Here is a 72,089-nt window from a genome sequence, read left to right on the forward strand (position 1 = left end):
CGGGCTTGAGGCTCACTGGCAGCAACCACTCATTGGTCTGTTGTTCAATGCCCCTCCACAACTCCTGCGCGGTCTGGGGTTTTTCCCCCAAACAGGAAAGTTTTAAAACTGCCTGCTGTCATTTACCCCTGGCTGTGCTGAAGTTGGTGGTGAAGGTGTTACGCTGACTGGATGAGGAGGCGGTAGAGGATGAGGAAGCGGAGTAGGAGGAGATAGCAACAGGAGGCAAACTGAAGCGCCCTGCAATCCTCAGTGGTGGAAGGACATGCGCCAAACTGCTATCCGCATAAGGCCCAGCCGCCACTGTATTTACCCAGTGTGCTGTTAGGGAGATATAATGTCCTTGACCGTGCTTACTGGTCCACGTATCCGTAGTTAGGTGGACCTTGCCACAGATGGCGTTGTGCAGTGCACACCTGACTTTGTCCCCCACTTGGTAGTGCAGGGAACGATGGCTCACCTGGAGAAGTAGTGGCGGCTGGGCACAAGGTACTGTGGGACAGCCACCGCCATAAGGCTTTTAAAACTCTGCTTCTCCACCAGACGGAATGACAGCATTTCAAAGGCCAGGAATTTTGAAATGCTGGCATTCAGGGCCAGGAATTGTGGGTGGGTAGGGGGGTACTTCCTCTTCCGCTCCAGTGTTTGGGAGATAGAAAGCTGAACACTTCCATGGGACATTGTGGAGATGGTTGGTGACCCAGGTGGTGGTGTTGCTGGCTGACCCTCTGTTTGCGGGGTGGCAGGTGCCACTGTCACTACAGAGGTGGATGAAGAGGCCGAGACTGCAGCAGAAGAGGAAGCAGGAGGAGCCAGAGACTTTTCTTGGTTTTTGAGGTGTCTACTCCACTGCAGCTCGTGCTTTGCACTTAGATGCCTGGTCATGCAGATTGTGCTCAGGTTGAGAACGTTTATGCCTGCCTCACTTCAGGCTCTGATTGCACAGTTTGCAAACCACTCGTGTCTTGTCATCATCACATTGTCTGAAGAACTGCCGCGCTGGGGAACTCCTTGGAGCTGGCTTTGGTGTGCTCGGTCCCTTGCTGCATTGGGCAGTAGCAGGCGTACTGTCTAGGGGACGCCCACTTCTGCTGTGCTGGTGGCTCTGTGCGACCACTGCCTCTTCCTCCAAACTACACAGGTCACCTGCATGACGTTGATTCCATGTGGGGTCGAGGACCTCATTGTCCTCCATATCATCTTCCACCCAGTCTTCACCCCTGCCCTCCCTGTCGGTCTGCACAATTCCGAAAGCCGCAGCAGTTGGCACCTGTGTTTCGTCATCATCCGAGACGTGCTGCGATGGTCCTCCCATGTACTCATCTTCAAACATAAGTGGTTGGGCATCGGAGCACTCAATCTCTTCCACTTCTGGGGCAGGGCTAGGTGGATGGCCCTGGGAAACCATGCTAACAGAGTCATCAAAAAGCAGAAGAGACTGCTGCATGACTTGGGGCTCAGACTGCTTGGCTGATTTGCAAGGGGGTGAGGTGAAAGACTAATGGACATCGGCTGCAGGTGCCAACTCTGATCTTTCAGCAGGAGACTGGGTGGGAGACAATGTGACGGCACTGGAGGCACTGTCAGCAACCCAATCTACTATCGCCTGTACTTGTTCCGGCCTCAACATTCGTAGAGCCGCATTAGGCCCAACCAAATACTGCTGCAGGTTCTGTCCCCTACTCGCACCTGAGGAAGGTGTTTCACTTGTGTGTGTAGCTGGCAAAGAACGACCACGTCCTCTCCTTGCAACAGAAGGTCCACCAGCACTACGACCGGGGCCACGTCCCTTATTTGACGTTCTCCTCATATTTCTCAAATTTAGGATCTTGCCCTAAATGGGTGTTTTTTGAATAGCAGAATAGAACAACGGTATCTAAAGGGTGTATCTCACACGTACAGATACAGACTAGGCCGCAATTTAAGATTTTTCCCCTAAATGGGTGTATCTCACAGTAACATATGCAGAAAACGCTGCTAAATTATTTTTTTTGCCCTAAATGGGTGTTTTTTGAATAGCAAAATAGAACAACAGTATGTTGTGTATTTTGCCCAAAAAAGGGTGTTTTTTTTACTAACACAATATGACAGCAGCTTGAATTCTACACATACAGATGCAGCAAGCAAGGGCTATAAAATTGTGGATTTTAGCCCAAAAAGGGTGTTTTTGAAAACCCAGAAAATTATAGCTATATATAGCTTAAAATGCGCACTGAATAATGTGGCAGAGCCCCAAGATGGAGGGTTTTGCCAGAAATTGGTGTTTTTTCAAACCCTGAAAATTTATTACACATGCAGCAAGCAAGGGCTGTAAAATTGTGTATTTTGCCCAAAAAGGGTGTTTTTTTTACTAACACAATATGACAGCAGCTTGAATTCTACACGTACAGATGCAGCAAACAAGGGCTATAAAATTCTGGATTTTAGCCCAAAAAGCGTGTTTTTAAAAACCCAGAAAATTATAGCTATATATAGCTTAAAATGCACACTGAATATGCTGGTGCACTGAGCTTGCATAAAATGCCCCCCTGCCGCCCACCTAACTAACAGACGGATAAAAGTATTTTTTCCTCTGTCACTGGGATCAGGGCAGGGTAAAAAGATTGTGCATTGCACCCACACAACAAACTCTATGTAGATCGCTGTGAGTTCTGATTAAAGAATCTGTCCTTCCTATTGTCTCCCTCAAAGCAGCAGCCGCAGCCTTGCCCTAGTACACAAAAAATCTATGTAGATCACTGAGTTGAAGTTCTGATTAAAGAATAATGAATATGATTCTGTCCTCCTCCTATTCTCTCCCTCAAAGCAGCACTCTTGCCCTAAACTAGATAGAGAAGAGTGACGTGCGGCGCTATGTGACTCCAGCTTCTATAGAGGCTGGGTCACATGCTGCACTGGCCAATCGCAGCCATGCCATTAGTAGACAAGGCTGTGATGGCTTCTAAGGGTACACCAGTTAAACGCTTGTGGATTGGCTGCCCTGCATCTTTTTTTAACGCGCCATTAAATTGCCGAACACCGAACTCGATAACGAACATACAGTAAGATGTTCGTGTCCGGGTACCAAAAACCCTAAAGTCCGGTACGAACCCAAACTTTACAGTTCGGGTTTGCTCAACCCTAGTCATAACGTTTTCCTGACCATGGCCATATTATTCACCTTTCCTTCTTACTATTTCCTACTTTTTGGGAATCTCTACACTCCCCGCATTGGTTTTTGTTGTCTTTGACAAACTCTTGCTCAATGTACTTGTGCAGAATAACATCAGCGGCTAAGTGGTTATCACTTCCGCTTAATAGCCCTAGGGTTGCCGATTCAAATCCCAACCACAGCATTCCCTGCCTGGAGTTTGCATGTTCACCCCGTGCCTGCATGAGTGTACTCTGGTTTCCTCCTGCACTCTAAAGACATGCTGGTAGGTTAATTGGATCCTGTCTAAATTAACCATATTGTTTCAATGTGGGTTAGGGACCTTAGATTGTAAGCTCCTTGAAGAAAGGAACTGATATGAATGTACAATATATATGTAAAGTGCTGTGTAAATTGATGGTGCTATATAAGTACCTGCAACAAATAAATAAAAATAAATATTATTTTATGCTCTGCTACTGTACAATCTTTGTATACAACTTTCACTTATACAAAATAAAATAACTTTAAGGTTAAAAAAAAAAAAAACATAGTTACATAGTCTGGTTGAAAAAAGACACAAGTCCATCTAGTTCAACCAATAGAAAGGGAAAAAAATTATACAAACCTATAAATACAGTGCAAACCTATACCCACAGTTGATCTAGAGAAAGGCAAAAAAAAATAACCAATAAAGCATGATCCAATTTGCTCCAGCAGGGGAAACAATTCATTCCTGATCCCCCAAGAGGCAATTGAATATTCTTTGGATCAAATTTACCTATAAATGTTAGTATTTAGTTATATTATGCGTGTCTAGGAAATAATCCAGGCTTTTCTTGAAACAATCTAAACAGGCTGCAATACAGCACACAGATATGATATCTTTGCCTTTCATGACACATGTATTATGGAACCTTCCCATGATAACACAGGAATCGGTGAACAGGGTCTTAAGCCGGCCATACATGGATCAAAAATTGGCCGGTTCAGCAGGGACCAGCCAAAATTCGATTCATGTATGGGCAGGCTGATTATACCCAAGTTAATCCCATAGGTGTGCGCAGCCTTTTGCATTAGGGTGTGCACCCCAAAGCTGAAACACACATGCGGGCCTGTATGTGAATATACTATATATATATATATATATATATATATATATATATATATATGTATATGTATATATAGACACACACACCCTTATAAATAAATGTGAACAAACATTTCAAAATGTATTAAAACATTTTTTAACACTATTCAATATTAAAAAAATATTAAATAAAACACTTTATTTTTTTTAATTAAACATTTAATTGTTTACACTAGTGGTTGAGGGGTAGTAAAACTCTGCGGTTAAACTGTTCTTTTACTGGTGGCGGTGTTGAGGTGATACAATGCCTCCTCACCACCTCTTAAATGCTCTCTGAAGAGCGATCTGTTTGTGAATCGCTTTTCAGAAAATAAAGCATTTGTGAATGAGCCCCTACAAAATTTCAGTCCTCCTTTACATCAGAGTCTACAGCATTTCCACTTACACCAGAGTCAATACACTGTAAGGGGGGACTCTGACACAAAAGGGATCTCTGTAGACTGTGATGTAAGGGAGGCCTCTGATGTGAGGGGGTCTTTTACTTTATATGACCAGCACTCCCCCCCCCCAGTATGTGTGAGCTTTGTCCTCCCCTCCTTGGGACTACAAATCCCAGCATAGCAGGCTGGGCTCCCATTTCTCAGCTGATCCCCAGAGCCCCACATACAGTGTGACTAAGAATAAGGACACCCTCTATCCCTGCCTGCTGCAGTGCTACACCGATCCTGCCACTGCCAGAGTCTGTGCCCCCACTCTCTCCTTACTAGTGACACATCCTGAGTCCCGGGCGGTCCCCCTCACCTCAGTTGCTTGTATTGTCTGCAGGGCGGAAGCCGGGAGGCGGAGCACTCGAAGGCGGAGCAGGGAGGAGAAAGGTACATCCTCCTCCACTGCCTGGAGCGTTCCTAGCAACCAATAATTTTCTCAGCGGTGGACCCAGGGCAGTGGTGGGCTTTGGCAACCAGTGGCGGCCCCGTTGTGGCAGTGGGCAGGAACCTTAGAAGATAAGGACAAAGGAGTCTGCCTCTATAGCCCGGCTGCCGCATCCCTGACAGCAGGCAGTGGAGTGATATTCTTCTGTCAGGAATGCTGTAGAGGTAGCATCGGAAAATGCGGCTGCCTGCCTGCTTACTCCGCGGCCAGTGGTTGCACTCAGAAGAGTTACACAGCCAACTGAATAACAGTCCCACTCGCAGCGCTGCACTTATCCATTAGTAGAGGTGCTGAAATGACATTCTGACATTCTGCCAGCGAAAAAGCCCTGGAGTGGCCGGATGTGCCTGGGTATTAGGGTGTCCCAGGCACACCCAACACACCCCGTGCGCACGCCTATGGCTAATCCATCGATCGACCTGGGTACAACCAGCCTGTTGGATTTTTTTTTAATACAATTACTGCAGGTGGCTAAAGCCGCTACCAGTAATCATTGTACTTTGACAGCCGGGAAGGCTACCCACGTGCCCCCCTCCGGTAGAACACAATAGCGCTGCAGGAGGGATTCCACTATCAACACTGACTGTGTTGATAGGGGAATCAAGCAATTTTCTTTCGTTCCATTTGTGGTGGACGAAAATAAAAATCATCTATTGGCTGCCTCTTAGAGACGTTTTATTTTTTTTTGTTTGAACTTTCTTCTGGCAAATTGCTACATTGGTAATTTTCTGATGTATAATTTTTCCAGTATTCATGTGAAGAAGTCATGTGTGACGTGACGCAACGCATAGGGTCCGGAACCGAAAGTGACCCGGCGGGACACACAAGGAGTGTCCGCATCACCTGTACTATAATTTTAAATGCTGGATGTCGGTTTTTAAAACTGTGAGTGGCTATTGTTTTTATTAATAAATATTACAAAAACTACTACACTATGATGCCCCCTCTTTTATATAACATGGAGCGAGAGGATTCTGGGAAAGAGTGCTGCTGAGGAGAGTAAGGAGTATCTATCCCCCCCACCTGAGACAAGGAGACCGCCGGAGATCTTCGTGTACCCACAGAGGAGGAAAAAAACAGGAGAAGGACCGGAGGAGACCCTGATATACAAACCTGATTCCAAAAAAGTTGGGACACTGTACAAATTGTGAATAAAAACAGAATGCAATGATGTGGAAGTTTCAAATTTCAATATTTTATTCAGAATACAACATAGATGACATTACTTACATTACTTACTTACTATTACACAGGAACTCTAAGGCAAATTAATATATTATATAATCCTACACCCCTGAAGAAGCGGAGTGTTGAAACCCGCGAAACATGTTGGGTTAATGCCCGGTACCCTGGTTTGGGGTCACCGGAGCTTGCATAACATCTATACTGCCTGCAATGTTCAGAACTGTATGTAATTGATATGACTACGATGGTAATCTGTTCTGTACAATTTTTATTTTATAATTTCTCTTCTTTATTTTGTATGTAATTTTTAATGGAATAATAAAATTTATATTTTTATACATGGTGGTTTTCCATCGTTGATCCAAGTACCGTTAAAATCCCACTAGCCCTCAACCATTCTTCTTGCTTATCTCTTCTTTTCTTATATATATTTTTTTCATCCAACTTTTTCTTTCCTTTTCTCCCACCCCCCCCCCTTTCCTCCCCCCTTCCTTTTCTTTCCTTTCTCCCCCTCTCCTTTTTCCTCTTCTTCCCTTCTTCCCTCCCTATCGCCCTCCCTTGTTTTTTCCTGCTTTTTCCTTTCATCTTTTTTCCCCCCTTCTTGCCAACTCTATATTTTCTTTTTCTCCCTTTGCATTCCTTTTCTTTCTCTCTCCTCCGGCGTGTGATTCTCTCACTCCCAGGTTTCTCTGTCTTCTCCCTCTCTGTTCATTTCTCTATTTCACCCCTTCTGGACCCTTTCTACTCTAAACACGGTGTTTGTGTTAGACCCTCACACCAGGGTTTTCAGTTAACTCCTTGTTTTTTTGCAACATAGATGACATATCAAATGTTTAAACTGAGAAAATGTATAATTTTAAGGGAAAAATAAATTGATTTAAAATTTTATGGCATCAACACATCTCAAAAAAGTTGGGACAAGGCCATGTTTACCAATTGCAGAGCAACCTTGGAGAAATAATCTGTTGCACAGCACTTCACTATAAGGGCTCTTTCACACAGGCGGACCGTTCAGATCCGCCTGTCCGTTTTTTTGGCGGATCTGAGCGGTCCCCCTATGCATCCCTATGGGGCATTGGATGTCAGCGGAGACATGTCTGCTGACTTCCGATCCGTCAAATCTGGACGGATGGAAACCCTATTTTCCATTCGTCCAGCGGATCGGATCAGATGAGAACTGACCGACGGTCCGTTCCCATCCTATTTCCCCCATAGACATGCATGGGGAACAGACAGCTGTGACACAGCTGTCATCCTCCTGCTCAGCGGGGGATCGGCGGATCGATCCCCCGCTGAGAAAAACAGAGTCCGTCCGATGGATGAAAGGGGCCTTAAAGACTTTATTTTTGCACAGAGAATATTTATATTATATATGGTCATATTTCTATTTATTTACGCATTTCTAAGCACTTTATATATAAGAAATTGCACACAATTGCTTAATTGCACAATATAAAAAAATACTAATTTTAGCGCTTTAATTATTTTTGCACTGAGGATTATATTGCACATTTGCACTTTTTGTATTAGCACAGAATCACCTATACCGAACAGATGTGGTTGTATATAAACATATGCGATTAAGGTTTAACAGAATTTCGGATGCGATTCTTAAGAGTTTGAATAAGGTAATAAGGAAAATATCTATTTAGTTATTCTGGTCTAGTACACTAAATGTTTGATTTCATGGATGCGCTGTTTGATCTGATTATTTAATATACAGCAGATGCGATTGAGGCATATTTAATGTTTTACCTGTACCCAATACCTTATACCTGATGTATAATATATACATAGATACTTAAGAGGTAACATCTAGGAGCGCAGTACTATAGTTTTATACATGTGTATAGTGGCTTAAACTTTTTTTTTTGACTAGATGTTTTTCTACTAAGTTCTAGCTAGGGCAAACTTTTGACTATACTCATTATTTACAGTAGATGTTAATAAACTACACAACATGCATCTTGGTGGCCTTAAGCAAGAATTAAGCCTTCATTTAAATACAATGTACGTGGACCTTTTGTGCATAAGGTAGTTTATTTATTTACATACATTTCATGTCATCTACTCAAAGTGGATAAAGTGTACTACGCCCCATAGTATGACTTGAATCTACTACAACTGACTGCAATAACAATGTTTTGTAAACACCTTCAGACATTCAGGACAAGAACGCTCGTTCCTTCTAGACAATAGTGAAAGTTGTCCACTACATTTGGTTACAATTAAAAGCAATAGTAGGTGACAAAGGACAGATGTTAAAAAAAAAAAATGTTCCTAGCTGTCTGCTGCTGAAGTTCAAGAAACAAAAACAAGGAGAGGACAGATGAACTTCTAGAGCCTTAACCACTTAAGCCGCGGAGGATTTGGCTGCTAAACGACCAGGGGGTATTTTGCGATTCGGCACTGCGTGATTTTAACGGACAATTGCGCGGTCGTGCGACGCTGTACCTAAACGAATTTGGCGTCCTTTTTTCCCACAAACAGAGCTTTCTTTTGGCGGTATTTGATCACCTGTGTGATTTTTGATCACGCGCTATAAACAAAAAAAGAGCGTAAATTTTGCAAAAATAGCAATATTTTTCCCTTTTTTTATATGAAATTCCCCCCAAAAAAAATGTAAAAATCAAAATTTTTTAACATTTTCGGCCAATTTGTTTTATGCTACCTATGTTTGGTAAAAAAAATCGCAAAAAGCGTATTTTGATTGGTTTGCGCAAAAGTTATTGCGTTTACTAACTAAGGGAAAGATTTTTGTCATTTTTGTTGTTTTTTTTTTTAACGCGTAATGACGGCGATCTGCGATTTTTTTTGCGGTACTGCGACATTGCGGCGGACAGATCGGGCCCTTGACTGACATTTTTGACACTTTTGGGGTTACCAGTGACATTTCTACAGTAATCAGTGCTATACATATGCACTGTTACTGTAAAAATACACTGGTAGTGAAGGGGTTAACTTTATTTGAGAGGGAGGGGCTGTGTGTGTCCCTAGGGGCGTGATTCTAACTGTGATTGGCTGTGGCTTCAGCTGTATGCAGAGTGATCAACGGATCTACATAGTAGATCCATATGATCATCTCTCATACAGAGGGGAGAATGACAGGCAGCTTGTTTACACAAGCTGCCTGACTTTCTCCCTCTCCCCCGCCGATCGCAGAGTGGCCGGCAGACATCGGGTCCGCCGGTCACACGCGCGGGGGGGTCCGTGACCACGCGGGAGTGGGAGCGCGCCTCCGGCGGCGCGCGCTCGCTCCCTAGACCCTCACAAGCTAGTGACGTAGCCCTACGTCACTTTGCCTGTGAGGGGCTGACCGCCGACGTAGATAGTCGTGCGGCGGTCAGCAAGTGGTTAAAACAAGTTAACATTTACAGCTCCATTGAGGCTCATGCACATGTCTACCAAAAACACCATGATTTTAATTTTTAGACCTATTTTTTACTTATCTAAATGCAGCCCATTGTACAATAGATCTGTACACAAAGGCATGTAAATATTAGTAAACTAGTGCTGCAAAAAAAAAAAAAAATTGCATTACTGGACAGTATTTTATGTGTTTGCGCACGTAAATCACACCTCTTCCTTGAATAGTAGATTATATTATTTGAATATTTTGTCATTCTGGGAGCTAGAACTTTTACAAACACTATACTATCAAAAGTATTGGGATGCCTGCCTTTACACACACACGTGTACTTTAAAGCGGAGTTCCGGCCACAAAATCGACATAATCGATTTTGGGCCATCCACTTGCTTTTTGCCACCTGAAAAAGAAATGGATAGTTACGATTTTTTTTTTTCTTTACTTACCTTGTTATTGAAGAAAAATATACTCACCTTTCTTCCACTTCCTCCCTCTGCGGCCGCGGCCCGCGCCGTCACTTCCTCTTTGCATTGATTCCTGGGAGCTGAACGTCATCGCTCCAGGAATCAATGCGCCTGCACCGGCCCCGCTCGCCACTTCCGGTGAGGCGCCTCATTCCCTGCTAAACAGCTTCTGGGCAAAAAAAAATTTGTGGCCGGAACTCCACTTTAATGGCATCCCAGTGTTAGTCCATAGGGTTCAATATTGAGTTGGCCCACCCTTTGCAGCTATAACAGCTTCAACCCTTCTGAGAAGGCTTTCCACAAGGTTTAGGGGGATGTCTATGGGAATGTTTGACTATTCTTCCAGAAGCACATTTGTGAGGTCAGGCACTGATGTTGCAGAGAAGGCCTGGCTCGTAGTCTCTGCTCTAATTCATCCCAAAGGTGTTCTATTGGGTTGAGGTCAGGCTAGTCAATTTCCTCCACCCAAACCTCGCTCATCCATGTCTTTATGGACCTTGTTTGTGCACTGGTGCGCAGTCATGTTGGAACAGGAAGGGGTCATCCCCAAACTGTTCCCACAAAGGTGGGAGCATGAAATTGTCCAAAATGTCTTGGTATGCGTATGCCTTAAGAGTTCCCTTCACTGGAACTAAGGGGGCAAACACACACCATAGCCCCCTCCACCAAATGATTTGGAGTTGGACCAGTGCACACTTTGTACTTTGCATCCATGACACTTTCAAATATCTGCATTTCCAAAGGTAAACAAAGGAACATCATCTTTGAGGCCTTCATTTCCCCCCACGCTTTGTATCCTGAGTACATTTCGTCCCCGTATGAAGGCACCAATACAATTTGTACTATATGACAATAGCTTTCCCTGTCCTATTTAGAACTAAAAAAAAAAAACTTCTCAGGCCTGAGTTGTTAATGGGAAGCATGTGAAGAAATAAATAGACCAGAAGTGAGGTAACATGTACTTGTATTTACTGCATACATCCAATAACATGACAAAGAAGTACTCATTTTACTCATTTTATTTGCATATGATTGGATTTTTGAAGTGAACACGGGTAATTTTATTCTACTTCACACTTCAGTACCCCAGGCCCAGTTTCACCTCGCCCCACTTCACACTTTAGTCAGTCAGGCCCTTTGTGTTTACAAAGCAGATTAGGTGTTCACATTTATAATCTTACTCAACAGCTGAATACACAAGCTTTCAAAACCAATTTCTTCTAATGACAGTAAATTAGAAACTGAAACTGAGAAAGAAAAATACAGTAAAACCTTGGATTGCAAGCATAATTCGTTCTGGAAACATGCTTGTAATCCAAAGCACTCTTATATCAAAGAAAATTTCCCCATAAGAAATGATGGAAACTCAGATGATTCGTTCCACAAGTCCTTCAGTTTATAGTCTATATACAAAGATTATAGCAATGTGATAAGTTGTGTAACCATAAAATGTCCATCCACAATATGCAGCCTTCCCAAGTGGATTAGAAGCAAAATCTAGCAGAGCTACAGAATATAAGAGAGATGAGAGTCGCATCTAAGTGTAGCAATATGGTTACATTTAATGAAGGTTCAACATTTAGCAACTCACATGTTTGATGATTAAAATAGGCACACCTAAGTATGCAGGCATCCGGGGTAAAGCTGTCCACATAGACCATCCTCTGAACCACCGGCTCTCACCACTGTCAGTCTGCAATTGTGACCGGGAAGAATAGCCTGCAGTAGAGTGATCTGAAAGTGAGGCTTTGAATCACTCGTGGAGTGCAGCGGGGAAGGGATGATGAAGATGGCTGTGCAGAGGATGGTCTATGTGGACAGCTTTACCCCAGATGCCTGCATACTTGGATGTGCCTATTTTAATAATCATCCATGTGAGTTGCTAAATATTGAACCTTCATTAAGCCTCGGTTCACATTTATGCGATGCGGGAAGGCTGCGTATCCGCAGCCTGTTCCCGCATCGCACACGCACCCCCGGCAGTTCACACTGCCATATGCGATACGCTGGGGGTGTCAATGTAATCTTAACGACACCCCCAGTTTGATCGCATATCGCAGTGCGATCGTGCAGTTTGCACAGGATCGGATCGCACAAGTGTGAACCGCTGTGCGATCCGATCCTGATGCGGCAGCCAAAAAGGGTCCCTGTGCGTGTTTGCTGCGGCTGCACTGATCAGTGTTGCTGGCTATAGCCGGTGGCGCTAATCATTTCGGGACAAGCTAGTTGTACGCAAATCAATAAATCGTCTTGTGTACAACCAGCTAGCCTATACATATGACTGGCTTTAGGTTTTAAACCATACCTACAATTTGCCGCCCCATTCTTCTCCCTTGGGTGCAGATTTGCTGCGATTCTGCTCATGATATCAAAGCACTGAGGTGCAATTGGTAAATCGCAGAATGCCCATTCGAGATGCCATTCATTTGAATTGCACCTAAAATCATGGAGAAATATCAGATACGAAAGAATGCGCATGATCAGAAACAACAAATAATGAAAAAAAGGAAGGCCTTTGTCTTACGAGAATTTTCATGAATAATTTCTATCCTCGGTTCCGACTTGCTGTAAAAACATTGAGGAAAACTGGGCTGATTTTCTCATAGTGTATAGGGGGGCTAAATTTTGCAGTTTGTACCTGTGGAAATTTTCATTCGGAAAGGTCGGAGTTGACCGTTGAAAGTTGTGTACACACTATCAGAAAATTGCACGATCGTTCCTCGGATGAAAATGTTTGCCTGATTTTCCTAAAGGCTTGTACATAAAAGAAAATCGGGTGAATATTTTCATCTGAGGAATGATTATACAATTTTCTGATAGTGTGTACACAACTTTTGACAGCCAATTCCGACCCTCCAAACAAAAATTTCCGAAGGGACAAACTCCAACATTTTTCTCATACAGGAACCAAAGAAATTATTTTTGTTTAGACTGTTCTGGACTGCCCTATGCAGATATACTGTGGCAGGTTGGAAGGGCGGCCCTCCTGTACCTACCTGTATGTCATTTCATGCATTACGTCTGGGTCATGGGGTGACAACCCACTCCTGTGGTGATTGGACACAGCAGGAGCCAATCAGCAGGTCCAGGGGACCCGAGGTTTGCCGCCACCCAGCGATCGTTTGTGAGAGAGGCAGATCGTCAGTCTCCCTTCGTAAACAAGGCAGACCGCCTTTCTGTGAGAAGGGAAGATGGAGATCTTGTATTTATGCTAAGCAGGAACACAGATCTCTGTCTTTCCCCCAATCAAAGCACCTCCCACACAGTCAGCTAGCACTCCCAGGGAACACATTTAATCCTTTGATCGCCCCTGATGTTAATCTCTTACCTGCCAGTGTCATTAGTACAGTGACAGTACATTTTTTTAACACTGATCACTGTGTTGATGTCACTGGTCCCCAAAAAGAGTCACTTAGTGTCTGATTTGTCCACTGCAATGTTGCAGTCCCGCTAAAAATCGCTGATCGCCGCCATTACTGGTAAAAAAAAATTTAAAAATAAAAATTCCATAAATCTATGCCATAGTTTGAGGACACTACAACTTTTGAGCAAACCAATCAATATATGCCAATTGGGATTTTTTTTTTTTTTTTTACCAAAAAACATGTAGCAGAATACATTTTGGCTTTTTCCATTTTTCTATTGGACGTGATTTAGGGCAGAAAGTAAAATATACAGTATTGTAACTTTTTTTTTTTCAAAATTGTCAGCCTTTTTTTGTTTATAGTACAAAAAAAAAAAAAAATCACATAGGTGATCAAATACCACCAAAAGAAAGCTCTATTTGTGGGAAAAAAAGATATTGATTTTATTTGGGTACAGTGTCGCACGCCTGCACAATTGTCAGTTAAAGTAACGCAGTGCTTTATTGCAAAAAATGGCCTGGTCATTAAAGCGGAGTTCCACCCAAAAGTGGAACTTCCGCTTTAGGTAGTCCTAACCCCCTGACATGCCACATTTGGCATGTCATTTTTTTTGGGGGGTACCTAGTTTTGACAGATACCCGCTCCCACTTCCGCTCGGAGCGCCATGGTGCCCTGAGCGGAAGTTCTCCTCTCCTCCTCCCTCCCTGCCATCTTCTGGGACATGTCAGAGGTCCCAGAAGATTGCTGGCCAATCAAGACGCGCAGCGCAGCGCAGTGCAACTCGTACATGCGCAGTGCATACCCGGCTGTGAAGCCGCAAACTGTCACAGCCGGGTGCCCACACCAGTGATGCCGGCGCCGCCTAGACCAGAGGGAGAGGATCGAGGCTTCAGGCGGCCGCATCGCTGGACCGTGGGACAGGTGAGTGTGTGTTTATTAAAAGTCAGCAGCTACACTTTTTGTAGCTGCTGACTTTTAATAAACACAGAAAAGGCTGGAACTCCGCTTTAAGGGGGGGGGGGGTAAACCTTTCGGGGCCGAAGTGGTTAATGTGTACCATTTTCATATGATTTTCATCAAAAATTAGAAAAGAAAGACTGCACATGATCAGAAACAACAAACAACAAAAAAAAAGTCTTTGTCGTACGAAAATCTTCGCACATTATTTCCTTCCTCGGTTCTGACTTGCTGTGAAACAACGAGGAAAATCAGTTGATCGTTCAGCCGATATTCTTATAGAGTCAGTGCACCCTACTTTGGGCCCGTACACATGATAAGAAAATGGAAAGTAAAGTTCGGTACGACGAATAATCAGCCGATCATCTGATCGTTAGAATGGTGCTTTCGACAGCCGATTCTGACTTTTCGGATGACAAAAACTGAAGGTGCAGGCTAGAAAAGTTTTATGGTAAGTGAACACAACTTCAAATTTTTGTGCAATTAGTACAAATTTGTCTGAAAAAATTCGTAAGGGTCCATTCAGACTAGCACGACTTGTCAGGCGACTTGTCAGCCTGACAAGTCGCGCTCGGTCGCTCGCCATTGATTAGAACAGGACCCGTTCTAATAGGAGCGACACAAGTCGCTCCGACTTAGAAAAAGGGTCCTGTACTACTTTGGGGCGACCTGGAGGGGACTTGCATTGACTTCAATAATATGAAGTCCATGCAAGTCGCGCCGAAGTCCGGTGCACGCTGTGCACCGCGACTTCACAGGTCGCCCCACAAAGTCGGATCGCGCCAGTCTGAATGGGCTGTAAGAGCAAGCACGCTCAGAAACAAAAGAATACATAAATCAATTCAACACATGACATCACTTCCGAAGTTGTATTCTGTAGTACGAGAATTTTCTTATGAAAGTAACCTCTTCACTTTCCATATGAGACTAGGATGCAACAAAAAACGGACGACTATTTGTCTGATAATCTCATCGTGTGTACCGGGCTTAACCACTTGCCGACCGCCCCACGCAGAATTACTGCGGCAGGGCGGCTCGGCTGCACATATTCACATAGTACTATGTGATTATGTGCACGCAGTCTTGGCGGCACGCGTGCGCCGCCGAGACCGCATTCCCACTGTGATTAGACACAGCGGGAGTCAGGCAGCGGGAGGAGCGGCCTCCCACGATCATCAGAGAAACTGACAGAAGACCCGCCTGCTTATGTAAACAAAGCAGGCAAGTCTTCTGTCAGACAGACAGAGAGAGATCAGGAGTTTCAGCTAAGCTAAGCTGAAAACCCCCATCTCTCTGTGCCTGTCACAGAACCTCCCCCCCCTACAGTCAGTAAGTATTATTAGGCATACATTAACCCCCTTTGATCATCCCCAGTGTTAACCCCTTCCCTGCCAGTGTGATTTATACAGTAACAGTGCATATTATTTAGCACTGATTACTGTATTAATGTCACTGGTCCCCATAAAGTGTCAAAAATGTCAGTTAGGGGTTCGATCTGTCTCCCGCAATGTCACAGTCCTGCTAAAAATCGCTGATCGCTGCCATTAATAATAAAAATATAAAATAAAAAGACAAAAAATCTATCCCGTAGTTTGTAAACGCTATAACTTTTGCGCAAACCAATTAAAATACCCTTTTTGGGATTTTTTTTACCAAAAATATGTAGCAGAATACAAATTGGCCTAAACTGATAAAAAAATGTGATTTTTTTTAATTTTTTTATTGGGAATATTTTATAGCAGAAGGTAAAAAATATTGTGTTTTATTCAAAATTGTCACAATTTTTTTGTTTATAGCACAAAATCTAAAATCCACAGAGGTGATCAAATACCACCAAAAGCAAGCTCTATTTGTGGGAAAAAAAGGACATCAATTGTATTTTGGTACAGCATCGCATGACTGCGCAATTTTTCGTTAAAGTAGCGTAGTTTTAAATCGCAAAAAATGGCCTGGTCATTAAGGGGGAAAAACCTCCCGGAGCTTAAGTGGTTAAAGTGGAGTTCCACCCACAAGTGGAAGTTCTGCCTTAAAGCAGAGTTCCGGCCTGAAAAAAAAAAAAATTGATAAAAATACCCCCGGGACAGTCAGGGCTAGTGCATTTCATAATGGATAGCCTCTGAACTGTCCCTGGTTTCACTTACCTTTTAGAAGAAATACTTACCTTGAAAATGTCTTGTCCAGCGCAGCCATCTCAGGTGTGGGCAGCTGAAGCTGGAGCATCCTCTTCGGTGTCCTCTTCGGTGACGTCGGAGTCCCAGAATGCCCTGCTTGTCACTTCCGGTGCAGGCGCGTCATCCCTGCACAGCTTCTGGGAAGCTGTTTAGCAGGGAATGACGCGCCTGCACCGGAAGTGACGAGCAGGGCCAGTGCATTGACTCCTGGGAGCGATGACGTTCATCTCCCAGAAGTCAGGAAGTGATGTTGGTAACCGTGTCCGAAGAGGGAGGAAGAGGAAGGAAAGTAAGTATATTTTCTTTAAAAACAAGGTAAGTGAATCAAAAAAAAAATGTTTAATTATCCAATTCTTTTTCAGGTAATGTAGAGCAAACGGATGGCAAAATGTTGTTTTTAGGCTGGAACTCCACTCCTTATATGCCACATTTGGTATGTCATTTTTTTGGGGGGTGGGGGGAGTGGGTACCTATTTTTGACCCAGCTCCCACTTCCCCTCACAGCGCCGTGAAGATTGCCCGGTGTTCTGCCAAAAACTCCAACTTTTGGAGATCTCCAAAAACATTATTTCCGGTGACTGTACACTAGGAATAATTAGAGATTTGGAGCACTTGGTGTTTACACAGTCCCGCTAAAAATTGCTGATCGCCGCCATTACTAGTAAAAAATAAATAAAAAAATTAAAATGACATAAATCTTTCCCCTAGTTTGTGCAAACCAATCAATATACACTTATTGGGATTTTTTTGACAAAAAAAGGGGATCAAATACCACGAAAATAAAGCTCTATTTGTGGGGGACAAAAGGGAACATCAATTTTATATGGGTACAACGCCGCACGACTGCGCAATTGTCAGTTAAAGTAATGCAAAGCCGAATTGCAAAAAATGGCCTGGTCATAAAGGGGGAAAAATCTACCAGTCCAGAAGTAGTTATTAGTGTGTACGGGCCCCGTAGGGTTGCTACCTCATCCCTTTAGTCCCAATTCACACGTGATTCAGAGCACACTGCAAAATCACATTCTGTACGATGCAAATTCAACCATACAGTTTGTAGGTCTGAATTTGCATCGGATTCAGACACAACACGCACCGGACCCTTTTTTGGGTCAGCAGAATTGGATTGCACCTATGCGATCCGGTTCATGTCCGAACTGCACGTAGCAGTCGTGTGAAACGCGTCTACTGTCCTACCCTGCTGTACCTTGTACCACTTATGTGAATAAAGGAACTTCTTTTCATTGGATTCCGTGGTGGTGTGCGACCATTTTCTTCTTTTATATATGTCTGAACTGACAGTACGAACTGCGATATGCGAACTGATCTGGGGTGTTGTTAGCTTCGTATTGACACCCCCAGCGATTCGTATATGAAAGTGTGAACTGCCTGTGATTTGAATGCGAGGCAGGAACCCGTAGTGGATTCGCAGGGTTCCCGCATCGCAAATATGTGGACTGAAAACCGAATACATATTCATTACACAGGTTCTGTGGCTGATTAAATGAACTTAGTGCCTTACCTGCATTCAATTAGCCCCAGAACCTGTGTAATTAACATGTGTTCGGTTTTAAAGTGATAAGGTGGCTACACAAGTATGAGGTGTATAGGAAGTGAGGAAAGCATTGGTCAGGTGTGAAGTACACACACATCCATATACAGGGAGGGAGCATTTCCCACACAGCTCAGCTCTGCCCTGACTCAGGCTGTGAGGTAGAGGGTCACGTGAGCACACACAAAGCAGCTGGCAGAGCAGTCCTCACTAAGGTGTGTCCTGTTGCCTTGAGCCACGTGACGTCACGAATACCTGAGCCAGGCAGACAGGAAAGAGGAGAGAGCCGGGGAGTGTGAGGAAGGTTCGCTACAGAGAGGGGCTCAGAGTAAGAGGAGGTGGAGGGAGCGCATAGACCTCACCTTCCCAGCACTGACTGTGTGGAGGTAATAGGCTGAGAGCTGAGCTCAGGTAAAGGTAAGTGTACCTGTGTGCGGACATTGCTCCTCATTTCCTGCTCCTGCTTTTCCTGCTGCCATATTGCTGCTTTCGGTGTATGTTGGGATCTGCTGTCTAACCACCGACCCGCAACTCTCATCGGAGCTTTCCGTGTTTATTATGTATCTCTATCTCATTGGGTCCTGTGTGTTCCATTCCTCCGACTCTACTGTTACTGATCGGGGTGCATGGTGGGGGCACTGTATGTTTTCTATTAGTTATATACACATTATTACATTGTTTGTAGAAGGAAAGTGCCAGAAGTTTTCTCTCTATCCACTTCATCAAGATCTAGTTTGTAGGTGAGCCCCCCCCCCCCCCAGACTCCAGGGAAGGGCCCATGGGGGTGCAGGGGGTACGATTCATAGTAACCCCCCCCCCCCTGCAGAGATCATACAAGACATAGATGTACTGGGAGGATTGGTTTCATACTATGGGGAATGTACATGAGATCAATTCAAACTTGGTCTTCCCAAACCTTTTTTTATGGGATCATTCATTACAGTAGAACATCACTTATCACTTTTTGTTTTCTACTCTTTCACCCCCCCCCCCCATAAAATTTAAAAAAAAAAGTGTATGTGCATATATATATATATATATATATATATATATATATATATATATATATATTATTTTTTTTTCCCTTCTACTGGGTTATGCTCCTTAACCACTGAAGATTTTACCCCCTTGATGATCATGCCTTCTTTTTTTTTTTTTTTTTTTTTTTTTTTTGCTCTTCGGCACTGCTTGTGCTAACTGGTAATTGCGTAATTGTCATGCAACGCTGTACCCAAACAAATAGTCTAACCTTCTCCCCCCCCACACACAAATAGTGCTTTCTTTTGGTGGTATTTGATCGCCACTGGATTTTTTATTTATTTTTATTTTTTTGCAATATAAGCGAAAAAAAGGCTGACAATTTTGATTTAAAAAAAAAAAAAATGTTATGCTTTCTGCTATAAAACATAGCCACTAAAATAAATATTTAAATTCCTTCATTCATTTTGGTCAAAACACATTTTGCTACATGTTTTTGGTAAAAACAATTATTGGGATTTCTATATTGTTTGGATCTGTGTGAAAGTTATAGCATCTACAATCTATGGTGTATGTTGTTGTTGTTTTTATTATTATATTTGAAATTCATATTTTTTTTATATATATATATATATATATATATATATATATATTTTTTTTTTCCCAACTTATAATGGGACCTTGATAGTGCAGCAGGCAAACAGACGCTGGGGGGACTAACTGCCACTGAATATCACCCGTGATATTCATTTAGTGATATTATTCACTGTACTAATGATGCTGGCTGGGAAGGGGTTAACATCTAGGGCAATCAACAGGTTAAATGTGTACCTAACTATGTATAATTTTGTGTAAAGTGTGCTGCTTTTACCAAGAGATCCCTCCAGTTTTTGAGAAACAGAGATCTCCCCCCCCCCCCCCTCTGTACAGAGCCCTGTGTTGTTTACCAACATAGCGCGCTGGGCTGTGATTGTACACAGCTGATCAGCAAGTCCCTTCCATTAATCATTGCCCGGGATTTGCTTACAGGCTCCAATTGTGTACACTAAACCCGATAGTAGGCCTGGGCGTACAGGTACATTGCCAATACCAACCGCTCACCTGCAGTTTTTTTTTTTTTCTTTTTAACCATCTGTGTCCCGATGGGGAGATTTCCCTTCACTTCCTGTCCCACAGCTAGCCAGGAAGTGAGAGGAAATCTCTGCAAATTAACTGAATTCTTTGGGGTCCAGAACTAGCAGATCCTGTAAGTTGCAACACGGGGCCTCCATGAATCAGACCAGGCCACTTTCTTCCATTGCTGTGTGGTCCAGCATGGGCACCCTGATTGGTTTGCTGCTACAGAGCCCCATACGCAACAAACTGCGATGCACTGTGTGTTCTGACACCTTTCTGTTGGAATCGGCATCAACTTTTTTAGCATTTTGAGCTACAGCAGCTCTTCTATTGGATCGGGCTACATGGGTCAGGCTTTGCTCGCCAGATACATCAGTGAGCCCTGACCCAGTTTTTTTTTTTCCCTTGGACCACTTATGATGGATTCTGACCACTGCAGACTAGGAACATCCCACAAGAGTTGCAGATTTGGAGTTGGTCTGACCTAGTCTTCTAACCATTACAATTTGGCTCCTGTCAAAGTTGTTGAAATCCTTACACTTGCGAATTTTTAATGCTTTTCTGTTTTCAACACATTAACTTAAGCGACATGTTACTTGCTGCCCATTATATCCGACCCAATTTCAGATGCCATTGCAACAAGGTAATCAATGTTCACTTTAAGGCCCCTTTCACACTTGCGGACCGTTTAGATTCGCCTGTCAGTTTTTCAGGCGGATCTGAACAGTCCCCCCCCCCCCCCCCCCCATGCATCCCTATGGGGCAGCGAATGCCAGCGAAGACATGTCCGCTGACATCCAATCCGGTCAGTCAAATCCGGACAGATGGAAACCCTATTTTCCATCCGTCTGGCGGATCGGATGAGAACGGACAGGCGGTCCGTTCTCATCCGATTCCCCCATAGAGGACAGCGGGGATCTGACACCTCTGTCTCCGCACACAGAGCAAAGACGGAGCTGTCATCCGCCTGCTCAATGGGGTCATAATATGTGTGTTTGTGTATATATAAAGTATGTGTGTATTTTATACCTTGGGATAGGAGGGGAGAGTGTACACTATGCGTGTTTTTGGAGCATGCAGTTAACATCTTCTGCGGTCTGGAAATAAGGAGGTAGAAATGTAAACATTGGGAGTATTTCGGCCAGGCTTCATGGATGACAAAAAAGGCCAACAGGTATGGCATTTAGACCCCATTCACACTACCGCGACTTGTCAGGCGACTGGTCAGCCTGACAAGTCGCGGTCCATGCAGTGCTACAGGAACCGTTCTAATAGGAGCGACTCAAGTCGCTCCGACTTAGAAAAAGGTTCCTGTACTACTTCGGGGCAACATCGGAGCGACTTGCATAGACATTCATTATATGAAGTCCGTGCAAGTTGCGCCGACTTCGCGGTGCACGCGTCTTCACAGGTCGCCCCCAAAGTCGTGCTGCGTTAGTGTGAACCGGCACTTATATTAAACAATATTTTACAAAGGACACAGTGTATTTTAAAGTACTGGGGCCCATTGTTTGCTGCATAGGCCAGTGTATGTAAAGGTGAATTTAGCCTTTATACTGGCTGGGCCCCATGAATTGAAAATAGTATGGAAGCAAAGATACATTGAATCCAGTGCTGGATGTAGGGCAACGAGAGAACTTAAGCAGGCCATATATACAATTTTTTTTTTTTTTTTTTTTTATTTCCTTTTAGATTTACCTTTAACTATGTAGTGCAAGGGTCTGCCTGATTGCATACAAATTGATAGTGTTTAGGTTTGACCTCATAATATATGGTTTTGGTAAATTTAAAATGGAAAATGGTACAAGAAAATTGTATAATGTATGGCCATCCTTAGACAAACAAATCAGTAGTTTATTCTTACCAAAGCTCTATAAAGAGAGATTCACCTTGTAAAGATGATCCCATACCACACCCTGTGTTCACTGTACAGTTATATGCTGCCTTGTGTCTGACTGAACTGGATTCAGTATTATTCCACGTTTATATATACTGTCCTGCCTTGTGTTTCCTTAATCCAATAGTTACCACTTGATCCCTATCCTCTGCTGGTATGTACCATCTAAAATATTTTCTCTATACAATACTCCTGAATGTGTATTGGAGGCCAAGACATATTCATTTTGGATAAAGTGAGGATTGGCGAGAGGAAACCTCCCCAAAGAGAGGGAAATCCTCCATTGAAGGATTTTGCCTCTACCCTATTCCATTAATGGTGACAGCACTTTTTACTGAGTGGTTTTTTTTTTTTTTTTTTAGGCTATTTGCCCCTTTAAGTGTTTTTGGAGGATTCCACCAGCCAGAGGAGGGGGTTTGGAGGGTAGATTAGGTGATAGCGTCCTCCTTTGGGGACATTGGAGTGGGGGGAGGGTTCTCTTGGTGGGGGGAATTGCTTGGATATGGGGGGGGGGGGGGCGTTGGGAGCTGAGGTTCCCCCTCCATGAGATAGCTGACTGATTCAGATTACGTTCTTGTGCAGTTTTTGTATTTTTGATGTCCAATAAATTTTATGTTATACTGCATTGGTAGCCTTTGAGGTGATCTATCCTGGTGGGGTTCTTTTTAAATGCATGTTTAAGTGGATGTGGCACTAAGCTGGTGTTTTCCCTTCCTAGGACTCGGTTTTGTTTGGGTCTTTTAGCACTCTTTACTGGCCTTCTAAAAAGAGATCCATGGAGGGTTGCTTTTCAGTGAGTAGTAGAGCAGTGGCTGCTGGGCATTTTGAAGGCAATACTGGCACTTTCTGAAAGTTGAACAGAGACTTTCTATGTAAATACCATACATACAAACTTTCTGAAACGTTTGTGAGGCGGCTCAATTAACTTGAAAGGATTGCATTTGGCAGCAGTAATGCCCTCCAATTGTTCTATGGGTTATAATTTGTGTAAGACCCAGAGTGGCTGCATGTTATCTTTTAGGTGGGTGGTAAAATCATGGCACAGCCTGTTTTCTTTACTTTGTGAATGTGAAATTTGTGATTTCCCCATACCTTCTGTAATTGCGACAGTTTAAAAAATATGGATATTCCATCTTTTTGTCCTGGTGACAAGTCAATGGGGCCAATAATGAGACGAAATCTCAATAAGCTCTACCAAGCTCAATGAGCAGGGACCTCTGATTCCTCCTGTATTGCAACTGTATTGTTTGCCCTAACATTGTAAAGCGCTGCACAAACTGTTGGCGCTATATAAATCCTGTATAATAAAATGAACACGGAGGGGAATTTAAAAGCTGACAGCTGTTCACATTTAAAAAAAAAAAAATGTAATTTTAACTCTATAGCTTAGTGAATTTAAACTATTGCTACTCTCATTTTGGACAGTCCCAGTACTAGAATTTCCCTGCATTTTCCTGTGCAGATTTTAACTGTGAAAGTCAAAGCACGCATAGAGCTCAACAAGATTCTTCTTGACCCCATGCGAGGTTGTTTAGACCTCAACACTATATATCACCTCCAAATTTACCTTGTGAATAGTAAATAATGAAGGTGAACCTATGCGCTTAGGAGTATAAATAAAAGCCTACCTTAATGCTGCTACTTATACATAATCTCAAAACATGAAATCTTACATGGAACCTCAAATGAGTGTCACAATACAAGGAATCAGTAGCGCAAAACAATGATATACTCTCCTACCATATATACGGTATGTGGTTGGTCACTGCAAAGCGACCAAATTATAATTTATTTGGTTTATTGATTTATTGGTCGCTTTTCAGTGACCAACCACATACCGTATATATGGTAGGAGAGTATATCATTGTTTTGCGCTACTGATTCCTTGTATTGTGACACTTATTTGAGGTTCCATATGAGATTTCATGTTTTGAGTGTTTAGACCTGGCAATAGTTTTCTTAAGGGTTAGACAAAATGCATGTTGTGCACATAAATTGCATGAATGGAGACTGAAGCTTGCCATATGTTCATGATCCATGTATGGCCTTTGCCATTTGAGAAGAGTGAAACCAGTGATGGACTCCTGAAAGGGACGTTCTTTATATTTTCAATTGATCAGTGCTGCAGCGCTAAGCAATGTATTCTGGCAGGGGAGGAGTCCTGCTGCTGTAATACAAGAGAACAGCAAAGGGATTTCCCATATTCCCCTCAAATGCTTAAATGGGTGAAATCTGTTCCTTTTTTCTAAATTTTCTTTTATCAGGTGGCTGATGGGGAGAAAGATCATTTACAGTTATGTGTGTGCACTGCAGAGATTACCCCAATGCTCAAACCGGCATAGGAATTTTATTTTCATGCAGTAAAAGTCATACAGGAAAAAGGACCAATATAAGTAGACCATAGGGGTTAGCTAAAGTGTTAGGGTAGGAAGGAAGTTTTATCTTTTAATGGTGGATTCTAGAGCTGCCCATAAATGGATCTTAAATCCGGTGACTGCTAAGTGTCCTTGGCTGCCAAAGGCTTATTTTTTTACCCCCAGAAAAATATCCTGTGGCAACACTCATTTCCTGCACTATATCAATGGAGAATTGGCAGTCACCCTAAGCAGCTATTACTTATTACAGGCAACAGTGCCAACATTTGTTTGCAGCACTTTACAAACTGTACTTTCACCTTTGTCACCACTATCAATCATTCATTCATTTTTATAGCATCACAAAAAAATCTTGCTTTTGCTGCAAAGGACTGAAGTGTTGTACACTATATTGGCTTCAAGAAAAAATGAAGAAATGTTGGTTATTGTAGTTGTAATGTAACCTTGTCTCAGCCCAGGTTCACACTGAGGCCGTTTTGAACTTGAGCGAGTTCAGCTGATTGATTTTCAAGCCGGCATTTCAGGCCAACTTTGGGGGCGATTTCAGACATCTGTGTGAGTTCCTGCAAAGATGTCTATGGAAATCACCCCCCCCCCCAAATTGCCAAAAGTAGTATAGAAACTACTTTTGGGAATTGGTACGGCGCAGCAAAGTCAGCGTCCCACCGATTCGAACGGTGCCATTGTTGGGAATTGGCTCAGATTTGACGTGTCAGTGTGAACGTGGGCTTAAGCCCCGTACACACGTACCGAATGTCGGCCGTACGATCGGCCGTCTTTTGTCCAGGGCTGTCCTGTCGGTTGAAAAGTGCTAAAGACTGCACACGAATTTTGTCGGCCAACAACAGCCGACTGCAGAAGTGATGCCATGTGATGGTTAACTTTCCGTGTGTTTTTTCTTCTCTGAGCATGCCCAGTCTTGCTCATCTGCTGTTTGTTGGCCGAAATCTGTACTGACTGGCGAACAATCGGCCGTTCTGGTGTTGGCCAACAAAAATTTTAATGCCTGCACACCAGATTCTGTTCGGCCGAAAAGTCGCAGTCGGTTGTCAGAAGCATCATACTAACAAGCCTACAATCGGCCGATCGGTCGGTGGCCGAATATTTACGGCCGACAATCGCTACATGTGTACGGGGCTTAAGTCTTAAAATGGTTGTTTGATTACTTCTGACTGATGAGTTAATTGAGCCATCTTCAGATGAGCCACACTTACTTTACTGCTGCATTGACCCACCCTTTTTTAATTTGCCATGAACCAGAAGGAGACAGTGCCAGGGCCAGCATACCATTTCTATGCCTTGTGCTGGCCCAGCTACTGTTCTTTGATAGGCAAGTATGTTCCTACTTACCCTCAGGCATTAATAAATATAAAGAGAGAGGTGCATTTTAAACATTCAGAAATGGCTTATGAAGGAGAAAAAGATGGGACAAGGCTTTCCCTTACCCCAATGGGCTTTTAGTTTAGAGGAGGGGCTCGTTTTAGCATCTTAGTGGCTATTGTGGTTACCCCCTACCTTTTTAGGGCCTTTGTCGACAGACTTTGGGTGTGTATCGATAGAATCAGTTTTCATTGGTGACGTGGTATTGACCTCCTTTTGACCTGCTTCAAGCAGGTTTTGCTTTCCCATAGACACATATAGGGGTTTTTCAAAACCCCTTCTGAAGCAAACAAAAGCTCTCCATACTTGAGAAAATCCCTCTGGGTCTGTGATTTATGTTTATTGAAATTTTGTTACAAAAGGATAAGAAATTAGAGCAGTTCTTGCTGAACAATATGATATATATCGAGGAGTTGTTGATTTGGATACATTTTTTAAAACCGGAAGACCTGTTTAATCCTAAACAGAACATGAGGCAGTGGTTCAGCTTGTGTTGTGGGGATGGTATTCCCCCCCCCCCCCTCTATACACCCCTAATGGGAGCAGTCTGTGTCAGGAGCTGGGGGTTAGCACCGTCAACCACATAGAAGCGCATTCATATTTAATATATATTTTTCAACTATATAAAGGAAAAAAAGTAACTGGATGCAGTAAATGTAACTGGAGTAGAAAATGGGTGAACATTAGGGGGGGAAAGAAAATGTCAGAGGTTGCTATATGAAGTACAAGTTGTTAAGCTGTGGTGGGTCTGTGATTTAAAAAAAAATGTAAAAACCATAAACCGAGTGAATAGACATAATGGCTTGGCAACTTGCCTTTTCAGTAGTGGCCTCCATATTTCTGTCATAACAAAAAACTGAAGATTACTGTAATGATGTTAATTGTCTCTTGCCTTCAGTCCTGTTACCAATTAAAACTTCAAATGAAAATTGAATCCAAATTCCCCACGTTCCCTCTACTTTGGGGCACTTTTTTCAGTATGGCAATAGGCTGAGTGCAGGTAATTCACTGGTATCCTTTTTGAAGTTTTTACAAATCAGTCAAAAGGGTATCGCATTAAAAGCTTGAGAAAGTAGGAAAAAGAAATGGGAACAAATGCTATTGGTAGGCATATGCACTGTATTCTGAAGGTGGAGGGAGAGATGTGGATGTTGTATTTTGGGTCTACTCACAAAGATAAAGAGTTTGTGTGCTTTACAAATTTCCAAGCTAGTGGAGTTGATTTTTCTGGGAGGATTTATTTCTGTCTGTGACCCCATTGGAGCGATTTTTACTTCCTGTCCCAGTGATGCCCATCCATGAAATGGAAGGTGTATTTTTACTGGAGTGAGAATGGCAGACGTTCTAACCCTTCCTCATTGTACTGCACATGTTTTATGTGCTCTTCTTCTTCTTCTTCTTCTTCTTCTTTTTGAGAGAATTTTTTCCAATAGGGACAAAATCATATCTAACTGTTATGTATACCCTATGCTTTTGCACTACTGTGTGGCACCATGTTACATGACTATTAATTGAACTAAATCTCTGCTTCTTTCACTTGCACATCTTCCTGCTGATATTAGGTGTTCAAAAGGTGTGATGTCCTGGTGTATTAGATGGAGAAGCCTCCTTCTAATGGGAAGCATACTATCTTACTTAGAAACCGAGAGGTAATGACTACCCTATGTTGGCATGGTGAGGAAAGCAGGCAAAGACTCTTGTTTTAGTAAAAAAAGGCAATGCATAGAAAAATGACATGATCTCAGGCATTTTATGATGGTTTACACAACAAATCTTACTGTTATAACCTCTTTTTTTTGGTGTCCTTATGTAAAATTAGTTTTATTTGGTAATAAGTATGTGAAACCAGTCATTAAGGTGTATGCATAGCCAAAACAGTGTTTTAGATAGTAAGGTAAAGCCTGGTACACTCTCCTAAGGAGCTCACAGTACTAACTATGCAATGTTAGTACAGCCATCTCCCCGTTGAGCTATTGTGTTCTGACAGCCCCACCAACCCCCATAAAGGCCTTGGAAAATGGTTCTATTTTTTTCTTTTTTTCCTATTCTATAAATCTCCAAAAAAAAAATACATATATTTTATTTTGTGTATGCATACACTTGAAATTCCTATATAAAGGAAAGTATACATTTTTCTTTACTGATGGCAGAATCCCTTAGAGGTAATAATTTTCCTGTTTATTCATACATATGCCATACAAAAATGTGTCTTAGTGTGTTGCTACTAATACATCTCAACTCCCTGCTCCCTTACATAGTTACATAGTTGCATAGTTAGTGAGGTTGAAAAAAGACATAAGTCCATCCAGTTCAACCTATGATGTGTGTGTGTGTGTGTGTGTGTGTGTGTTTGCTTTTAACCGTACATTGTATACCCCTGTATGTTGTGGTCTTTAAGGTGTCCATCCAATAGTTTTTTGAAACTATCAATGCTCCCCACTGATACGACTGCTTCTGGAAGAGAATTCCACATCCTTACCGCTCTTACAGTGAAGAACCCCTTACGCACTTTAAGGTTTAAACCGCCTTTCCTCAAGTTTTAGTGAGTGGACATGTGTCTTATTGTATCTCCTTTCTCTGAATAGTTTGTTCCTTATGCTAGGGTCGCCAGTTCAGTATTTGTACATTGATATCATATCCCCCCTCAATCGTCTCTTCTCCAGAGAGAATAGGTTCAGTGCTTGTAGTCTTTCCTCATAGCCGATGTCCTCCATTCCCCTAATTATTTTTGTTGCCCTTCTCTGGACTTTCTCCAGTTCCACCACATCCTTCCTGAGGACCGGTGCCCAGAACTGGACAGCATACTCCAGATGTGGCCGGACCAGAGTCTTGTAGAGTGGGAGAATAATCTCTTTATTTCTGGAGTGAATCCCCTTTTTTATACAACCCAGTATTCTGTTGGCTTTGCTTGCGGCGGCTTGGCATTGCATGCCACTGCTAAGCCTGTTGTCTACCAGTACCCCAGGTCCCTTTCCATCCTAGACTCACCCAGAGGTTCCCCCCCTAGTGAGTAGCTTGCTTTCTGGTTTCTGGCCCCCAAGTGCATTACTTTACATTTTTCTACATTAAATCTCATCTGCGATGTAGTTGCCCACCCCGTTATTTTGTTCAGGTCTGCTTGCAAGGTTTCCACATCCTGCATAGAAGATATTGGCATGCCTAATTTAGTATCATCTGCAAATACTGAGATTGTACTAGATATCCCCTCCTCTAGATCATTTATGAATAAATTAAACAGGATTGGTCCCAGGACAGAACCCTGGGGGACCCCACTTTCCACACCCGCCCAATCAGAGTACTCCCCATTAATCACCACCCTCTGTACTCTCCCCTGGAGCCAGTTCTCTATCCAGGTACTCACCTTATGGTCCATACCTACCTTCCTTAGTTTGTACAGTAAGCGTTTGTGGGGAACGGTGTCAAAGGCCTTTGCAAAGTCCAGATACACAACATCCACAGGCTTACCTTTATCTAAGTGGCAGCTCACTTCATCGTAGAAGGTTAATAGATTGGTTTGGCACGAACGATTTTTCATGAATCCATGCTGATTACTACTTATAATACCGTTTTCATTACTAAAGTCTTGTATGTGGTCCCTTATCATCCCCTCCAAAATTTTGCAGACTACTGATGTTAGGCTGACCGGCCTATAGTTACCCGGGATATATCTCGGCCCCTTTTTAAATATTGGTACTACGTTGGCTTTTTTCCAATCAGCTGGCACCATACCTGTCTGTAAACTATCCTTAAAGATCAAGAATAATGGTCTGGCAATCACCTGGCTGAGCTCATTAAGAACCCTTGGGTGCAAGCCATCCGGTCCCGGGGATTTATTTATGTTAAGTTTCTCTAGTTTAGCTCTAAGTCTATCCTCTGTTAGCCATGGCGGCACTTCCTGAGGTGTATTATTTAGTTCGGCCTTACAAGCAAGGTTCGTGTAGCCCCCCGATTCCTTTGTGAAGACTGAAGAAAAGAAATTATTTAACACTTCCGCCTTTTCTCTGTCCTCTGTGGCCATTTTTCCTTTATCATCTTTTATGGGGCCAATGTGCTCTGGCCTCGCTTTCCTACTGTTTTTATATACTTAACTACCTCAATACTGGGCACTTAAACCCCCTTCCTTCCCAGACCAATTTTCATCTTTTAGCGCTGTTGCATTTTGAATGACAATTGCGCGGTCATGCAACATTGTACCTAAACCAAATTTGTGTCATTTTTTCCCCACAAATAGAGCTTTCTTTTGGTGGTATTTGATCACTGTCAGGTTTTTTCTTTTTTGGTGCACAAATAAAAAAAGACAGAAAAGTTTGAAAAAAAAAAAAAGTTTTTTTGTTTAGGTTATAAAATTTTGTGAATAGATACGTTTTTTCCTGCACTGATGATGCCGCACTGACAGGCACTGATGAGGAGACACTGATTGGGTGGCACTGATGGGGTGGCACTGATATGCAGCACTGATGGGCACTGATAGGTAGCAATGATATGCAGCACTGATGGACACTGATATGTGGCACTGATAGATAGCACTGATATGTAGCACTGATGGGCACTGATCGGCGGCACTGATGGGCACTGGTGGGCACTGATAGGTGGCACTGGTGGGCACTAATGGGCGGCACTGATTGGCACTAATGGGCGGCACTGATTGGCACTAATGGGCGGCACTGATTGGCACTGATGGGGGGCACTGATTGGCACTGATGGGCGGCACTGATTGGCACTAATGGGCGGCACTGATTGGCACTAATGGGCGGCACTGATTGGCACTAATGGGCGGCACTGATTGGCACTAATGGGCGGCACTGATTGGCACTAATGGGCGGCACTGATTGGCACTAATGGGCGGCACTGATTGGCACTAATGGGCGGCACTGATTGGCACTGATGGGCACTGATAGGCAGCACTGGTGGGCAATAATGGGCACTGGTGGGCAGCACTGGTGGATGGCAATAACGGGCACTGGTGGGCAGCACTGATATATGGCATTGGTGGGCAGCACTGATAGGAGGGCACTACTGGCAGGCTGTTTGCCATCCCTGGTGGCCATGGTGGGCATCCCTGGTGGCCATGGTGGGCATCCCTGGTGGCCATGGTGGGCATCCCTGGTGGCCATGGTGGGCATCCCTGGTGGCCATGGGTGGGCATCCCTGGTGGCTCTAGTGGCATCCCCTCCCCCCAGGGCTGCACTGGCAATCAATCATCTGATTACCAGCACAGACCCCCCCTGTGATCAGTGAGTACTTAGAAATACTCACTGATCACCCCAGCTCCAGTATCGATCCTCTTCTTCTCCTCCCTGACAGGATCTGTCAGGGAGGAGAAGAGATCGAAGCCGTTACAACGGCTGTATTTACATTGCATGACGGCTGTGATTGGACACAGCCGTCATGTGATCAGGAGGGCCAATCACAGGGCCCTCCTGACGCATCTTGTTGCGCTGTGTCCGAGGGACACAGGCACATCGGGATCGCGCCGCTGCGCGTGCCCGCGGCAGCGCGATCTCGCTCCTTCTGAAGGACGTTCCGGAACGTCCATTCAGAAGGACGAGACTCCCACCCGGCCGTATATGTACTATGGCCCGGGTGGGAGGTGGTTAAAGAACTTCTTGGGGTTCTTTTTACTCTCCTCCGCTATATGTCTCTCGTGTTCTATTTTAGCCGCCCTGATTTCGTCTTTACATTTCTTATTACACTCTTTGTAGTGCTTAAATGCTGCCAATGACCCCTCAGTCTTGTCTTTTTTGAAGGCCTTTTCTTTAGCTCTAATATACATTTTTATGTTGGAGTTTAGCCACCCAGGGTTTAGTTTTGCTCTTTTAAATGTATTTCCCTGTGGAATGCACTGGCCCACCCCCTTGTTAAGTATGCTCTTGAAGCACTCCCATTTTTCCTCCGTATTCTTTGTTTCCAGGGTTCTATCCCATTTGATATTTTCTAGCAGCGAGCGCAGTTTTGGGAAATTGGCTCTTTTGAAATTCAGTGTCCTTATATTACCCTTGTGTTTCCTATTACTGTAATTAATACTGAAACCAATTGACCTATGGTCACTGTTCCCTAAGTTGTCCCGTATTTCTATATCCGTGAGCAGGTCTGTATTGTTGGTAATCAGTAGGTCAAGTACCGCATTGTTTCTTGTCGGTGCATTCACCATCTGACCCATGAAATTGTCCTGCAAAACATTTAGGAACTGCCGAGCCTTGGCTGAATGCGCCGTTCCTTCTGCCCAGTCTATATCAGGATAATTAAAGTCCCCCATTATAATGACATTTCCCATCCTTGCTGCCAATCCTATCTGTAACATGAGGTCCGCCTCACCCTCCTCCCTCTGGTTGGGGGGCCTATAGCATACGCCCAATATTACCTTCCCCACCGTGCCTTTCCTTTGAAGCTCTACCCATAGGGATTCTGCCTCGTCCATAGCTCCATTATTATCATCCCTCATATTTACCTGTATAATGTTCTTAATATACAAACATACCCCTCCCCCTTTTTTACCCTCTCTATCTCTGCGATAAAGGGAATACCCCTGAATGGTCGCCATCCAGTCATGAGAGCTGTCAAACCAAGTCTCAGTTATCCCCACAAAATCTAAGTCCTCCTCAAACATCAGCAGCTCCAGCTCTCCCATCTTGTTGGCCAGGCTTCTGGCATTGGTATACAAGCCTCGTAATTTTAATGGGTTACATTTATCCTCATTTGATGTTTTTAGGCTGCTCTCTTGATTTTTCCCCGTACCCACCCTGGAACACCCTACCGCTAATGCCCCCATTTCTGCCCTCTGAAACTTGCTTTCCACTGGCTAATTCTACATCTGTACCCTCCCTCACCCCCCTCTGTTCCAGCACCTCCAGTAACTTCCTAAACTCAACAGTTCTCAAACCATTTTCAGTTGCTACAGTTGTCCGGCTTGTTAACTGTTTGGTGTTCTGCCACTTCTTTCTCCACCTTCTGCTCTGCTGGAACCCAACTGCTCTGCCCCTTCAAGTAACAACGATCCCTTCCTGTAGATAGGCCGCTGGTTGTTATGGAATAGCCAGCCAGCAAAACCATGTATATTCCAAGTGTTACTTCACCTGTGAGGTGAAAGAAACCACTAACAGCAGGTGAGAGGTGTGCACATCATTCTAAAGGGGCTGCTTCACCCCCCTCTCTACCCCCTGCTTCCTTTTCTCTGGTGGGTACAAGACACATTTTGTGATATACTATGCTGCCAAATTTTATGAATGAATCAAGTACTGCTACATTTCTGCTGGTGTGCAGTCATTGGGTTTTTATTTATTTGTTTTTGGAGGATGTTTTCATCTTGGTAAATGTTCTGGAATTTATACTAATTGTTTGTTCAATGATGAAGATGAAAGGCAGGAGCAAATTATAGAGCTTTTATCATTGCAGTAGGATTAATGAGGTATATAAATAAACAAGATATATTTGTGTAATGACCTTAATAACACTAGAGCATTCCACTGAAGGAATTTTCCTATTCCCAATATCATTATATATCTATTTTATGTTGCTTCATAAATGTTAGTTAACTAGTGTAACAGTAGACACTGCGAAGCAGGAAAAGGCCTCACACACAAGAATTGTTAGATACTGTACTAATCCCCCTCCTGGTAGCTATCCTGATTAACCTGTGTTAAAAAAATAAATAAAATAAACCTGTATACTTACCTGTTTTAATATCCTCTGGTCCTGTCCCTGTGTCTGTGAGGTGTGGCTGCAGGGGAAAGAAGGAGTGTTAGGCTGCATTCACACTTGAGCGTAGCATTTTACCGCGTTTTTTTTACCGTGATTTTCAGGCGTTTTTGGAGGCAGACATTGACATCTATCAAAAACGCTGGTAATCAGCCCAAAAAGAAGCTCATGTACTTTTTTCAGCTACAGGCGTTTTTGCAAAACGCTCAGATGTGAACAGGGGCCATTTAAATGAATGGGGTTTTACTTGTTGGGCGTTTTGGAACGTTTTTTTTTTTTTTAGCGTTTTTGGAGCTGAAAAACACTCAAACGCCCAGGTGTGAATGGAGCCTTAAGGGAATTCTAAGAGCCGTGACATCACTCATAGACTTCCATGTCCTAGCCATTGTGGGCACTTTCCCCTTCTCCACTGCAGCTGCCACTCACTGACACAGGGGAGCCCCAGCTATGGGATCACATGACCGCAGCAGAGTGGACCAAAAATGGGTAAGTATACAGATTTTTTTTAAAACCGGTTAAGAGGGATAGGTAGTGGGAGGGAGGGGGGTCGTGGGGGGCAGAAGGAAAATATTTAAGCATAGTTGGAGTTTGGCTTAAATTTCTCTTTCAAGTATTAAACTGTCCTTGTGCATCAAGCCTCTTCCTGCTGGGATGTCTACTGTTCCACTGGGTAGCTGTAATGTTTTTGGAGCAACATAAAATAGATATTCGCTAGGCTGGAATTCAAATTTTAAATTCTATATACATACATACATACATACATACATACATACATACATACATACTGATTTGTGGTGCGATTTATTTATTTTCTTTCTTTTTTCTTCTCCCTATTAGTCATGACAAGACAGCAGAAATAGCCAGTTAGTCATGTAATAAAGTGCATCTTTTATAGGAAATCTCCTCCTTTTTTTAAAATATTAAAGTGGTTGTAAAGCCTCCCCCCCCCCTTTTACACACTCCCCTTTTTCTTAACTAAGCACAATCCAATCCAGAGATGTGCACAAGCGCAGCGGCTCTTATTCTACTCATTGGACAGATTGAGAGGAGCCATTGGCTCCCACTGCTGTCAATAAAAAGCTGTGATGCAGGGGGCAGGGCCGAGTCCCACTGTCTGTGTCAATGGACGCATCAACAGGACTTGGGAGTGAGCCCACATGTGTGTCCCCCATGGAAAGCGGCTTTCCGTGGGGGGCACCTAATGAAAGGGGGGGGGGGTCCCAGAAGAAGAGGATCATGGCTGCTTTATGCAAACCACTGCACAAAGCAGGTAAGTATAGGCATGTTTGTTTTATAAAAAAAATGACTGTTTACACTCACTTTAAATTATATTTAAAGTAGAAGTAAACCCTCCTATCGGTTTTAGTTGCCATCTTGGCCTCTGTTTAATCTGCAACTGCCATGATCTGTTAGGACACCAGCCATTGGATGGTTTGACAGTTTGGTTGAAAGCACATCCAGTGTGACTGACTGCTAGCATTTCCAGCATGCCGAGAATGTTAACTTTTTTTTTTTTTTAAACTATCAAATCGATGGGTTTACTTCCGCTTTTAAGTGTAGAATTTTCCCTGTCTTTCAGATAATGGCTCTGCATCCACGTCGTGTTCGGCTAAAGCCATGGTTGGTGGCTCAGGTGGACAGTGGAATGTATCCAGGTCTGGTATGGCTGGACAGGGAGGCAAAGAGATTTCAAATACCATGGAAACATGCAACACGTCATAGCCCTCAGCATGAAGAGGAGAACACCATTTTCAAGGTGAGCAGTACATTCTTCCATTAAGATGCATCACATTTTGTATGAGGGTAATGACTTTCATCCTAAAATGAGGGTGGAATGCGTGTGTGTTTTCCACTTAGATACTGCTGATCTACAGATTGCATGTTCAAAATATGTTCAGTAGGTTGGGAGGGCAGAGTTAAATAGTGGTTTAAACATGTTCATGGAAGTTCATATTCATGGAAGTTTTAGCTGCGAATTAAACTAAATTTGTTCAAGTTGGACTTCCTAAAGGATAAATCTACTTTTATGGGGGAAAAATGCAATAAATAAAAAAAAAATGGCGCATACAATTGCGACTCGGGTCATATTGTAATTGAATATTCTTAAAAATTACCTTTCCTTTTCAATCAACAGTGCTGTAATTTTTTGTAAAATGTAATGCACTATGGCTACCTGTAAGGAGTTCTGTATACAGAATGTGTACAGAACACCTCTCAGAAACATTTCCTGCTTGCGTGATTGGCTCATTGATTTTCCCAGAAGTCTGCACTAAGATGCAAGTCAGATATCGGGTATCCCCTGCAACAAAAATGTCATTTTTGGTGAAATACTCCCAATAGGAAATACTGTCTAAAGGTATACAGACCCTGCAATTTCCTCATTAGAGCCCTGCAGGTGCAGCAGCTGGTTGTTAAATAAAAAAAAAAAAACACTCCCATTAGATTCACTTACCACATGGACACAAACACACAGGGATTTCTTCAGAATAACAAGGTAGAAATGTGTAGCAAAGTGTGTTAAAATCCCTGATCAATGCAAAGAGTTCCTCTTTTTTTAAAGATGGGGAAGCCACTGGGTTCTGTAACAATGGCGGGCAATGTTAACTGCCCTCTTTTTCTTGCCCCCTTTCTACCCCCAAATTCTAAATTCTGTCCACCAAGGTTCACCCACTTGTCAATGCGCCCCAAACCCCCTACTCCTCCCGCAAACCTTTGCTCCCTACTAGAATAGTATAAGAACCTTTTTCATTTAATTTTTTTTTTTTTGTTCTTTTAATGACTTCATAGGACAAAGTGACAGGGACTGGAACGCACAGTGAAAATTTTCCATATTCATGCCAGGCACTTAGGATGATCTCCTGAGGTCAAAGGGCAGAGTTCTTAACAGAGGTGTTCAGTGGGCCCTGCCATCTGCTTAGGCACAATCTAATGTTAGATGAGCCCTGCAGGTACCTGCTGAAGGAGAAAACCAGCCTGTAGCCCACAGTCTGAGAGGCCAAGCAGCTTACATTTATTAGATAGTTGCCATTTTCAGCCAGATCATCAAAATAGCTACCTGCAGACACCATCAACCAAGACTAATCTGGGAGAGGAGAAAATGGACCGGTTAGAAATGCCTGTTTGATTGCTATTGAACAGTTGTCCACGGTTAGGGTTGTGCTGACCTACAATGAAGTCTGGTGGTGGCCAGATCATGTCTGACTACCCTTTACGGCTTATGCACATGAGCGTAAATACAGGCAAATGGACCCATGCACACAAGTATGGTGTCTATGGCCAGCTTTACAATATGTCTTCCTTTTTGATTAGTGAAAGTAAACCGAAAACCTAAAACATTCATTTAAAAACAATTTTATTTACTTCCTTACTATTTTTATGCTTGAGGCATGGTTTTGGCACCGTGCTCCTGTCTAATAAATTTATCTTGAAAAAAACATTCACAAAGCGAATTTTGCATTTCATGGACATCTATCATAATGGAAACCTAGACTTCCAAAAGTGACATTTTTTTTGAAGATGCAGGCTTTGATGTCATCCTGATCTAAGCTTTTCTACCTAGTGAATCACAATTCGCAAACAAGAATGTGCATGGCAGCCAAATGTTACTTTTTTTTTTTTTTTTATAATGCTAAGAGACTTTTTAGAGTAGAATATTTATGCAGTGGACGCACCACTGCCATACTCTGCTTTACATTAATGATCACTTATGATACCTTTTTAACACACTGGGTCTAATTTTTATTTTTTTTTCACCACTGGTTTTTGTAGATTTGCGTTTTAAACATCCGATTTCCTAAAGGGTGGAATAAAAGTTTAGTGCAATATAACTTTTAAATGTTAGATGGTACAGTTTTGATTGTACAAGTGTCAAGACCAGTGTTTAGAGGGGTTTTGGAAAGGGAAAAAAAAAGACTGAGGCATTTGGTTATAAAATAGGAACTGTCCCACCAAATGGGGACATTAAGAGCTATTATCTGTTAATGATTACTGCAAATATTGCACTTGGCTCCAAAACGGAAGATATCCATGTCTTTTCTTTGTTTGTTTTACTCTAAAGTGTTGAAAACATATTCTGGTAAACTATTGCTGCCAATAAATGGAATAATGTATCTTTTATAGGCATGGGCTGTAGAGACTGGTAAATATCAAGAAGGAGCTGACGATCCTGATCCAGCAAAGTGGAAGGCCCAATTGCGCTGTGCACTTAACAAAAGTCGTGAATTTAAACTAATGTATGATGGAACCAAAGAAGTTCCAATGAACCCCGTTAAAATCTATGAGGTCTGTGACATACCTCAATCCCAAGGAGCTATTATAAACCCAGGTAAGATTAAAACCAAAAGGTGCGTTGGCATTCTAAATGCAGACATTGACTCCGTTATATTTTTTCTGCATTGTGCTTGAGGTTTGACTTTTTGCATTTCCGTTTTTTGATTAATTAAGATTAGAAATTGAAGTGTACGCATGAGCACTGCAAAATATTTGCTATAAAGACCGTTTTAAAGAAAATTAAATTTGTTTGAGCAGAAAGATTCCATTTTCACGACAAGCAAGTAAAGACTAGGAAGACTGCAGATAAGTTTACAGTGTGTAAATGCAGTCATAGCAGGAAAAACAGGCATGACTTTATTGTACCTGTACACAAAGCTGTAGTGTACTACACATTTAGACAAATTCAGTAAGGCAAATGACAATGTCAAGAGCAGTAACTGAGAAGTAATCCATACCAACCAATCGGAATGCCTTTCTTATGTGAATATAATTTTAGGTGCTCTGTTTACTGCACTTGACATTTTGCACTGTTTTTTTTTTTTTTATTGTTGAACACCAAACTAGGTTTGTGACCGCAGCAGAGACTATCGGTTGTTTGATTTTTCATGTTTCTAATCATTTAATTTTACTGCAACAGGTTCTACTGGTTCTTCACCATGGGATGATGAGGAGTATGAAGAGGATGATATAAGTCAATCACAGATGCATGTCTCTATTCAGGAGCCCTTTAATGGCTTGAGAATCAATGGTTTGTGTCAGTATATTTTTATCATAGGATATAATTAAAAGGGCACATAGTTGGTTATGTTTGAAACTTGAAGATGTTAATAGCAGGAATGCCACACTTAAAGCAGTAAGGTTTTGGCAAAGATCACTTTAGTAGCCCTCCTCCACCTTCCTAAACAATATTTAATCTTTACCTCTAAGCTACCATTTAGATACCAACAGACATTGATTCTATTATGGAGAAGTGAGAATTACAGTAGGTGTTTCTTACACTTGCCAGGTTGTCTGTTGGTTAAGGTGGGGGAGAAGAACAAGGAATGTTCTGAAGCCAGATGTCTCCATGTCTGTTATTCTTTGTAAGCCATCCAGCTTTCTATGGCAAATCGAAATACTTTAATGTAACCCTGTACTGCGAGAAATGTAGAGGCTGCTATTTCATATCCCTTGTGAAATTGGTTGATCCAAAGATTTCAGTAATTCTGGTCCACCAACAGCTGGAAAATCTACTTGGGTAATAAAATGTTGTAGCTGAGGCATGTTCCTTGGAAAACATGGACCAAGCTAAAATCTAAGAATTATCTTGAACTCGAATAGTAGATACTGCTTTTTGGTTTAATATGTTAATTATCTTTAATTCAGAAAATAAGACCTTGTTGCTGTGGTTTAAAGTAACTAGCACAATTTTTAGATATTGAATATCATGAAGCGTCATCCTAGGAGGTGTTCTGGTAATGAAATGATACGTTGATTCATGCACACTGGACTTTTACAGGCATAATATATTTATATTGTAATTCCCTGACACTTTCTTGTATCCAAAGAGCCACACGTGGCACGTACAGCCTGACATACAAATGACTGACTGGCTTTACATGGCTGTTCGGTTGTAAACGCTAATGCTTCATATCCACTGTATTTTCCAAACTTAGAACTTTTGCGTTTGCAAAATGTCAACCACGCATACAAGCTGTATGCAGGACATGACTAAAGCGCTGGGAGGTTACATTAGGCTTTTTGTCCTGTGCAAGCCCTGTGTGCATGAACCCTAAAGCTACTTTGTTGAACACTTTTTTTTTTTTTGTCTGGCCTTTATTTGGTTACATTGTGCCTCTAGCAATGCATATACTACAGTAAGTCGCTATGCAGGTAAAATAATATAGAAGTTCTGTTCTCATATTTCATGGATAGTGTATAATTAACTACTCCCAAAGATTTCATCACAGTTTGAAACTTTTTCTGCCCAAATGCACAAAAGTCTTAATGCAGGAAGTTTTTTCCACACATAATGAAACTTGCTGGTTTGCAGCTAAATTTAAGGGTTTGTGAAATGCCATTATACTATTGCAGGGCAGATTCTTAAAGGGTTAGTAATGTTGCCCAGCCTGTCTGTCAAGATTTGGGAATGATGAAGCTCATGACACAAATATGTGACCTGTATTTGCCATAAATATTCAATGTACTGTTGTGCTGCTGAAACCGGAGAGCATCTGAAGGAAAATAGCTATTCTCCTTCACTGTATTTTGAGATAACTGTTGCATTTAAAAAAAAAAAAAAAATATCCCATCAATTTTTTTTTTTTTTTTTTTATTGAAAAAACGTATTCAGTGGCAAGTTCTAAATCAAGCATGTCCAACCTGCGGCCCGGGGGCCGCATGTGGCCCACTGCCCCCTGACAGTTTTTTATTTTTGCTGGGGTGGAAGGAAGACGAGTCGGGGGCATGGCCACAGCGGTTTCCAACTAACTGTAGACAGAGGCCCCCTTGGTGGGGAGGAGGGGGGGCGAGCGCCGATGGATTACAAACAGAGGAGGGGGGGGGGGTTCTCCTGCTTACCCGGCGGCCACTGTCATACGAAGTCCTGCCTCCTTGACTGGCTCCTGTGATAGACAGCACATTGGTGACGTCTATCATAGGAGCCGGTCCAGGAGGCAGGACTTCCTATGACAGCGGTTGCCGGGTAAGCGGGATTTCCCCACTCTGTGTAATCCAACAGCTCTCCTCTCTCTTCATTGCAGACTGCATTGGATGGGCTTGCACTGGTGAGGCTACATTGGATGGGCACTGATCAGGCTGCTTTGGATGGGCATGCACTGGTGAGGATGCTTTGGTTGGGCACGCACTGGTGAAGCTGCATTGGATGGGCACTGTTTAGGCTGAATTGGATGGGCACGCACTGGGCTGCAAGTGCCGTGCGATCTCCCGGCTTCTGCTGGAGACTTAGGAAGTCTGCAGTCAGTGACAGGGCCGCTGCTTCCTGTATAGTTCCGGCTCTGTCACAGGCGGAGTGATATGAAATGTACTCCACCTCCGCCTGTGACAGGAGCCATACAGGAAGCAGCGGCTCTGCTCTCTACTGCAGCCGCTGCTTCCTCCAGCAGTACCTGCATGAACAGCAGTACCCGCCAGCAGTCTACAAAATAAGTAGAAAAGGTATGTGCATTAGCGTGAGTAAATTGTTGCAATATGTTTTTTAATAACTTGTTGTGTTTTCTCATATGTCATGTATGAATAAGGACATGACATTTTCTGGCTGTCTAAGTCATATGTGCTAGGGGTGGATCTATCCCCCAACACATAACTGTAATTGTCCCAGTATGTGCAGTGTCTGACTCCTCCCACCATGACCACTTCAAATCACTGCAGTGGTAATGGTGGTTAGAGTGTTTGTATACTGATTCCATTTCATTTGATCATCCTCTAGTTGTGTTTAAATTAGTGCTGGGGGGGAGGCGAGGTGGCGCGGGAAGGGCACGGCGGCATTTTATTGCTTATCTATCTTAACTATAGTATATATTTTATATGCGGCCTGCGAAAATTTCTCTACACTCAATGTGGCCCAGAGAAGCCAAAAGGTTGGACACCCATGTTCTAAATGTTCATTTGAGGGGGGGGGTGGAGGAATCCAGTAGTCCAAACTGTCTTATCTTCTGATTTCTTTAGAAATGTAGTGCAGCTGTAATTTATTGTTGGCATTTGTGCAAATTTAAACATGCCTGCTTTTTCTTGTATCTCTTCAGATTCCCCCATGGCCCCAGCAAGCTTGGATAGCTGTCCTCCTGAACCAAACTGGCCAAAGTCAGAACCGCAAGACATGGAGGTTCCCCAGACCCCATCGGGGATAGATCTTTTCGGTTCTCCTGAATTGTGGATTAGCTCCCTACCAAGTAAGTAACTATGGTACAGGAACTGAAAAAGAAAATTGAACTGTTTTCATGCCAACATTTTCTAAAGCATTAAAACTTAATTTTGCTTTACTCCACTGTAGGCCACTCTTTTTTGTGAGTGAAAGCGTTACTTGCTGCATATGTATTTAGATAGCCTGGCATTCAGATTGCTGGTGCATTAGAAAATCTGATTCACTGAGACAGTCTAAACATTTTCTAAAGTTGAGAGAAGGGACAATTTTTTCCTAAAGTAGAAGTCAGATTGTTTTCCTTTCTTTTACAAACCTGTACCAAATCCAGTTATTAGATGGGCAAGTACAGTGGGTACGGAAAGTATTCAGACCCCCTTAAATTTTTCACTCTTTGTTATATTGCAGCCATTTGCTAAAATCATTTAAGTTCATTCTTCTTCCTCATGAATGTACACATAGCACCCCATACTGACAGAAAAACACAGAATTGTTGACATTGTTGCAGATTTATTAAAAAAGAAAAACTGAAATATCACATGGTCCTAAGTATTCAGACCCTTTGCTCAGTATTTAGTAGAAGCCCCCTTTTGATCTAATACAGCCAGGAGTCTTTTTGGGAAAGATGCAACAAGTATTTCACACCTGGATTTGGGGATCCTCTGCCATTCCTCCTTGCAGATCCTCTCCAGTTCTGTCAGGTTGGATGGTAAACGTTGGTGGACAGCCATTTTTAGGTCTCTCCAGAGATGCTCAATTGGGTTTAAGTCAGGGCTCTGGCTTGGCCATTCAAGAACAGTCACGGAGTTGTTGTGAAGCCACTCCTTCGTTATTTTAGCTGTGTGCTTAGGGTCATTGTCTTGTTGGAAGGTAAACCTTCGGCCCAGTCTGAGGTCCAGAGCACTCTGGAGAAGGTATTTGTCCAGGATATCCCTGTACTTGGCCGCATTCATCTTTCCCTCAATTGCAACCAGTCGTCCTGTCCCTGCAGCTGAAAAACACCCCCACAGCATGATGCTGTCGCCACCATGCTTCACTGTTGGGACTGTATTGGACAGGTGATGAGCAGTGCCTGGTTTTCTCCACACATACCGCTTAGAATTAAGGCCAAAAAGTTCTATTTTGGTCTCATCAGACCAGAGAATCTTATTTCTCACCATCTTGGAGTCCTTCAGGTTTTTTTTAGCAAACTCCATGCGGGCTTTCATGTGTCTTACACTGAGGAGAGGCTTCCGTCGGGCCACTCTGCTATAAAGCCCCGACTGGTGGAGGGCTGCAGTGATGGTTGACTTTCTACAACTTTCTCCCATCCCCTGACTGCATCTCTGGAGCTCAGCCACAGTGATCTTTGGGTTCTTCTTTACCTCTCTCACCAAGGCTCTTCTCCCCCGGCCAGCTCTAGGAAGGGTTCTGGTCGTCCCAAACGTCTTCCATTTGAGGATTATGGAGGCCACTGTGCTCTTAGGAACCTTAAGTGCAGCAGAAATCTTTTTGTAACCTTGGCCAGATCTGTGCCTTGCCACAATTCTGTCTCTGAGCTCTTCAGGCAGTTCCTTTAACCTCATGATTCTCATTTGCTCTGAAATGCATTGTGATCTGGAAGGTCTTGTATAGACAGGTGTGTGGCTTTCCTAATCAAGTCCAATCAGTATAATCAAACACAGCTGGACTCAAATGAAGGTGTAGAACCATCTCAAGGATGATCAGAAGAAATGGAAAGCACCTGAGTTAAATATGAGTGTCACAGCAAAAGGTCTGAATACTTAGGACCATGTGATATTTCAGTTTTTCTTTTTTAATAAATCTGCAACAATGTCAACAATTCTGTGTTTTTCTGTCAGTATGGGGTGCTATGTGTACATTCATGAGGAAGAAGAATGAACTTAAAGGATTTTAGCAAATGGCTGCAATATAACAAAGAGTGAAAAATGTAAGGGGGTCTGAATACTTTCTGTACCCACTGTATCTTAATGCGGTTGTATCCCCTGTGTGTATAAAAAAAAACCCTGCAAGACAATGGCATAATGTGCTAGTATGCATCGCATACTAGCACATTATGAAATACTTATCTTGGAACAAAGCCCCCACACTGTCGCCCGGACACCGCTGAGGGAGCTGACATGTTCCCTCTGCGTCTCTTCTGGGTTCGGTGGCTCTGGTGCTGTGAGTGTCCGGAGCCGCGATGGCATGCGCGGGGGTTCACTTTCCGGCAAGGAGTTCTGAAGGTCCGGCCGGACCTTCAGAGCGCATGCGCCACTGGTGTCAGCGGGTGCATGCAGGGTGAATGTCTCCAAAACTGTGCAGGTTTAGGAGATATTAATTTTACCTACAGGTAAGCCTTATTATAGTCTTATCTAATAGGTAAAATGTAAAAAGCGGAGTACACTACCGCTTTAGGGTAAACCACTTCTGTTACCTTTCCTGACTATGCCAAATCCTCCATTTGTGTCCCAGACACTGCAGCCTATAATGGCAGGGTTTCAGCAACAGAAGCGAAGCTGTCAGTCCAAAAATAAGTGAGCATGACCAGGTGAAGCCAGGTGCTAATTAATAAGCTGCAGACTTGTGAATCCGCAGTGATCCTCAGAGGTCTAACTATAACCTTTTCGGGGCCTGGTTCAAGGACCCACGATGGGCCCATCCCACTGAACCCAGGGCCCTTTACTTCTATCGTAGGACCCTCTATTACGGTCTTGCAGTGAGCCCACAGTGGCGGAACGCCAGGGTCTGGTCACAAGTGCAACCTTTGCAAGCCCAGTAGTTCCGCTACTGGTTTCAGTAATTTTTTTTTACTTTTTTTTTTCCATTATATATTTATTTTTACAATATTTATTTATTTTTATTTTTACAAACATTTATAGCACATAATGAACAGGAATAGCTCTGTACAGAGTTCCTATTTATTCATAAACTGAAGCGGAGTAAGCCTAGTTTACTATGCCTCAGCTATGAATGAGAAAAATAAATAAAACAAAAACCAGAATCTACTCATTGAGGCAAGAAAGGGGCTGTTTAATTACACATTTACAGGCTCCTTCCCTGCTCTCCATCCTGTCAGATCCCCCAAAGCAGAACTGTGGGGGGGGGGGGGGGGGGGAAAGAGGCTGGGAGAGTGCACACGGGCCCAGGGACCGTTGAGGTTGACCAAGAGAGGACAGGTTGCATATTTAGGAACCGGTCCATTCATTTCTCTCCTGCCGCCCCTGGTAACCATGCATTGCTGCCATGCCATTACATGATGCTGCGTTAGGTGGACCTCTCTGGCAGGACAAAGCTATTTGTAGGACTTCGCAAGGAGCTAAGAGAAAAATACAGATGCACTTCGTTAATTGCTGCAGCCATGGGAGGTCATAGTTCTGCTTTAAAACTATTCCAATACAACCAGTACCAAGTGATATATCTTCCACAAGAAAACATGGTATCTGATTTTTTGCTATTGGCCAAAACTATGTTGTACAAAGAAGGAGCACCATTCTTTTAGATGGGATCTTGTGGGCACATGTCTTTTATTGTATACATTTGCATGTAATTATTTTGCTTTGTTGCTATATATACATTTTATATACAGTCAGGTCCATAAATATTGGGACATTGACACAATTCTAATGTTTTTGGCTCTATACACCACCACAATGCATTTGAAATGAAACAAACAAGATGTGCTTTAACTGCAGACTTTCAGCTTTAATTTGAGGGTATTTACATCCAAATCAGGTGAACGGTGTAGGAATTACAACAGTTTGTATATGTGCCTCCCACTTTTTAAGGGACCAAAAGTAATGGGACAGATTAACAATCATAAATCAAACTTTCACTTTTTAATACTTGGTTGCAAATCCTTTGCAGTCAATTACAGCCTAAAGTCTGGAACGCATAGACATCACCAGATGCTGGGTTTAATCCCTGGTGATGCTCTGCCAGGCCTCTACTGCAACTTCAGTTCCTGCTTGTTCTTAGGGCATTTTCCCTTCAGTTTTGTCTTCAGCAAGTGAAATGCATGCTCCATCGGATTCAGGTCAGGTGATTGACTTGGCCATTGCATAACATTCCACTTCTTTCCCTTAATAAACTCTTTGGTTGCTTTCGCAGTATGCTTCGGGTCATTGTCCATCTGCACTGTGAAGCGCCGTCCAATGAGTTCTGAAGCATTTGGCTGAATATGAGCAGATAATATTGCCCGAAACACTTCAGAATTCATCCTGCTGCTTTTTGTCAGCAGTCACATTATCAATAAATACAAGAGAACCAGTTCCATTGGCAGCCATATATGCCCACACCATGACACTACCACCACCATGCTTCACTGATGAGGTGGTAAGCTTTGGATCATGAGCAGTTCCTTTCCTTCTCCATACTCTTCTCTTTCCATCACTCTGGTACAAGTTGATCTTGGTCTCATCTGTCCATAGGATGTTGTTCCAGAACTGTGAAGGCTTTTTTAGATGTTGTTTGGCAAACTCTAATCTGACCTTCCTGTTTTTGAGGCTCACCAATGGTTTACATCTTGTGGTGAACCCTCTGAATTCACTCTGGTGAAGTTTTCTCTTGATTGTTGACTTTGACACACATACACGTACCTCATGGAGAGTGTTCTTGATCTGGCCAACTGTTGTGGACGGTGTTTCCTTCACCAGGGAAAGAATTATTCGGTCATCCACCACAGTTTTCTGTGGTCTTCCGGGTCTTTTGGTGTTGCTGAGCTCACTGGTGCGTTCTTTCTTTTTAAGGATGTTCCAAACAGTTGATTTGGCCACACCTAATGTTTTTGCCATCTCTCTGATGGGTTTGTTTTGTTTTTTTTCAGCCTAACGATGGCTTGCTTCACTGATAGTGACAGCTCTTTGGATCTCATATTGAGAGTTGACAGCAACATATTCCAAATGCAAATAGCACACTTGAAATGAACTCTGGACCTTTTTATCTGCTTCTTGTAAATGGGATAATGAGGGGATAATACACCTGGCCATGGAACAGCTGAGCAGCCAATTGTCCCATTACTTTTGGTCCCTTAAAAGGTGGGAGGCACATATACAAACTGTTGTAATTCCAACACCTTTCACCTGATTTGGATGTAAATACCCTCAAATTAAAGCTGAAAGTTTGCAGTTAAAGTACATCTTGTTTGTTTCATTTCAAATCCATTGTGGTGGTGTATAGAGCCAAAAAGATTAGAATTGTGTCGATGTCCCAATATTTATGAACCTGACTGTATGTGCTTTTGTTTTTTTTTTTTTTTTTTTCTTGCAGTGACAGATCTTGAGATCCAGTTCCTCTACAGGGGTAAAGAAATGATTCAGACAATGACTGTCAGTAACCCTCAAGGCTGCCGGCTTTTCTATGGTGACCTAGGTCCAATGCCCAACCAAGAAGAACTTTTTGGTCCCATCAGTCTTGAGCAAGTGAGATTTCCAGGCCCAGAGCAGATTGTAAATGAGAGGCAGAAGTTGTATACTAGTCGCCTACTAGATGTCATGGACAGAGGACTTATCTTGGAAGTTAGTGGGCATGCCATCTATGCTGTTCGACTTTGCCAGTGCAAGGTTTACTGGTCAGGGCCATGTGCCCCTTCACCAAATACTCCAAATCTGATTGAGCGCCAGAAGAAGGTGAAACTTTTCTGTCTTGAGACCTTCCTAAGTGGTGAGTTTATTTTTTCTTCCTTCCTTCCTTGCATACTGTAACTCAAATTTTTTGAGCAGTGTAAATTTGCATTAAAGAAACACTTTGAAAGCACATCAGATCTCAATGGGGAAAAATATCATGCAGGATATCTATACTGATATAACTGGGTAATGTGTTATGCCACATCGTTTGATGGAAATAAAAATCATCTACCTACAGAGGGTAGAATTCAAAGTTAAAAAAGATGCAGCAGGCTTGTCAATTTTACTGAAATTTTATTGCAGCAATTCAAAATGGAACTCCGTTTGTATGGCTCCCACGTGCTTGTATGCATGCCTGACAGCGTTGAGGCATGCTCCTAATGAGATGGTGTCCTGGGGTATTTCCTCCCAGATCTGGACCAGAGGTGTCCCAGAATGGGACCCATAATGTCCCAGAGGTGTTCTATTGGATTTAGGTCAGGCAAGTGTGGGGGACCAGTCAGTGGTATCAATTTCTTCATCCTTCAGAAACTGGCTACATACTCTCGCCGCGTTAGGCCATCAATTGTCATGCACCAGCATAGAGTCTGACAATGGCTCCAAGGATTTCATCCTGATACCTAATGGCAATCAGGATGCCATTTTCTGTCTAGCCTGTAGAGGGCTGTACGTCCCTCAATGGATATGCCTCCCCAGACCATCACTGACCCACCACCAAACCGGTCATGATGAATGACGACGTTACAGGCAGCCTAATGTTCCCACTGCTTCTCTAGACTCTTTCACATCTGTCACATGTGCTCAGGATGACCCCGCTCTCATCTGTGAAAAGCACAGGGTGCCAGCAGAGTACCTGCTTCTTTTGGTCTTCAAAGGCAAATGCCAATTGAGCTCCACAGTGCCAGGCAGTGCGAACAGGGCCCACTAGAGAATGTTGGGCCTTCAGGCTACCCTTATGAAGCCTGTTTCTGATTGTTTGGTCAGAGACCATCACACCAGTGGCCTGCTGGAGATAATTTTGTAGGGCTCTGGCAGTGCTTATCCTGTTCCTCTTTGCACAAAGGAGCAGATACCGGTCCGGCTGATGGATTAAGGATATTCTACGGCCCTGTCCAGCTCTTCTAGAGTAACTGCCTCCTGGAATCTCCTCCATGCTCTTGAGACTGTATTGGGAGACATAGCAAACCTGGCAATGGTACGTATTGATGTGCCATCCTGCCTGTGCAACCTCTATATATAGGGTCCAGGTATTGCTTCATGCTACCAGTAGTGACACTGGCAAAACTAGTGAAAAACAGTCAGAAAAGATGAGTAGGGAAAAAATGTCAGTGGTCTTGACCTTTTTTAAAACCATTCCTGTTTTGGATGTTGGCTCCAAACACCAAAGCAGCTGAAACTGATTAACAACCCCCTCTGCTACTTAACTGACCAGATCACTATCCCAGGAGTTTAATTGACTTGATGCTATACTCGAATTAAAAAGTGTTATTTTTTTTTATTTTTTGAGCAGTGGTAATAGACCTATTGCATCTAATTTGAAGTAAATCACTAAAAATTTATCTGCACATCAGTTATAGCAACCTTAGTTACAAAAAAAAAAAAAAAATCCTTTTTATTCCCTAATAAGAGCTAACAAACTTCCCCTTTCCCTTATACACCCTTTATAACCACTTCAGCCCTGGGTTTTACCACCTTCATAACTAGGCCATTTTTTTTTTTTTTTTTTTGCTATTCAGCGCTGCGCTACTTTGACAATTGCAATGCTGAACACACATTAAATTTTATAGTTTTTTTTTATTTTTTTTCAAACAAAAAAAGTATGTGTGTGTGTGTGTGTATATATATATGTATATATATATATATATATATATATATATATATATATATATATATATATATATATATATATATATATATATATATATATATATATATATATATTAATATAGTGTGTGTGTGTGTATATGTATATATAAATTTCTTTCTGCTTTAAAATATATCCCATTAAAACCTTTAAAAAAAAAAAAAAATTGAATCTCTTAATTTTGGCTAAAAAAAAAATCCCAATAGGTGTATATTAATTGGTTTGTGTAAAACTTGTAGCATCTACAAACTATGATGTGTGTCTATACTGGAATTTTTATTTTAAACTAGTAACGGTGGTGATCAGCAACTTTATAACGGGACTGCGATTGTGGGGTGGGTGATCTGACACTAACCAATGGTGGGGGGATCTGACAGACTGCCGCTGACATCACCAGTGACACTATTACAGTGATCAGTGCTAACATGCACTGTCGCTGTACAGATGACACCGGGCAGGAAGTGGTTTGACATCTAGATCAAGATGTTAAGTGTGTGTGTAACAAGTGTTTGTGTGTACTTCTTTTACTGGGGATCTAGTTGTTTTTTTTAAATTCCTGCTTAGCAGGAAATAAACAATGAGATCCTCTGGCACTGAGCACAGTTCTGTGTTTACATTCAGAGCTGTGATCAGGTAAGCTCAGAGCCGATCACAGAGTGCTGGCGGTTAATCATTGGCTTGGACCATGTGATTTTTTTTCCCCTTTAGAACCACTTTAACATAATAAGAACTTGTAGAAAGGAGCAGGATTCTGCTAATGGTCTGAGTTACACTCTTTTTTTCTCTCTCTCTTTTAGAACTAATTTCTCATCAAAAAGGAGGTGGAACTAAGCAGCCTCCCTTTGAAATCTACCTGTGTTTTGGAGAAGAGTGGCCTGACGGTAAACCAAAGGAGAGGAAGCTGATTATTGTGCAAGTGAGTATGATAAATACTGCTGTACAGCTAGCAAGAAAGGTTACATATGTACAGCAGTTCTCAGACCAATTACCCATAGAAAATGGGTACCAAAACAAATGTAACAGTTTTAACCTCATCCTAAATTTTATGAATGACTAGCTTCTACTGGCACAGCCTGCTTCACTCGGAAGCAATTTGCAGGTAAAACAGCAAAGACGAAACAAGCTTTGCTGCTTCTAAAAAAGTTACATATTTTTACTGTAAACGAAAGATCACTCTTAAAAAGAATTTTATATCACTCTTAACCAGATTATCCTTTGTTCATAAACCTGGCTGACAACATTTCTGATCCCATATCTGATAACATTGAATACCGACCATCACCTCCTACCTCCTTTTTTTTTCTTTTTAATGTCAAGGTAAAACTAAAACCTAACTAACGCTAAACCTGCTCTGTGCCACATTCTAAACCTAATCCATCTAATCCTGCAAACAAAAACCACTTTCCTTATTCTGCAGCCGAACTGGTTACATAGTTACATAGTTAGTGAGGTTGAAAAAAGACAACAGTCCATCCAGTTCAACCTATGATGTGTGTGTGTTTGCTTTTAACCGTACATTGTATACCCCTGTATGTTGTGGTCTCTAAGGTGACCATCTAACAGTTTTTTGAAACTATCAATGCTCCCTGCTGATACGACTGCTTGTGGAAGGGAATTCCACATCTTTACCGCTCTTACAGTGAAGAACACCTTACGCATTTTAAGGTTAAACCGCCTTTCCTCTAGTTTTAGTGAGTGGCCATGCGTCTTATTGTATTCCCTTACTCTGAATAGTTTGTTCCTTATGCCAGGGTCGCCAGTACAGTATTTGTACATTGATATCATATCCCCCCTCAATCGTCTCTTCTCCAGAGAGAATAGGTTCAGTGCTTGTAGCCTTTCCTAATAGCTGATGTCCTCCATTCCCCTAATTATTTTTGTTGCCCTTCTCTGGACTCTTTACAATTCCAGCACATCCTTCCTGAGGACCGGTGCCCAGAACTGGACAGCATACTCCAGATGTGGCCGGACCAGAGTCTTGTAGAGAGGGAGAATAATCTCTTTATTTCTGGAGTGAATCCCCTTTTTTATACATCCCAGTATTCTGTTGGCTTTACTTGCAGCGGCTTGGCATTGCATGCCACTGCCAAGCCTGTTGTCTACCAGTACCCCCAAGTCTTTTTCCATCTTAGACTCACCCAGAGGTTCCCCCCCCCCCCCCCTAGTGAGTAGCTTGCTTTCTGGTTTTTGGCCCCCAAGTGCATTACTTTACATTTGGTCTGGTCTCCAGTGGCAGAAGCACAGGCAGCAATAAGAGCCAAACAAAATGTATTACTCTTATCCATTTTTCCAAAACTGGGAAAAGAAAAGAGAAATCCTGGAGTTGAACTCAGTGAAATTTTTTTTAGAAATGTTAATTGTGCCAAGTAGTAGCTTGCGTAATTTTACATTTTTGCCTTAAATTCCTCCTGGCAGATGTTTCCAAAACCATCCCCTATATTTTATACAGTGTCTTGGAAAAAGTATTCATACCCCTTGAAACTTTCCACATTTTGTCATATTGCAACCAAAAACGTGTATTTTATTGGGATTTTATGTGATAGACCAACACAAACTGGCACATAATTGTGAAGGGGAAGGAAAATGATACATGGTTTTACATATTTTTTTTGTTTTTTACAAATATGTGAAAAGTGTGGCGTGCATTTGTATTCAGCCCCCCTGAGCCAATACGTTGTAGAACTACCTTTTTCTGCAATTACAGCTGCAAGTCTTTTTGGGTATGTCTCCACCAGCTTTGCACATCTAGAACGTAATGTTTTTGCCCATTCTTTGCAAAATAGCTCAAGCTCTGTCAGATTGGATGGAGAGTGTCTGTGAACAGCAATTTTCAAGTCTTGCCACAGATTCTCAAATGGATTTAGGTCTGGACTTTGACTGGGCCATTCTAACACATGAATATGCTTTTGATCTAAAACATTCCATTGTAGCTCTGGCTATATCTATATATATATATATATATATATATATATATATATATATATATATATATATATATAATATAATATAATATAATATAGGGTCGTTTTCCTGCTGGAAGGTGAACCTTTACCACCCCAGTCTCAAGCCTTTTGCAGACTCTAACAGGTTTTCTTCTAGGATTGCCCTGTATTTGGCTCCATTCATCTTCCTGTCAACTCTGACCAGCTTCCCTGTCCCTGCTGAAGAAAAGCATACCCACAATATGGTGCTGCCACCACCATGTTTCACAATGGGGATGGTGTGTTCCGGGTGATGTGTAATGTTAGTTTTCGGCCACACATTGCTTTTTGCTTTTAGGCCAAAAAGTTTAATTTTGGTCTCATCTGACCGGAGGACACTTTCTTCCACATGTTTTCTGCTTTCCCCACATGGCTTTTTGCATGGGACCCTTTTTATGGCTTTCTTCTTGCCACTCTTCCATAAAGGCCAGATTTGTGGAGTGCATGACAAATTAGTTGTCCTATGGACAGATTCTCCCACCTGAGCCGTGGATCTCTGCAGCTCCTCCAGAGTTACCATGGGCCTCATGGCTGCTTCTCTGATTAATGCTCTCCTTTCCTGGCCTGTTAGTTTAGGTGGACGGCCATGTCTCAGTAGGTTTGCAGTTGTGCCATTTTTTTTTTTTTTTTTTTGTAGAATCTAACCCTGCTTTAAACTTCTTCACGACTTTATTCCTGACCTGTCGGTGTTCCTTGACCTTTGAACAAACCTCTGAGGGCTTCACCGAACAGCTGTATTTATACTGAGAATAAATTACACACAGGTTTACTCTATTTACTAATTTTGTGACTCCTGAAGGCAATTGGTTCCACTAGATTTTAGTTGGGGGTATCAGAGTAAAGGGAATACAAAAGCACGCCTCACTTTTCAGATATTTGTTAAACATTTTGAATACCATTTATCATTTTCCTTCCACTTCATAATTTATGTGCTACTTTGTGTTGGTCTACCACATAATCCTAATAAAATACATTAGCAATTTTTAGTTGTAGCATGACAAAATGTAGAAAATGTCAAGGGGTATATATACTTTTTCAAAGCGCTGCATATGGCTGCTTTCTTTTTTTGATATTATATATATATATATATATCTCCCTTCCAAGATTTTGTTTAAATTTGAAAATAATGGCATTTAGTGGTTCTGCAAAAGTTACCATAAACTCCTTTTAAGTAACTTACACAACAGTTCAGAGTCTGAGGTAGTGGGATACAATTGTTTCGCACTACTGAGCCAGGTACTTTTTATATTAGTTTTATTTAGCTTCCTGTGTGAGACAAGTTGAAAGGGGTGCATAGGGTAGCACTCTCCTCCCATATAAGAAGCAACTTCCCACACTTTTGAAAAGACAGCTGAAAAATATGTAAACTTTCACTGCTACAACTCTATTTCCCAAATTATTTATTAAGGTCATATGTTATATGTCTTATCTTAGAGTTTATATATTGAAATGAAACCAATGAAATATAAGGCTTTTAAAACCTTTTTTGGAATTTTATTTAACCATTTACTTATGACACCACTGGGTGGCCAATTAGCCTATTAATGCCTGTGAACCAAGACATCCTCAGACAGCTTTGTTCTTAGACTCTGTACAGAGTAATTCTGAGTGGCTCTTTATTTTGGGATCACCCTGATTGGTCATAGAGACCATTTAAAGTGTTCACAGATGTAGTGTTTACATCTGTGAGCCGCCCTCTTCCTCTCACAATGGAGAAAGGAGTGGAAAGAGGAATTAAATTGGAAGTAAAAGCAAAACCTACCCCCATTCTAAGCCTAATCTATCTAGCCCTGAAAAGAAAAGATTGCTATACTTGCCTATTCTGAAGCTCCTCTGGTCTGGTCCCAGGCTGAGTTGACAGCAGTGGCTTCAGTGTATAGGAGAGACAGCCGACAATAGAAGCCCCATAGTAAGTCTATGGGTGAAGTCCCTTCCCAGGCATTTCCCAGCCGTTGTCACATTTTTCCTGCGCGCGCGCACACACAAGGTGAGACCAGACTGAAGTGGCTTCACAATTAGTAGGTATAGCAGTCTTTTCCTTACGAGGTTAGATTGGGTTTAGAATGTAGGTGGTAAATTTAGTTTTGTCTTGCCTCTACTTCCACTTTAATGACTCTTATAAGAAGTCACTGTGAAAAACACCCCACTGGCCTTTCTGGCCATGACCATCTTGAGTAATGGCAGATAATTCATGTAGCATTTACTTCCTGGTTTCCATCTTACCTTAGCTTAGGCATGCAGGCAGAAGGTTGTGCTTAGCTTAGAAAAAAAACCCTTCTCCCCCCCCCCCCCACCCCCCACCTTCCTGGTTCTTAGAGCTATAACATTTGCCTAGCTCTGGGAACCAGGAAGTAACTGAACAATGGTTAAAAAAATGAAAAGCCAGTAGATATACTCTCCAATCATCTATGAACTAATGGTAGCCGCATAAGGATTAAAAATGGTCATGGTTTTAGAAAGTGATGTTCTGCTTTAACTCGCCTTCTTATCTATGCATCTGGTCTCCAGCTTGCCCCTTTGTGACCTGCATATTAACCTTTTAATCTCCCTTTTTCCACTGTATGTGATCTCTATGGTAACCTCTTTGCCACCTCTTCTCTATGTATGGACCTGTATGGTAGTGCTCCATTATCTAGCTCCATTTGCTCTGGTCCCGCTGTGCAAGACTAATGCTATATAGTTCATAATTTAGTTTAGATTAGTGTGTTTTAACTGTGTGTATGTTCCACTCCACAAGTGCTTTTGATAAGGGTTTTTTTTTTTCACTTTACGCTCCCCAATAGTAAATACACTTCAAGCATGCTTTGAGATTAATTTTTATTTTCTGTTATTCACAGATCATTCCAGTAGTCGCTCGGATGATTCTTGAGATGTTCTCTGGAGATGTCACTCGATCCTTTGAAAGTGGAAGTGTTCGCTTACAAATTTCTGTTCCTGATATTAAGGATAACATTGTTGCCCACCTCAAACAGCTTTACCGCCTTCTACAGAATCACCAGGGTCCAGACCCATGGCCAATGTTACCACAACAGAACATGCAGCCGCCAAATCTGCACCCTTCAAATCTGCAGCCACCAAACCTACATATCGCTCAGGCACTGCAAGCTCAGTGATGACAAGGATCGGAACTTTGGGAACTTTGTATATTATCCACTGGAAACTCTCCTTACTCAGCATGGTAGTTGGGACTGTTAAGGCGTATCTTGCTTGAAGGATGACTTTCAGTATTCTGTTAAATCCGTAAAAGCAGACCCCCCCCCCCCTGTACATTAATGCAGTTGGCTTTATTCTACTGTTTGTACATGCTTGAGTCAATGAGTACTTACCCAATGTTTTATAGTAGCATTCACTGACATATCTACTGTGGACTTTTAAATGTAAAACATCTAACTCCTACATTTATTGATAAATGTCATTCAAAACTTAATTGAGAGTATAAGGGTTAGATAGAGCATGGGTGCTCAACCAGTGGCCCTCCAGCTGTTGCAGAATTACAAGTCCCATAAGGCGTTGCAAGGCTGACCGTTACAAGCATGACTCAGAGGCATGATAGGACTTGTAGTTCCACAGCAGCTGAAGGGCCACAGGTTGAGCACCCATGGGTTTGAGGTATCCAACATTATATTTACATTTTTTGCAGGCTTGCTGTTTAGATCCTTAACAGAGAAGTTCCCCAAATGATAGTGCCTTGAATGATATTTGCTGCTTTGTTTCCTGCTTTTCAGTTTTCCAGTAAAGTCAGTAGTAAATGAACGTTATTCTATTCTTACTAGAGTAGTGCAAGAAAGCGAGATCCTTGAAAGGAACTTTGACAGTGGATCTATTTGGGAAGGCTATATATGTAAACATAATTTGAACCGCTATGCTTTTCACCTAACGTTCAATGTAGTTTAAAGTGCAAGGCTTCCTTGTTTTCAGAAAAATATAACCAGCAAGTGCCTCAAGAAAGCTGGATTTTCTATGGCATGATTCTTCTGCAGATTTTTTGTGATTTAAAGTCCATACATATTTATTTCTTTTAATGTGTCAGAAACCATCATCTCCAGGTTCATGGTTGTTGTTGGTTTGACTATAGTATATGCAGAAGAATGCAAAGCAAGCGTTTGTATAGCATATTACTTCTCCTTCCAATACAGCTGTTCTACTCTCCTTTTTAAAATGTGTACATTTTGTGTTTTTTTTTTTTTTTTGTAAAGAGTAAATGTCTAAACTGCTTTCATACTGGCTGTATTTTTTTTCTTTTCCTAAACTTGCTACCACTATCTACCTGCCCCCCCCCCCCCTTATACTGGCTTTTGGTTTTGAAACTTACAAATGCAGCAATTTGGAAATTGGATGAAAGATTTAGCACTGAAACATTTGAAACCTATAAAAAGTGCATTTTATATACAACTATATAGATCAGACTAAAATGGACAAATGAGGAAACTTTGTTCCAAATCAGGGACAGTCCCTCAAAATCGGGGACAGTTGGAAGCTATGCCAACCACCAGGCCCAGACCTCTCCGTGGCCAGTTGATGATCAGTCCACACAGTGAGAGGTAAGCTGCGGCCTGGACAGGGTTAACACAGGGTGCCAACCAGGTTGCAGGTCTGAGCTGTGTATCTTTCACTCAGCTCAGCCTCCGAGCTGCCGCTGACAGTTCCCCCTCCTGTCTCTGCAGGGACACGAGAGGGGGCAGAGAGCCCCTTTCCTCCTGGGTCTGCCCCGCCCACACTCCCCGGGGATGTGTGGGCGGGAAATTTAAACCCAGAGGAGAAAAGCTCCAGACGTCCTGTGCCAGAGCCTCCATCCTGGGGTGAGTAAGCACACCCTCTCTCCTGCCTCTCAGTATATGAAACTAATGTAAGGGGGGCCTCTGTGTGGACTCTATCAGTGGCCCTGGTTATGTGACGTCCGAGTCGGACTTCCTGTAATGAGCGCACCTCTATTGGGTTAAGTTCACACAGAATTTTAAAAAAGCCTTTTACACACGGTAAACGCTAACTTGTTCCTTAACAAAAAATAATTAATAAATGCACATCTATTTCTAGGGAAATTGATAATTTTTTTTTATTATTTTTATTTTTCCAAAGAGCCTGCAAAGCATTGCAACCACAGAAGATTGCGGATTCAATGCCATGCTCTTGCAGACACTTTCTCCAGCTGTCTGTCAGTACTGAAAATGTAAACATGACAGTGGCTATGGGAGAAGAACCACCAACAGTTTGGGTTAGGGGGGGTCCCATTTGCAACCATGGTGCAAAAGGAGTTATTGCACCTTTTAGGATTAATACGCATTTCAAATTAATTGCATTGGGGTTCAGGTCACATCAAACGATGCTTCTCAAACGTCCTGGGAGGTCGTGTATGTATGTGTATGTATGTGTATGTATGTGTGTGTGTGTGTGTATATATATATATATTGTATGCACCAAGTTTTTTTCTGGATGCTGTGGGTGGATGTGATCTGGAGGATCTTCAAGGAGAGTGCTCCACCTCTTCAGTCCTGCTAACACGGGATCATCTACCTACTTTGCTTGAAGTTTTTACCTCCATCATCTATGGTAAGAGTCCATCTTTATCATTGGGCGTTATTTTATTATCACATTGTCAAGTTTATTTGGAGGCTCTGTTTTGTCTAACACATGGTAAGAGGCCATTCACTACGTTGGAATTTTAACACAGTCACCATTTAAATGTGGACTCACCACTGAACATATTATTTGCACATGTTTGTTTATGGACTTTAATTGATGAACTGTATTTTGTTTACACATGATTCTGAAGTCCTCCAATTTTGTGCAATATTTTTGTTTTACACATTAATATTGTTGGTTTACTATTGAAGCGCATTACTATCCACTTTCACTTCATGTATGTGTGTATATATTTGTGTGTGTGTATATATAGATTTAGATATTGAGTGTGTGTGTGTGTGTGTGTGTGTATCTCTATCTATCTATCTATCTTTTTTTTTTTTTGGCTCATTTACACTGGGGGGGTAGTCCTTGCCTGTGACCCTGAAAACCTATTAATGGTGGATCGCTTTTTTAGCGTTTTGACAGGTGGCTGCATCGTTGCTGCTAGATGTGTACAACCCTCTCTGGATCACTGTCACGTTAAGGTTGGGAGGCAGTAAATCTGCAGCTCAACCACCTATTTTGCTCTCTGCCTTTTTAATTTTAACACTTTTGGGTGGTGGTGATAGGCAATTGGGCAGTGGTAAAAATGGGACCGACTGCTTTTCAATGTGAATGAGGCCTCTGCATTTTATATTGATGAAGTTGTCATATTTGGACTGTGTCCTGGGACATCCAATGAAGGCTCTTTGTAGTGGGATCCTATGGCACAAACTTCATAATGACTGTAACCAATGCAGTGCTGTGATTACTTTCACTGGTCCTTATTTATGAAAGGATCTGGCTTTGACAATTTGTTCTGGTCTGCTGCTGCTCTTGGTGGCGGTTCACACAGGAAATCACACAGGAACGCATTCAATGTTCCTTTCCATTCATTTGAATTTCAGCTAAAATTGCACTGGATTGAACCAAAAGTAGTGCATGCACTATTTAAAAAAAAAAACACAGTGCAAGCAAATGCACTGCTTTTGGGGGTTGGGTGCAGATTTCACACCCAGTGCGTTTTTGAGCACGGTGCTGGATGTGCGTATGGAGTCAGTTCTTCCTCAGACCTTTTTAGACGTGAGGTCTGGGCCTTGCAAAAGAGCAAGTAGTTCACAAGCTAAGCAATTGCTAGCAAAAGTAGTTACTGCCAGCGGAGTTGTTGGTGTGAACAGGCATGAATGAAATGCCACCTTCAGAGGCATCTAGCTTCTTAATATAATTTCTGAACATAGCTGCATGTTGGCTAACGTGCACATGCAGGCATTTAAATCTGTAATTTAACTGTGTTCAGGGGCAAAAAAAAGTTTCATTTCCAGAGAAGGAAGATTTACATTTTTTATACATAAACGCACATTTTAGCGGCTAGAACAAATGAATATTCTAGCCAGTAGTTTACAGGCATTTTAAAGCGTATGCGCGTCATGTGCACGTGTGTATTTGCGCTTTATAACAAGCCTTACTTAAGTTACATTTTCTGCCAACTTCTGGCAGAAAGATCCAGTGTACCTAGCAATATTTTCATATTACGCCTGTGCATGAGACCTTAGGTTTACTGAGTGCTGCCATTACTTGCTATATATGTAGAGTACTGTGAGTACATTTTACTGCATTGTGTTAGAATATTTTGTAAAAACTGCAGTATGAAAAAAAAAAAAAGGTTACATCAAACAATTTGCATCTAGTTTGGCTTTGCATATTCTGAACATTTAACACAAACAGTTTTTCTCTCTGACCTACATGCAGCTTAGGCATCTTAACAATCGGCTTGACTTCTGCACTGTGAGCTAAATAGCCCTACTAATCTTCATAAACTCCACCATTAGCAACTATCAGAGTGGATCATGGGTATGGAGCAGTGTCTTAGTTTAGGAGATTTTCCCATGTAATGGGAAGAATAATAGAACGCTGGAAGTCATTGGGGTATAGGAGGGCTTGTTAAAGTGAAACTAAAGTCTAAGGTTTTTTTTTCTGTAAAAGTAATAAAACGTTCTACATACCTGCTCTGTGCAGTGGATTTACACAGAGCAGCCAGATGCCCCTCTTCTTGGATCCCTCGCTGGTGCTTCTGGCCCCTCCCCCCCCCCCCCCCCCTGCCCAGTGCCCCCACCGCAAGCACCTTGCTATGGCAGCACTAGAGCTGAGACGCTGATGTGTCCATTCGGATGTGGAACTGCAGGTCAGCCTTGCCCCGCGCACTCTCTTTTTACTCATTGGCTCACTGACCTTGATAACAGCGGTAGCCAATGGTGCTGTACTGTCATCTCAGCCAATTCCTTATTGGAGGCCCGGGCAGCCGAAACAACCATGCAACATTGCTGGATCGAGATGGGCTCAGGTAGGTATTAGAGGGCTGCTGCTCACAGGTTATTTTTTTTTTTTTTTTCTAATCCTATTGCATAGAATGCATTAAAGAGGTTGTAAACCTCCAGATTTTTTTTTTTTCTAAACGAACACCTGAAAGACAAACACATAATGAGCTAGGATGCATCACCTTTAAAAGTTATTTTCCTTTTTTGGAACAATTTCCCAGTAATTCTGTCCCACTTCAACTGCGGAAGATTTACCCCCCCCCCCCCCATCCCCTTCATGACCAGGCCATTTTTTGCGATGCTTCACTTTTTTTTTTTTTTTGCGGCACTGCGTTATTTTAACTGACAATTGCATGGCCGTGTGACACTACCCAAATAAAATTGATATGATTTTTTTCCCACTTAGAGCCTACTTTTGGTGGTGTTTAATCACCTCAGTGGTTTTCATTTTTTGCGCTATAAACAAAAAAGTCCGACAATTTAGAAAAGAAAAAAAATATATATTTTACTTTTCTGCTATAAAACACATCCAATAGAAAATGCAAATCATCAAATTTATTCATCAATTTAGGCCAATGCGTATTTTTTGCTAGTTTGGTAAAAAAAAAAAAAAATCCCAGTAAGCGTATATTTGCAGAAAAGTTATAGCACCTACAAACTATGGGGTATTTTTATGGAATTTTTAGTTTTATTTTTTCTTACTAGTAATGGCAGCAATCAGTGACTTTTAGCAGGACTGCGATATTGCCGCGGACAAATTGGACACTAAAGCCCCGTACACACGTACCGAATGTCGGCCGTAAATATTCGGCCGACGACCGATCGGCCGATTATAGGCTTGTTAGTATGATGCTTCCGACAGCTGACAGTGCATTTTCGGCCGAACAGAATCTGTCGTGCAAGCAATAAAATTTTTGTTGGCCAACACCAGAAAGGCCGATTGTTCGCCAGTCAGTACAGATTTCGGCCGACAGACAGCAGATTTGCAAGACTGGGCATGCTCAGAAAAGAAAAAAGACACGGAAAATTAACCATCACATGACATCACTTCTGCAGTTGGCTGTTGTTGGCCGACAAAATTCGTGTGCAGTCTTTTGCAGTTTTCAACTGACACGACAGCCCAGGACAAAAGACGGCCGATCGGTACGTGTGTACGTGGCTTTAGTGACACGGTTTGGGGACCAGTGACACCAATACAGTGCTAAATAAAAAATGCACTGTCACTGTACTAATGACACTGACAGGGAAGGGGTTCTCAGTGGTGATCAAAGGGATAAATGTGTTCCTAGGGAATTTTTTCTAACTGTGTGGGTGTGGGGGGGGGGGGGGGGTCCTTTAATTGTGGGAAGACAGATCTGTGTTTCTGCTCTATCCTTCCTTCCTTGTTTACAAAGGCAGACCGCTGTTCTGCCTCTCTCGGGAACGATCGGTGGGTCCGCTGATTGGCTCCTGCTGTGTCAAATCACAGTGGGAGTAGGTTACTGGCGGTGCGTATACGCGTCCCAGACCTGAAAGTGCAGAATCATGTACCTGCATGTGATTCTGAGCACAGGAGTCGATGCCTTGCAGTAAATATACATGGGACAATTGGCAAGGTGTTAACATGTAATGGAGAAGCCCAGATTTTTAACCCTCTGTTAGGCCAGACTGTGTTCAAATGTAGGTTACAACTGATAATGAGATCTGCCAGGACAATACATATAGGGTTAATTATGGTAAACATTCACTCCCCAGCTGTCTCCTAAAGCGGAGTTCCATTTAAAGCACTCCTCACCCCCTTACATGCCACATTGGCATGTTATTTTTTTTATTTGAGGGGAATGGGTACCTAGTTTTGACAGGAATCTTAAGCGGAAGTTCTCCTCTCCCCCTCCATGCAATCTTCTGGGACACGTCCCAGAAGATTGCCTGACTACTGAGGAAGCACAGCGTGACTCGCGCATGCGCAGTGTGCACCCAGATGTGAAGACTCAAGCTGTCTCAGCTGGGTGCCCACGATTGTGATGCCAGCGCCGGGGAAGGGCGAGAGAAAAGCGATGCTTCGTGCGACCTGAAACAACTGGAACTCCGCTTTAATAATACAGAGTAGGAGCAGCAACAATTTTTCCATTTGTTTTTTTTGTGTGCTAAATAAATGGGAATTTGTAACCAGTATCGAGCAGGTGTTATCCCAATTTGGCTACAAGTGGAAATACATTTTTAAGAGGATCTTCAGTACCCTTGACTGTGGTTCCATCCCCCCACCAGCACTGCCATTTGCGATAGTCCTGTGCTCAGATGCGCCTCAGAACCCTGCCTTGCCTTCAGGACCTGGCAGAGCCTTGTGGTGTGCCTGCATATGTGCCAAGACATACTCATGCATGTGCAGTCTTCAGGTGCTGCTTGTATATGGAAATACACGTGTGCACAGATGTTCCAAAGGTCTCGGCCGTGTCCACCAATTGTGGTGGAGTAAAGAGGCTGGAGCCAGGTCCACCCATATTGACTTTGGGGGTGAAGGTCTGCTTTAAGGGCTCGTTCACACAGGAAGCAGTAAAATTAGAAGGTTGATGTATACTTTTACCATTTCTCAACTCCCCCCTTCCCCCCCCCCCAAAAGCTGCAACGGTGGGTGGAAAGGGTTACACACATGCAGCAGACGTGATGCTTTGCTTCACATCCATAGCAAAAGTTACATCCCATGTCATGTCTGACGGGTGGTACTGCCAAAAACATGACCTATTCAGATAAATTGGGCTGTGACGCATTTGCATTTAATGCACCCAGCTGCAGAGGTGGGGTGTGAGCTTTCCATGCAACATATTGCCTCTAAATCGCCTTTCAAACACCCAATGAAAAAAAAGAAAATCACCATGGATTGCTTTTTAGAGGGGGGGAGGCAAGGGCTGCTGCCAGTGTAAACAAGTGGTAAAAGGCCACACCGTAAAACAAAAATGTTGAGCAGTCATAAGGCGTTGTACAGTACAATTTGTGAATGAGAACAAATGTCAAAACTTCACCCAATATAGAAAAAGAGAAGTGATACTGTGCACTGTCCATACATACAGAATAAGAACAGATCCTGAGAACTCCACCCTATATAGTAGAAGAGAAGTAATACTGTGCACTGTCCATACATACAGAATAAGAACAGATCCTGAGAACTCCACCCTATATAGCAGAAGAGAAGTGATACTGTGCATTGTCCATACATACAGAATAAGAACAGATCCTGAGAACTCCACCCTATATAGTAGAAGAGAAGTGATACTGTGCACTGTCCATACATACAGAATAGGAAAAGATCCTAAGAACTCCCCCAATATAGAAGAGAAGTAATACTGTGCACTGTCCATACATACAGAATAAGAACAGATCCTGAGAACTCCACCCTATATAGTAGAAGAGAAGTGATACTGTGCACTGTCCATACATACAGAATAGGAAAAGATCCTAAGAACTCCCCCAATATAGAAGAGAAGTAATACTGTGCACTGTCCATACATACAGAATAAGAACAGATCCTGAGAACTCCACCCTATATAGTAGAAGAGAAGTGATACTGTGCACTGTCCATACATACAGAATAGGAAAAGATCCTAAGAACTCCCCCAATATAGAAGAGAAGTAATACTGTGCACTGTCCATACATACAGAATAAGAACAGATCCTGAGAACTCCGCCCTATATAGTAGAAGAGAAGTGATACTGTGCACTGTCCATACATACAGAATAAGAACAGATCCTGAGAACTCCACCCTATATAGTAGAAGAGAAGTGATACTGTGCACTGTCCATACATACAGAATAAGAACAGATCCTGAGAACTCCACCCTATATAGAAAAAGAGAAGTAATACTGTGCACTGTCCATACATACAGAATAAGAACAGATCCTGAGAACTCCACCCTATATAGAAGAAGAGAAGTGATACTGTGCACTGTCCATACATACAGAATAAGAACAGATCCTGAGAACTCCGCCCTATATAGTAGAAGAAACGATATACTGTGCACTGTCCATACACACAGAATAAGAACAGATCCTGAGAACTCCACCCTATATAGAAGAAGAGAAGTAATACTGTGCACTGTTCATACATACAGAATAAGAACAGATCCTGAGAACTCCACCCTATATAGTAGAAGAGAAGTGGTACTGTGCACTGTTCATACATACAGTATAAGAACAGCTCTTTTGGGGAGAAAGATGGCCACCAAGTTGGAGGGGCTTTTAAACTAGGAGACGGAGGGGGGGGGGGGGTTGGGCACAGATGTAGAGTCAGTGAGTGGGAGCAAAGGACAGAAGGCAGTAGTAAAGTCAGCAGTGACAGTAGTTCCTTAACGTCAATTGGGGGGTCTGTGCGGAAGAACATCAGACCAAACAGGAATAAAAATAATCACCATTCACGATCAACTTCCACAAATCTAAGAGGGGTATATGCTAATGCCAGGAGCCTAGCTAATAAAATGGATGAGTTGGAAATGTTAGTACATGAGGAAGACACAGACCTTGTGGGAATAACGGAAACTTGGTTTGACCCCTCACATGACTGGCTTGCCAATATCCAAGGGTATTCGGTGTACCAGAAGGATAGGGTAGGAAAAAGAGGGGGAGGGGTATGTCTCTATGTCAAGGATAATGTAAGGGTGATAGAGAGGAGTGATATTACAGAAGGGATGAGTATGGAGTTAGAATCTGTGTGGGTAGAGCTCCAGAGGGAAGAAGAAAAGGGAAAAGTAATTGTGGGGGTTTGCTATTGGCCACCCAACCAAAGGGAGGAGGTAGAGCTGGAATTTATATCACTGTTGGGTAAAGTGGCAAAACTGGGATCAGTCATCATATTAGGGGACTTCAATTATCCCGACATTGACTGGGAAGAGGGGACTAAACACTCACAGAAGGCCCGTCTATTCACGGAAACCTTACAGGACAACTACATGTCTCAGTTGGTGGATTCTCCTACTAGAGAACATGCAGTCCTGGATCTATTGATTACTAATGACCCAGACCTAATCTCGGAGGTAGGAGTCCAGGACAACCTGGGCTCTAGCGATCACAGGATGATCACATTTAGCGTAAATAACAATATAATAAGGCAAGTGGGGAACATAAGAACCCTAAACTTCAGAAGGGCAAACTTTCCAAAATTATGCTCATTGATGGAAAGGGTAAACTGGGACCAAACCCTGGGATCACTGACCATGGAGGAAAAATGGGAATGCTTTAGGAACAGGCCTGGATTGGCTAATCGGGAGCACCGGGATAATTCCCGGTGGGCTGGTCAGTTTTTTTTGCCACTAGGGCCATTGTCATGGCAAGGGGTGGACTGGCCAAGTTGCCTGGGGGGCCCCACGCAGGGTGGCAATTTCCCCGATCTGATCCCCCAGGACACCGCAGCAGCACTAGACTGGTTGCTAAGATGGCCAGCCGCCTGGCGTCTAGCAACCAGTGACGTGCAGAGAAGAGGACCCAGAATGCATGGCGGAGGAGGATCTTCCTCGTCCTCCTCTGCGCCTATTGGAATGTGTGGCATGTGGCTCCACCCACCTCCTCCCTGCATCTTCACTATGTGGTCGACAGGGGCGGGGACTGCTGGTGGGAGGACCGAAGGAGGAGAAGGCGGCACCCAGGGACAGCTAGCAGCTTTTTTTTAATGCAGGAATAATGGCTTTTTTTTTCAGCCAGGACCTTCGGCGCTGCCTCCTTGCATTGCCGCTTACTACAGTCACTTATAATCACAGAAGCCCAGCTTCTGTGTTTTATCAGTGACAGCAATCTCGGCAGCACGCTCAAAACCCTCCCTGCTCTTCCTGCATATTCAACAGAGGAGGGGGCGTGGCAGGATGAGCAGGGGGCGTGGATCAACAAGAAGGGGGTGGGGCACATAGCTCTTGCCTCGAGCCTACAGTATCACAAGAAGCCAATGGCATCAGCCTGACCTGACCTGTAAGTTACAGTCTATTCTTTTCTGTGGGGCAGAGGACAGGGAGGGGAGGCCTGTACTGCACTGGGCAGGGAGGAGAGAAAAGATCTGTAATGGGAGGGAGGGGGCAGAAATTTTTGAGAGAGCTCTGTACTGGAGGGGGGGGGGGGGGGGGTTGACCTGTGAGATATGCACACCTGCCCTCTGTACATAGCATAAGCTGTCCAACACAAACCTGGCAATTTTTCAGAAATAACAAAAAGAACAATATTATATATTACTTTGCAGTGAAGTGACAGTGCTAACCTACATACACATATATATGTATATACTCAAGATCCTATATAATCTTCCAAAAAGCATGTATAATAGTGAAACAGAAAACATACTATAATATCCTTAATATGCAAAATCAATAAATATAATGTGTGAGAAATAGAACGGCCATCTGTAGATCAGCAACTGTGTGTCAGGAAGCCCTTACAAAACACCTCCATCTGCAATGAAATTTTAACCCATTACAGGTTATATTGTGCCTTTTGTATGTTTGTTTATAGTCAGGTGTGGTTCCACTCAAGATGTATACTCCTCTTCCGCTGAAAAACACTCCGCTGGGGAATGAGTACGCAAGGTATGAAAGAATAGGCTTTTATCATAGTTGGTCTTAAAAATGAGGTATTTTAGAAATATTAAAAACACTTACATTTGCAGTACTTGCCAAAATGCATGTAAAAAAACAGTCCTTGGGGACGATAAATCTCCTCACCGCGATACTTCTGTGGGCACGGAAGTATCTAGGTGAGGAAGAGATTTACCACCCCAAAGGACTGTTTTTTTACATGCGTTTTGGCAAGTACTGCACTCCTGAACCCTGACATCTGTAGGTAGTGCGATCCTGAACCCTGACCTCTGTAGGTAGTGCGATCCTGAACCCTGACCTCTGTAGGTAGTGCGATCCTGAACCCTGACCTCTGTAGGTAGTGCGATCCTTAACCCTGACCTCTGTAGGTAGTGCGATCCTTAACCCTGACCTCTGTAGGTAGTGCGATCCTGAACCGTGAACTCTGTACGTAGTGCAATTCTGAACCCTGTAGGTAGTGCAATCCTGAGCCATGCACTCTACACATAGCACACTCCTGAACCCTACCCTCTGTAGGTAGTGCAATCCTGAACCGTGCATTCTATATGTAGTGCACTCCTGAACCCTTTAGATAGTGCAGTCCTGCGCCGTGCACTCATCACATAGCACACTCCTGAACCCTGCCCTCTGTATGTAGTGCGATCTTGAACCCTACACTCTGTACATAGCGCTCTCCTGAACCCTGCCTTCTGTACGTAGTGCAATCCTGAACCTCGCACTCTGAATGCAATGTACTCCTAAACACTGCACTCTGCACGTAGTGCACTCTGTACGGAGCACAATCCAGAACCCTGCACTTTGTACATAGCACAATCCTGAACCTTGCACTCTGTATTCAGTGCACTCCTGAATCTGCACTCTGAATGTAACGTACTCCTGGGCTCTGCATATAGCATACTCCTGAACCCTGCACTCTGTATATAGCACAATTCTGAACCCTGTACTGAAAATTCAATGCACTCCGGAACCCTGAACTCTGTACACTGCACACTATATACAAAGCACACTCCTGAACTCTGCACTCTGTGCTTAGTGCACTCCTCAACTCTGTACAAAGCACACTCACACTCCTCAACTCTGCAGGTAGTGCACTCCTCAACCCTGCAATCTGTACATAGCGCACCGCTGAATTCTGCACTTTGTACGTAGCACATTCCTCAACTCTGCACTGTTCACAATGCACTGCTCAAACTTGCACTTTATGTGTAATACATTTCTCAACTCTGCATTCTGTACATAACGCCCCCTAAACTCTGCACTTTGTGCATAATAAGCTGCTAAACCCTGTACTCTGTAAGTATCACACTTCCCTCTTTCTTTCCTCTCCCTCTCTCTCTCTCTCTCCTTCCCTCTTTCTTTCACCCCTCCTTCTCTCACTCCCTGAATGAATTACAAGGCTGTAGAGAACAGTGCGCCATTGCAAACTTATATTCTCAGGTTTTAATATTATTATTTTAATATAGTCAGTCGTGAACTTAAGTGGGCTGGTCTAAGGCATGAAACTCCAGGGCTGAAAATGAGTCCCACTCCGGCCCTGTTTAGGAACATATTAAACAAATGCATCCTGCAGTGCATTCCTATGGGAAATACATTTAGAAGAGACAAGGCCAAACCTGACTGGCTAAACCGTAATGTGAAAAAACTTATAAGGGGAAAAAAATGGCCTTCAAGAAATATAAATCAGAGGGCACAGTATCGGCTTTCGAGCAATACAAGGAGGCAAATAAGAAAAGTAAATACAAAATCAAAATGGCTAAAATCAACTTTGAGAGACAAATAGCGAAGGATAGTAAAAAGAACCCAAAGAAATTCTTTAAATATATCAACAGCAAAAAAGCTAGGGCAGAGCATATTGCTCACATAATTAACGAAGATGGGGGGATGGTTACAGAGGACACTGAAAAGGCAACCATGCTGAACGCCTTTTTCTCATCAGTCTTTACTCAGGGAAAGGAGGGGTACACTGACCATGACTGTATGGTGGAGGGGGATTATGGAGTGGGGTTGTTTTTCAGGGGTTGGACTTGGCCCCTTACTTCCAGTGAAGGGAACACTTAGCAGGATATCAATACATTTTGGACAATTTCATGCTCCCAACTTTGTGGGAACAGTTTGAGGATGGCCCTTCCTGTTCCAACATGACTGCGCACCAGTGCACAAACAAGGTCCATAAAGACATGGATGAGTGAGTTTGGGGTGGAGGAATTTGACTGGCCTGCACAGAGTCCTGACCCCAACCCAATAGAACACCTTTGGGATGAATTAGAGCAGAGACTGCGAGCCAGGCATTCTCGTACACATTAGTGTCTGACCTCAAAAATGCTCTTCTGGAAGAATGGTCAAACATTCCCATAGACACACTCCTAAACCTCGTGGACAGCCTTCCTGGAATAGTTGAAGCTGTTATAGCAGCAAAGGGTGGGCCAACTCAATATTGAACCCTATGGACCAAGACTGAGATGCCATTAAAGTTCATGTGTGTGTGTGTGTAAGGCTGAGTTCACACTAGCTGCGGCTTACAGCAGGGTGTCTGGTCCGTCCCTGTTCTCCTTTTTAGATGCGAATCAGGTCCAAATTTTTGGCTGAATTCGCACCTGAAACAGACCAGAAGATGCACAGGACCCTTTTCCAGTGTGGACCAAGTGGAAACCTTGCTGTGTGTGGTTTCCACTTCATGGGGATGCCATTACTATTAATTGTACCTCCACGCATCTCCTAAGCAGCAGCACGTTTTTCTCTGTAGGTGCAGGAAGGTGTGCAATTTCACGCTTTCCTGCACTTGCTCACATGTGAACCTAGCCGTACTGCATTACCATACAATTTGGTGCCTGCAAATGCACTGTGTTTGGGGTGTCGTTAACAAGATATTGGCATCCGCAGCAGATTGCGAGGGCCGTACCTTCAATCGCAGTCCGGAAGGTGCTGATGGAATAAACCTTTCCTGAACCAAATTCCGGTGTGAACCAGTCCTGAGCCCTTCCAGCCTCCATATACACTCTCTGGCGACTTTAGTAGGTACACCTTGCTACAGTAGTACCGTGTTGGACCCCCTTTTGCCTTCAGAACTGCCTTCATTCTGATTCAACAAGGTGTTGGAAACATTCCTCAGAGATTTTGGTCCATATTGACATGATCGCATCACGCAGTTGCTGCAGATTTGTCGGCTGCACATCCATGATCACCCAATTCCACCACATCCCAAAGGTGCTCTATTGGACTGAGATCTGGTGACTATGGAGGCCGTTGGAGTACAGCGAACTCATTGTCATGTTCAGAAAACCAGTAGTGAGATGATTTGAGCTTTGTGACATTGTGCATTATCCTGCTGGAAGTAGCCATCAGTAGGAACGTGGGGGAACGCAGTTCTGGCACCTCCAGCGCCAAATGTATGCAATAACAAGGGGTGCTGGGGTGTGATATAGGGTCTACTGATGCTGGCTCCTGGGGGGCCTATTGTTACTGGAGTGGATCTATTTTTGCGTGGCCATCTATTGTTGCTGGTGGAGGATCTTTTGTTACTGGGGATTACTGGAAGGAATCTAGTGTTTAGGGAGGGGTCTATTGATGTTGGCTGCTAGGAGATCTGTTATTGCTGCTGGGGGTCTATTGTTGCTGGGGAGGGGGGGGGGGTCTATTGCTGCTGGCTGCGGGGGATCTATTTTATTGCTTCTCTTGTTATCGTTACCAAATTCCATACAATTTACTTAGCAGTACAAAATGATACTTGGCTCTATATTCTTTAACCACTTCTGGACCGGAAGGATTTGCCCCCTTAATGACCAGGCCATATTTTGCGATTCAAGACTGCGTTATTTAATAGACAATTGCATGGCCATGCGACGCTGTACCTAAATAAAATTGATTTCCTTTTTTTCCCCACAAATAGAGCTTTCTTTTGGTGGTATTTGATCACCTGTGCGATTTTTAATTTTTGCGCTATAAACAAAAAAAGAGCGACAATTCTGAGAAAAAAAAACAATATTTTTTTTTACATTTTGCTATATAACATTCCCAAAAAAAAAAAAAAATGTAAAAATCAAAATTTAACATTTTAGGCCAATTTTTTTTCTGCTACATATTTTTGGTAAAAAAAAAAAAAAAAAAGAAAATCACAATAATCATTGTTTTGTTGTGTTGTTGGGTTTGTTGTTGTGTTAAATAATTATTTTATTTTATTTTTTTTACTAGTAATGGCAGTGATCTGTGATTTTTTGCGGGGTTGCGGCAGACAGATCGGACCCCTGACTGACATTTTTGACACTTTTGGGGGACCAGTGACATTACTACAGTAATCAGTGCTAAAAATATGCACTGTTACTGTAATAATGACACTGGCAGGGAAGGGGTAAACAGTGTGGGTGATCAAGGGGTTAAATGTGAGCCTGGGGGAGTGATTCTAACTGTGGGGGGCGTGGCTTGTGAAATGACCATAGAGACCTGTTTTCCTTTATAGAAGGATCACAAGGGCTCTATGATCATTCCAGAGAGAAGAACGGTCAGCTGTTTTTACAACAGTTGACCGTCCTTCTCTCTCAGCGGGGAACAATTGCGGGTTTCAGGTGGCAATCGGAGCCGCCTGACCCGTGCATCGGCTTCACCACTTAACAACAGGGGCGGGAGCGCGCCGCTGGCGGATCGCGCTCGCCCCCTAGCCTCCTGCCCGCGACTGATGTATAGCTATGTCGGTTTGCCCAGGAGCGGCTGCCTGCCACAGTATAACTGCGGCGGGCAGTCGTAAATCGGTTAAAATGGGCCTTACTGCTGGGTATGGGGTGAAACCAAGGGTCGGTGCTCAGAGATTGGTAGGGGCAGAACCAAGGGTCAGTGCTTGGAGGTGTGTAGGGGGCGGAGTTAAGAAGTGACTTAGAAGGGGGAGTTGCTGCACCTATTCTCTAAGAAAAAAAGCGCTGGGTACACTGTAGTCATAAAGGGATAGACATGGTCAGCAACAATACTCTGGTAGGCCGTGCCATTTAAATAATGCTAAATTGGTACTAAAGGGGCCCTAGAAAATATCCCCCACACCATTACACCATCACCACCCAGGGCCGCTGATAAGGCAGTACAGCAAACCCCTCCTGTACTGGGCCCAGGCCCCATCAGTTCAAAAGGGGGCCTGGGCACCTGCTGAGCAATAGGACCGGCTGTACATTTTACTTTTTAGCTTGTTGTCATCACGCACATGACGTCCCTCTCGGAATAGCGACTGTGAGCATGCGCATGGGATGAGGTGAAAGCCGAACACAGTACGGACTAGTGGATGTTTGGATGCCGGGGGGGAGTGGATGTGAGGGCAGGGACAACCTCAAGTACGGCAGATATCTGCATACTGTAAGATTCTGGTACCTTTGGTACCCTTATTTACCATTTTCCTTTCAACATTGCGTCCCACCTTTC

The 72,089-nt window shown here is 42.9% G+C and overlaps 1 protein-coding gene across 2 annotated transcripts; it reads left to right on the plus strand.

Annotated features, from left to right (window-relative positions):
* Positions 1–18,434: 18,434 nt before the first annotated feature.
* Positions 18,435–55,416, plus strand: IRF6 (interferon regulatory factor 6). 2 transcript variants are annotated; one of them, XM_082245834.1, is made up of 8 exons: positions 18,435–18,628; positions 35,232–35,408; positions 37,772–37,976; positions 38,562–38,678; positions 41,668–41,814; positions 47,031–47,423; positions 50,048–50,166; positions 55,069–55,416. In XM_082245834.1, exons 2-8 carry the CDS (start codon positions 35,235–35,237, stop codon positions 55,342–55,344), a joined length of 1,431 nt encoding a protein of 476 aa, XP_082101960.1. In that variant the 5' UTR covers positions 18,435–18,628; positions 35,232–35,234; the 3' UTR covers positions 55,345–55,416. The 2 variants fall into 2 exon arrangements, with proteins under 2 accessions (XP_082101960.1, XP_082101961.1); XM_082245835.1 differs by having other exon boundaries at positions 18,437–18,628; positions 38,562–38,672.
* The last annotated feature ends 16,673 nt before the right edge of the window (positions 55,417–72,089 follow it).

Source organism: Pelophylax lessonae (genome assembly GCF_965119305.1).
Source record: "Pelophylax lessonae genome assembly, chromosome: 2".
In the NCBI taxonomy this organism is placed as follows: domain Eukaryota; kingdom Metazoa; phylum Chordata; class Amphibia; order Anura; family Ranidae; genus Pelophylax; species Pelophylax lessonae.

Coding starts and splice junctions, on each gene's coding strand:
- IRF6 (XM_082245834.1), top strand. CDS start 35,235: ATGGCTCTGCATCCACGTCGTGTTCGGCTAAAGCCATGGTTGGTGGCT. Junction 35,409..37,771: donor AGGAGAACACCATTTTCAAG/GTGAGCAGTACA, acceptor TATCTTTTATAG/GCATGGGCTGTAGAGACTGG. Junction 47,424..50,047: donor TCTTGAGACCTTCCTAAGTG/GTGAGTTTATTT, acceptor TCTCTCTTTTAG/AACTAATTTCTCATCAAAAA.